The 71,731-nt window shown below is 43.2% G+C and overlaps 4 protein-coding genes and 1 non-coding gene across 9 annotated transcripts in view; 3 read left to right on the forward strand and 2 right to left on the reverse strand.

The window, feature by feature from the left end:
• The first annotated feature begins 2,538 nt into the window (after window positions 1-2,538).
• Window positions 2,539-10,728, forward strand: LOC118217572. 2 transcript variants are annotated; one of them, XM_035399446.1, is made up of 3 exons: window positions 2,539-2,649; window positions 8,441-9,044; window positions 9,132-10,728. In XM_035399446.1, exons 2-3 carry the CDS (start codon window positions 8,442-8,444, stop codon window positions 10,062-10,064), a joined length of 1,536 nt encoding a protein of 511 aa, XP_035255337.1. In that variant the 5' UTR covers window positions 2,539-2,649; window position 8,441; the 3' UTR covers window positions 10,065-10,728. The 2 variants fall into 2 exon arrangements, with proteins under 2 accessions (XP_035255337.1, XP_035255335.1); XM_035399444.1 differs by having other exon boundaries at window positions 8,441-10,728.
• A 20,615-nt stretch (window positions 10,729-31,343) lies between these two features.
• LOC118218605 lies at window positions 31,344-31,502 on the reverse strand. The gene has a single exon (XR_004763485.1). It is a non-coding gene; the product is annotated as a U1 spliceosomal RNA (small nuclear RNA).
• Window positions 31,503-46,287: 14,785 nt separating this feature from the next.
• On the forward strand, window positions 46,288-56,158 carry eef1a1a (eukaryotic translation elongation factor 1 alpha 1a). 2 transcript variants are annotated; one of them, XM_035401064.1, is made up of 8 exons: window positions 46,288-46,378; window positions 49,129-49,316; window positions 51,012-51,191; window positions 52,482-52,778; window positions 52,952-53,102; window positions 53,475-53,731; window positions 54,743-54,977; window positions 55,535-56,158. In XM_035401064.1, exons 2-8 carry the CDS (start codon window positions 49,173-49,175, stop codon window positions 55,657-55,659), a joined length of 1,389 nt encoding a protein of 462 aa, XP_035256955.1. In that variant the 5' UTR covers window positions 46,288-46,378; window positions 49,129-49,172; the 3' UTR covers window positions 55,660-56,158. The 2 variants fall into 2 exon arrangements, with proteins under 2 accessions (XP_035256955.1, XP_035256956.1); XM_035401065.1 differs by lacking the exons at window positions 46,288-46,378; window positions 49,129-49,316 and adding an exon at window positions 49,373-49,706.
• An 8,055-nt stretch (window positions 56,159-64,213) lies between these two features.
• Window positions 64,214-68,753, forward strand: cgas (cyclic GMP-AMP synthase). Its single transcript, XM_035401126.1, has 5 exons — window positions 64,214-64,927; window positions 65,547-65,769; window positions 65,975-66,232; window positions 67,423-67,522; window positions 68,265-68,753. The coding sequence occupies exons 1-5, from the start codon at window positions 64,265-64,267 to the stop codon at window positions 68,602-68,604; spliced, it is 1,584 nt and encodes a 527-aa protein (XP_035257017.1). The 5' UTR covers window positions 64,214-64,264; the 3' UTR covers window positions 68,605-68,753.
• Window positions 68,754-69,304: 551 nt separating this feature from the next.
• ddx43 (DEAD (Asp-Glu-Ala-Asp) box polypeptide 43) overlaps window positions 69,305-71,731 on the reverse strand; it is a 21,964-nt gene continuing 19,537 nt past the window's right edge. The window contains exons 15-17 of one of the 3 annotated variants that reach the window (XM_035401124.1): window positions 71,273-71,360; window positions 70,284-70,463; window positions 69,305-69,419 (exon numbers count right to left, since the gene is read on the reverse strand). In XM_035401124.1, coding sequence (XP_035257015.1) covers window positions 70,296-70,463; window positions 71,273-71,360 — 256 coding nt within the window. In that variant the 3' untranslated portion in view covers window positions 69,305-69,419; window positions 70,284-70,295. Of the gene's footprint in view, window positions 69,487-70,283; window positions 70,464-71,272; window positions 71,381-71,731 lie in introns of those variants that run through there. The other 2 variants (XM_035401125.1, XR_004763416.1) reach the window with 2 other exon arrangements.

A 71,731-nucleotide genomic window follows, 5' to 3' on the forward strand; every position in this document is an offset into this window, starting at 1 on the left:
AAATGGGAAAATACTGCAATTCAAAATGTTAGACAAATATTACAATTAAGACAAGTTATGTACAATAATAAAAACTAGTCTAACCAAATCTTAAAACACGAACTAGCCATCTGCTACTGCTACCACTAGTCTAGTCAAATATTAGAACTACGACTACTGCTACAACTGACGAATTAAATTAGCCAAATCAACTAAATTAAATTAGCTGAGATTACTAGATTAATCTCAGCTAATATTTCGTTCTAAAGAAAATAAATCAAGTGTCCTGGCAACTGTCGACTCGACCACAAGCGATTTGAAATGAGCGGGATAATTTGAAATTCGTGCGGTCAAGATTGGTTTGCACACACAATCTCTGAAAACCACGCCCACCGGAGGGGATAACAATCGGCACCACAATTTGCAGCCAAGGGCTGAACGTTAAAAAAAATGCATGTAGCTAGCTAAAAACATTAGATTTAAGCATGTCAAATTATTATTTTAGCACCCTACGTCTACCTGCGTTAGTCTAACCATAGCTTGCTACTTCAGTGAAGCGACAACGTTATAACGGTCTCTGAAAATAGGTATTTACCTTTGGCTCAGGGGGCTTCTGGTGAAACTGATGCAGAAATTAAGCGTAGTTTAAACATGGCAGCTAGAACTTAGCTAACGTTAACTACTTATTACCTGCAATATTATTAACGCTGGCTAAATAGTTATCATTTTACCTTCCCCTTCTTAGCCATCTACAAACTTGTTGAAACAACGTCGCTAGCCAACTCCAACTTATTTCGAATGACAGTAGTACGTAGCCTGTAGCTAGCTTGCTAGGTTTTTCGGTTCGGCGGCTTATAAAAACTTAGTTCTGGGTTCTTTACCCAGTTGGTAGTGCATCCCACCACACACCAGCTTTTAGGCATTTTTCTGTTGTTTGCTAGCAGACGAAAGTGACAAGGACTGCGGCACCTTCACGCAATACAAAGTTAATGCAGAGCGATGAATTGTTTTCCTCTTCGGTGTGGGCGGGACTTAACAAGAACAAATAATCATAATAGGTGTATTTCATTCGTCTTATGACTGTCCATGGGTCGACTTCATGATTTATTGCGTTATTTGGGCACAGTGCCAATATTTGTTCTGGACCAATGAGGTACAGCTTGCGTCACTTCCGGATTACTGCAGAAGACTGAGCTACAGTAGGGGCTACAATCTGTGGTCACTGGGGTGGGAGGTGGCGTTTCTTGGCCTTGACATTGCGGCTCCGACCACGGTCCACCTGTGCGAAGTCAGAAAATGCAGGCATCCCATTTTGTAGTGGTTTCATTATAGCGTGTGCTATTTACAGCTGCACTAGACGACCATAAAATAATCCTCCTCTGAAGTTTTGCGGTAGCCGAGTCATTTTTACTATTTCCTTTAGCCTACTTAACCAAATAATTAGTTGGCAGAAAGCGTAATCAGCTAGCGCTTATTTGCTATATGTGGTAGTCCAGTAGCCTATGCTAAAACAGTTCGCAACTTCGGCTACCAAGCCATTTGACTAGCTAGCTAACCCTAACCGGCAAATATTCCATCTGTCAAACGTGTTTGACGGCTTGTCAGTCGTGTACATTCCGTAAATGTCTACCTGGGCTATGCTGCACGAATGTGACAAAGCTAGAAGCTAGCAAGAAAATAATAATAATTAGAAATTCAATGTACATTATTTTTGTCTTTATGCAACAGGTGGAAAACTTGCTCTTCAAAGTGCGTTGTCATATTTACACGCCTGTAGATCAGTTATTAAAATACTTTGTAGATTTGTTAATCACCGCTGACAGTGTTAATTTTTATTCGGTAAAAAGTGACTTGCGAACGATCGGTCAGCTAGCGTCACCCAGCAAGTAAACACCACAAACGGCGATGGAGTAGTAGCAGTTAATGGCTCATTAACTGACTGTGGCGAAAACCTACGACGATAACTTACTTGGTTAACAGCAGGTCTACCAGACAGTTATATGAAAATTAGCCTAGTCAAATCACCAGTAGTCTACACATCTCTGATTGATTGACCGTCAGTGCAGTCGATGTTCTTCCCCCGTAGTTCATATTGCTAATGCGTGAGCTAACCACGGATAGCTTACCTAGCTCACTGGCAAGCTGATATGCTAGCTAAGCATATTCGTTTTGCCGAGAAACATAAATTGAAGATAACTGAACATAATTGTATTATTAATGTCATACATATAACGTGATTACATGACACAGTACAGTCACGGATGGAAATTAAACTCCGTAAACATTTGATCATATATTTTAAAACATAACGGCAGACAGTCAGCTAGCCTCAAGTTCGTTCTGCAATCGTTCGTTCAGGTTGATGGGCTTTTCCGCACCGGACTGTCAATCACATTGTAAAAATCACAAGACCGCTTAAATCTATGGTTTTGGCTCCAAATCGAGAACATGGCCGCGCCCGCCATTGAGCTTCAAAACGTGTTTTACAGACCCACGGAGAGGCAATGGGTGACGTCACAGTAGCTTTGTCCATATTTTTTACAGTCTCTGGTCGAAACGCACTGAGTTCCTTAAAGTTCATGCGGAAACGCGGCTATATAATGAGGATAAATACCTGGGGCACCCAAGGAGAAAGCACCACTTGGTCTACTAAGAACCCAAGCAGTGAAGGTAAGTCTGTTCTCCGCCTCTTCTCAAAGTTCTTACTTCCATTTCGAACGGCTGTAAAAGTAAGGGAAAGTTTGGAAAACAATTGAAATGTGCAGGGTTCGTACGGTCATGAAAAACCTGGAAAAGTAATTGAAATTGAAAATGCAATTTCCAGGCCCTGGAAAAGTTATGGAAAATAATATTTTTTGAAAAGTTTTGGAAAAGTAATGGAAATATAGCTACAGTTGCATCAAATACAATGGCTAATTAATCCAATCATAAAAATAGTATGTATAGTAATAAAACGTAAATTGGCACGTAACCTTCGCGGTATTTTGGTGGTGTGAGAAGTTAATTCGGTCTGGCTCAGTCTGTTTACAGGCACGCCCAACAGGCACGCTTCTGCTAATGTAGCAGTTAGTAAACGTAGGCCCTACTGTGCCAACAATATTCCAGGGAAGTGTGCAGCTTCAATAATATATCAGGGCTCGAAATTAACTTTTTTTACTTGGTAGCACTGGTGCTACCAATTTCAAAAAGTTAGGAGCACCCACCAAAATGTAAGGAGCACCAACAATATATGCAATAGATTTTTTATTAATAAAAAATGACAATAACAGTACGGGTTACAAGTAACAGTTAAACTGTCACGCCTAAAATGTGTCGACTCATCAAGGAATTGCGTGTTATGCATTCAAACGACAAAGCGCTTCTCGTCACATTAATACCGCTAATTAAATCAACCGCCAGTAAACTGCATCGGAGAAATTAGCTGTTTCAACCGGGTCGCTACACAAAACGCTACGTTAATGTTTCAAAAAAAAAAATGCCGTAATCGTTCGCTTCAACTTTTCAGCTTTCGATAACGCTAATAAACTGAACATAAACTTTTGTCTTCAGGTAACAAGTAAACGCATTAGCTCTCTGTGTCGCGTGACAGTGGAGTGCTGCAAAAGGGAGTGATTGAAGGCTAATATTAACCTATTTAAAATCAGCATTAAAGGTAAGAATGTCAAGCTCACGATTGATTATGATTAGAAGGGTCGCCGTACATACTGAGTGTACTAACTAGCGAATGTACAGAGAAAGAGACGTTCGACTGAAAAAAGAAAAAAAAAAGGTTGCCCCAGAACAATTATTTGCACTCGCACAAATGCTCCCAATTATATTTCGAAGTCGCACAGATTAAATTTTGGGAGCATATGCGACCAAAATGGTCGCAATTTCGAGCCCTGTTTGAGACATTGACGAAAATGTTAAACTATTCGAATTAAAATATGAAAGAATGTATCTAAGTGTGTCTGTCTGGTGTTTATTTGTTTTAGAGAGGCACCATATGTTTCAGATGCAGACCTAATTTTACTTAGTGTTACAATAAATCATTTTAAATCGTCCCGCTGAGATAAAGTCATTTGTTTTGGTCATGGAAATTCAGTTAAAGGTTGTGGAGAAGTCATGGAAAAGTAATTGAAAATCATTGGTGAAAAAGTGTATGAACCCTGAATGTGTGCTTGGTGGTACATGTGGTAGAGCTCTTATTGGATGATTAAACATATTCACAGTATAAACAATTTCATCTGGATTTACTTTTGCTCAAAGAAAAAGATTTTTCTGCAGGTCTGCTTTTGAGATGAGTTAGATCAAGTTCTCTTTGGTCATTTCTCGACCCAGTCATTCACTTGGGCTTTTTTGTTTTTTCTCTCTGAAGTTTTTGGTTCGTGAACTGAAAGATGTTGTGTTATACGTCTGTTTGAAGGACACTGTTACTGCAACTGTGGTTAGGGATCTTTTGTACGGCGTGCCCCTCGTTTAATAATTCTCCGCCAGGCGATTATGTGTTCGGTCCTGTGTGTATGTGTGCGTGTATCTGTCCGCAGCTAATCTTGCATGCTACTGGGCCGATCTGCCTAATATTTTTTGTGCACAGTTATGGCTGTATGATCAGGGACCTCTCGTGCTTGCGGTGATTCAAAACCTTTGAAAAACCTGTTTTATACCGCAATGGACCCTTTTCGCAGCATTAGGCTACATGGATGCTGGCTGATGACATCAGGCTGGGTAAACCGCAGTGTAAACAATAGCGATGGCCTTACCAAACAGATTGCCAATCAAATTGTCAAAATTCCATCAGCAAGCCCTTTTAGCTTGGAAGCTGTCTTTTGTCCACAATTTCTCACCTCACAAAACTTTTCTCTGGAACAACTGCGACATAATTCAGAAACGAATCCTTATTCTTTCCTAAATGGTTCCAAAGAGATATAAATCATATTCTCAATCTTTTTGATGAATTTGGTAATATGCTGCCCTATGAACGGTTTATCTCTATACACAGTTTTCCAATTCCTTTCAAAGAATTTAATTCTTTAACTTGTGCTATTCGAAATGGATTAATTCAACTTGTGAAAAGCCACTCATATTATGATGAGAATAATATAACACAGCCTTTACTGATGTTAGATGGAGTGAAATTAACAAATATAAAGTGTAACAACAAGCATATTCGCCAAACTTTTCAAAGGAAGAATAAAATTATACCTAGAGGCAAGTTTTTCTGGACGTCTAAAATTGAGAACATACACTGAAGAAGGGCTTGGCTTTTACCTTGTAAGTATTGTATTTCACACAAGGCTAAGGAAGTACATTTCAAAATTTTACCTTGCTAATTGTCTTATTGCTAAATTTACAGACATTGATAATTCTTGTATGTTTAAACCTAATCTAGAAACAATTTCTCACCAATTTTTTAATCATGAAATTTCCCAAATGTTTTGGAAAGATCTAGTCTCACCTTTTTGAAGCTGCTAATTTTGTCTATTCTTTTAATTTTAGGATTACTATCTGTTATTATGATAATCCAGACGATGGTGCTTTTGAATATTTGATTCATTTGATTATTTTATCATATACAAACATTTTCTAAATCACTACCTAAGATCTCACCCTTTCTCCTAGAACTAAATTCTCTCATTAAATCATTCAGTCTATTAAACAACAAAAAAGCAATAAGCTTTTGAAACATTATAGAACTGTTTCCCCTGAAACTTCAGAATAAAAATGTTTATATTTGTGTATATGTGTAATTTCGCTTTTTATTTTTATACAATTGTCCTTCAATATCTTTGTTCTTCGTATGCTTTTATGTCCCTTAAACGTGACGTGTATGTGCTGTTACTTGTTTTACCTGGATGTTTGTATGTTATCCTTTTGTTAATAAATAATAAAGAAAACGAGAGGGGGAAAAAAACAATAGCGATGGCGGCGTTTATGAATGAGTCTGGTATTTTCAACTTGCCTTAATGCCTTACCTGAATTTTCTACAAGCGATGTCGTTCGTCTACTAGAACAGTATACATTTGCGGAAAAGGCAAAGCTTGAGAGGGGCTATACGTTTTTGCGAGGGTTACCTCTATGATTACGAAGGTTAGATTGCTCGTTAGCTGCGTTAGCTAGGGGTCAATTGTCACAGGGTCGTAAGTTAATGTTAGCCTTGTTACCCCATACGTTGGACATAAATATCAGTAACGTTAGTATTGACACAGGCTTAACAAAGACCTGTAATGTATAACACAAGATTAACTCTGATCTCTCGGTTAACCTCAAGCTTATTGGAGGCTTATAGATTTTTTTAACCCAGAAAAAGTCTCCTTTTTTATTATGTAGCCTACATGCTGGCGGAGATCTGCACTCTACTGAGTGCACTCTTCTAGTTGCATATTAAATATGGCAGTTGTTACTGTTAGTTACAGCCTCGGCATGCCCACCAAAACGGAAAGCAACATATCTCAAAGTTTGAAAAATGTTCCAATCAATCAATCATCCTTTATTTATATTGCACATTTCATGCACATGAAGTGCAACACAAAGTGCTTCACAATAAATGAAAAGAACGGATACATTAAGAACATAAAAGGCATTAAGTATTAAAAGAAATTCAGCAGAATGTAAAAGAGAAACGTAGAAGCTCTAGGATAAACATTGCGTTTTTCGTGAACTGTAGGAGAGTGTACAAAAGCGTCTTTCATCTGGAAGGTACATCAGGATTGAGGTACGCGTTCAGGGAACAGTTGAAATGCTCAGCCGAGCGATGTGACTATGGTTTGGTAATAAGGTACTATGGTACGGTGTGGCGCCCTTTTTTACCATCCTGTTACTATTGTGTCTAAATTGACCCGTTTCAGACTTTACCGTCATTGAAAACGTTTTTTCGGCATGGAACTTCATGACATCCTCAACACTGTGGGTATGAATGAATGGGTAAAATTCACGGAGACCAATTTGATGTGTCTACAAAGTCAGGACAAAGATTCGGATACAGAGATACTGTTCCCCGTCAAATTTGGCCCAGTTGTACAGAATTGTGATTGATAATACAGTAGAGTGGAAGACTGATGGGTTTGCAGCAAGTGACCGATTCCTACTGGGCATTATAGTATATGCGCAGTACGTGTGTGTCTGTGTGTGTGTGTGGCTTGCAGGTTTACCTTTTCCATCTGTAGCAGGTTGTTCTGGTTTTGTGGCATTGCTGGGAAGGGTGGGCGTGGCTCCCGTTCTGCTTACTTCCCCGTGCTGCGACTTCAGGTGGAGCAGGACCATGAATGCTGAGGGTGATTCTCCGGGGATGGGCCCTCTGTCCTAATCACGATGACCCCAAATGTATTAATGTTGACACAATTCAAGATTCCCATCTTTTGGGGGGATGATTTCAATTGTATTTTGGATTCTATTTTGGACACATCTTCCATTACTAATCACTCCCTATCCAACATGTCTATTGCATTGGCCCATAATACTCAGGAACTGGCCTTCATGAGCTCTGGAGAACTATTCACCCTAGTGACAGGGACTTTCTTCTCTCCTGTACATAATACTTATTCAAGAATAGATTTGTTTTGTTTCCTTATCATTGGTTTCCAAGATATCAAAATGTGTTTACTTGGCAAGAATATTATCAGATCACTCTGCGCAATTTTTTTCAATTGATTTTGATGGACCTCCTGCATCATCTAAACGCTGGAGGTTTAATGCATCATTGCTAGCCAACCAACAGTTTATTGACTTTGTAAATGCCCACTTGGACACTTTTTCTGCTGTGCATCAGGACTCAACAGTATGTCCTTTAATAGTTTGGGACACGTTGAAAGTCTACATTAGAGGGATCATCATTGCATTTTCTTCCTCCCTTAACCTCTTAGCGCAAAACGCCTAGTGGTCGGCGTGCCAAGATTGCTGAATTCAGACATTCAGTGCTACTGCAACTAAAGTATGAGTTTTCATGTCGTCCCATCCCCATACAAGCAAACGTACAGAGTATAGAACTACATACAAGAGTTAATTATTACACATTTAGGTACTGTACAGCATTGTGTGACAATATTTTTGCGTTATGTTTAAATCTGATATCAGTGTTTCATCTTAAACCTTCATAAAGGGCTCATTTATATGCTTTACTGTGGACAAAAAGCATTATATTCCTTTTTGAAGAGATTTGTTTCTGGGGATATGTTTCTGGACCCCTAGCTATTTTAGACTACTGTACTGACAGAAAGCTTGTAATTACCACTTGAAAATTATGCAACAGTGAGTTTCTTGAGTAAAAACTGTTGATTTGTAGTGAAATACGCGAATTTGTTGTGAGTGAAGTCCCATGACATTCTTCCATACGAGTTGAAATAACTTCCTGTAAACCAATATAGGGCAGGTAAGTGCCTTCCAAATGTAGGTCACCCTAATATACTTCTTGAACCTAATTTGCATATCAATAGCTTCCCAGGCATGTACTGTCAGTCTCACTGTACATTTTTGTCTATTTCAGGATGGGTTTTGGACTTAGAGGACAAGATATTGCAGATGCTATCAAGCATTTGGCTACACTTCAAGGGAATCAAGCAGCCCTGGAGCAGATTAGGGAAGCCACAACTTCCTGCATACATTGGGGAGGTATTTTACAAGAACTAATGCAAAAGGATTCAATCAAATATCTGTTTGTTAGGGAATTTAATAAACCTATGCAATTGTGCCAAATTGAAAACATTGGAGACGAGTTAAGGGCAGGTAAAGCTGTCCTAGTGGCAATCAAGCTTCCAGATTGTGACCAGCATATCTTTTGTATCGAGCCCCGAGCAGACGGACGTCGAGCACGCATTGTACATGCTTGGCAAGATGTCCACTCTGTGCGGGCTGAAAGAAATATGCCTATAGAAGAAATTATGGATCATATAAAAGGCTTGTGGTCTTCTGACTGTGTTGCTGATGGAAGTAAGCTACAAAATATATTTAAAAAACTTTTTGGAGCGGATGCACAGTTCAATTCAAATGGTAGGCCAGTTAGACAAAGAATCTCTTTTGAGACGGTACTCAGTGGCAGGCCAGAACGACCACTAGATGAAATTGGCAGCAGACAGCGACTATCCAGTCTCCTTAGTGAGATGTCAGATTGGCAGTCAGGTCGTTTGTCTAGGTCTTCAGGCACATCCGGTCGTCAGTCAGATTGTTCCTCCAGTCTCCTTAGTGAGATGTCAGATTGGCAGTCAGGTCGTTTGTCTAGGTCTTCAGGCACATCCGGTCGTCAGTCAGCTTGTTCCTCCAGGTCGTCAATCATACCAGATGAGCCGTTAGCTCCTGTCCCTAGTAAAGTAGGAATGATTAGAACGGGCACTGCTGTCGGGGCTGCTCTGGGGTTTGTGTTTGGGGTAGGTGGCGTACTCTGGTCTGGAGAGCGTGACCCCAAAGAAGTGGCGTTGGCCGGAACTAAGTCGACATTAGGCGGAGCTGCAAGTGGAGCGGCTGGAGCAGCTGCTGCCAAATATTTGACACCAACCTTTGGTAGGATTGGTACTTCATTAGTTCGTGCCAATGTTCTGTCAGGAGTTGCATTTTTTAGTGTATTTGCAATTTGGGATGTAGTTGAATGGAAAGTGCATAAAATCACTGACGTACAGCTGCGTCAGCGTATGGCAGAAGGAGCAGCGGGAGCAGCAGGTGGTATCGGAGGTGGTGCAGCGGCTGGGGTAGGCTTCGGTTTATTGTTCGGACCCATTGGGGCGGTTGTAGGAGGAATCGTAGGAGGTCTTGCCGGTGGAATTGGAGGAGCCTTTGCTGGCAAGGCAATTGATGGGGCGATATGGGATGAAAGTGAAGATTCAGTAATGAACATGTACGAATTTTTTGGATGGCGTGATGTCAAGCGAAACACACGACCAGTGAAAACTGCAGAGGAGATGGGGAAAGCATATGATAAGAAGCTGGAAAGCAGGCCATCCAAGATAAAGGAGGAGGACTGGGATCGAATCTGCACGGCAAGCATCATAGTGCTATTACAAGCAATGTATCCTGTATTCATTGACGTAATGAAAATGGCTGATAACCTACAGAAGAACAGAAGTGATGGTGTGTCTGCCGTTGGAACAGCAATGTATCAATCAATATCTGAGGAGTAGCAAAGCCCTTCGAAGACTTTGTTGGTTGATGATCAGACTGAAGAATAAGAAGTGCCATGGACATTATTCCAGCTGGATCTTCTTCAGTCGGTAACCGGCCAGCCTATTTTCTGCTAGTTACCAGCTGGAGCACATTTGCAATGTTGTGGACTTCTCAAATGTTAGGTAAATGAATTATGCTAATTTGGTCATTAAGACAAAAAAAATCCAAAAAAACATGTAACACAGAACATTTTGCATGTAAGACCAAGACTCTCCCAGGGTGCTGGCTTTATTACTTGGAAGACTGCTTATATATGATTGCTTTTATTGTGACCTATGAAAAGATAAGCACCTCAAAAATGCTTCCCATGATTTATATATGTCTGCAATTAAATTTAAACGTGTTATATTTTGTATAAAATGAAACCATGTAGACATTCCGATTTGGCGATAATTTAAAAATGAAACGTTCCACTTGGAGGTCTCTTTATTTCTAAATAATACAACTTATAAAGATGAATGTTGCACCATATACATTTTCATTTTTCCATTTAAGAAATTTTAACTAAATTTTCAGACCAAGATTATGCTTTTAAGCGCTCTTTGGTATTTAAAATTTTCCTTCAAGTTTAACGTGGTGCGAAGGATAATTGGTTTGATTTGAAGACAAATTGAGTAGGTAGACAATTTAAAATTTTCATATTGAATTTGTACTCCAAAATTACATTTTCAACTAGAATTTAGTTTGAGAATTGAATCTCTATGAAATATGAAAGAACTATGAATTTGTGACCTGTTCTGTGATCTGTTTTTCTCTAGCCTTTTACTCTTTCCTTCATGTTTATAGTGTACCGGGAAATTGGTTTGATTTGGAAAAACAGCTGAGTTGATAGACAATTTTTTATTTTTATAATGAATGTCTTCCCCCAAATTGAAATTTTCAGCTAGAAGTTTTTTGTATGAGAGCCGAATCTCTATGGGCCGAAAGAAATAGAACGACTACAGTTTTTTGTCAAAAAACGACAACTTCCCATGATTACATCATGACGTCTATGTGACTTCATGACAAGTCAGAAAATGGGGGGGGGGGGGGGGGAAATCAATATAATGAGGAGCTGATCAGCTTTCTGTAGATCTAAAACAATATATGCAGCCCACTCTTCACAATTTTAGAGTGGAATATAAGTGAAGTGCAACATATTTGCAATTCCTGGTTAAAATGCACTAAAACATTCCAATAAACATCACGGAGGACATCTTAGCATTTTTTAATTTCAATAATATTAGCAAGGTTCGTTTTAAGGTCTCAGTGTGGGCTAAGTATCTCTTCATCATTTCTGTGTAAACTGTGTGGGGTGAATGGTGTGGGTGAAGTGTCTATGGTGATTGGTGTTGAAAATGTTTTGTGTATTTCTGAATTGTGTGTGGTTTTATTAAGCAGCCTTATAAAAGGTTTACATATATACATCTGTTTAGTGTTTACATCATTATTGTTTATCTATTATGTTATATTTCATTTCATTTACATCCTTTGTGTATTGTCTTTCCTTTTACCATTGTGGAGTGGTGATCTGAGAGTTGAATACTCTTGTGCCGTCTTGGAATGTGCCTGTGAGATGAGACTGAGCCTCCTGACCAGGCCAAGTCACGGCTGTAAATTATGTTTACATTCCTATGCTATCTGTTCTGTTGTAGACAATGCAAACTGAGTGCCTTTCTGTAGGAGAACACTGATGCTGAGCAAGGAGATGGTTGTCACCACTTATTTCTCAATAAAGAACACTCATCTTCAATTCATCTCTGATGGTCATTTATTAAGTAAACTGGTTACTGCACAGATATATACAGGCGGGTGACAAATTAAAGGAAAACCAACATAAAGTGTCTTAGTAAGGTGTTGGGCCACCCTGAGCATTTCAGTTCAAACTGCTGAGTTTAAACTGCAGATCAAACCTGCCCCTCTTGCAAATGCATATACTGACTTCAATACCTCAAATTACTCACAAATGTATTCTCAGTTCAAGAAATAAAATGACTGGCACAAACATCCTAAAGATTCCCCCCAACCCAAAATTTATACTCTCACACGGAGTATCTATGTTGGGACCCCTGTGGAGGGTTTTTTTTTAAATTTTTTTATTTTTAATTATTCTTTTCTGAAGAATGCAATAGCATATTGGATTATCAAAAATATTTAATAATATCTATGCCCCCTCATGCAGTTCATATGCCCCCCTTACGACTGAGACCTGGCGACGGGTCTGTGTAAATGAGCTTGAACAACTTGACACTGTATGATTACTGTAACGTATTCGGGGTTTCCGAGCAGGGTGAAAGTCATGATGGGTAGGTCAGAGAGAGGGTAGTAGTAGCAGAAGCTTGCTTTTAGGTCATTTACTTGGCAGTAGAATGTCAAATTTAGAATTTCACAATTTGTGCAACAAATCATAACACCTTGAATCAAAATCAGTATTAAACAGATGCATACGGTGGCTTATGCAAACATCTTTATCCTTGATGATTACTCTGGTGAAGTTATTATGTACATGTGTCAGACTTACATCGCACACTTTACTGTTGGTTTCTGCCATTTCGCACAAGGGTTGTTTATCTATAGCATATCATCTCCTTAAGTTTTAGTTCATTCCTTTTCAGTTGTAGGGTATCCATCCAATTTGAAATAGCTAATCCAGTTCCTGTAGTTCCTAGAACACCATCCAGGAACCCAAGCAGTTTTCGTCTGGTAGGTGTGGGGGTTGGGCTGTCGCTCTGGAAGTTGGCAGCCACCATGTCATGGTATTTGAGGAATGCTGTTGTCATGAGGTCCTTGTACTGGGTCACGCTCTCCCCCTTGCAGTGCTCATCCAGATCTGGAGACCATGCTGTCAAGTTCACCGGGACTGGAATATGGTCCCATTGGATATTGTTGATCAGGGCGCCCTGGTGTGATCTTGCAATTATCCCAGGTGCTGGGCACTGCTCTGGGCACTCTTGTGTCATCGCCATCACCGGTAGCATTATTGTCAAGAGGACCTCCCACATATGTATGCCAGATTTCTGAAATAAAGAGAAAAGAAACAAAAAATAGTTATAACCCCCCCCCCCTTTTTTTTTTTGTCTGCAGAGCGTTCAATAAACTCGCCACAAAATCCCACAATCCCCAAGAATGACCACAGAGCAGTAACAGACACCGGAACAGGTAGTCTCTTGATTATGTCTACTTTTGTGTGGGTCAGGCGTGCGCCCCCCTTTACTTAATTTGATACCCAAGTATGTGACTTCAGATCTGAGGAGCTGTGCTTTTTCCGGATTTAATTTAAGTCCTGCATTTTCAAGTAGCCCGAGTAATTCTGCCAGTGAGGTTGTGTGTTCTTCTCTGGTAGCAGTCTGCAAGAGCAAATCATCAACATACTGAATAACGCATTCAGGTTTGGAAAAAGCTGTTAACACCTGGGCTAGACACTGATGGAAGAGTGTGGGTGAACTAGAACAACCTTGAGGCAAAACATTCCATGTGTATTGTGTGTTTTTAAATTTGAATGCAAATTTGTACTGGCAGTCTGGATGCAATGGTACTGACCAAAATCCATTAGAAATGTGTAATGCTGAATAATAATTAGCTTCCGGTATCAGGGATGCTAGTGCTTCTGGTGTTGAAGCTACTACTGGAGCACAGGTAGGGGTGCATTTATTAAGTTCTCTGTAATCAACACAAAGTCTCCAGGAATTGTCTGGTTTCCGAACTGGCCAAATTGGAGCCATTGCTGGTGAGAGACAGGGTCGTATGACGTCCTGTTGCAAAAGAGACTCAATCGTAGATTGAATATAAGGGTTTGCTTCCTCTGGGTACTTATATTGGCGGAGTGGCGGTGGATCAGAGCCTTGTATATTCACCTCCATGACTTCACGATCTATTCGCCCACAATCATGTTTACTTTTAGCGAAAACACCTCTATGTTTTGCTAACACTTCCTCCAAACCCGCATCGTTAACTCTCAACAATGTATGAAAGTCATATTCCTACAACTTCTTAATGGCATGCACTGCATGAACATCGGAAATCTCCACAAACTCGCCTTTAGACTCAGTATTGCGCCCAATGCAATTGTTGCCATGATCTATAATGTAACCACGCCTTTTCATGATGTCTGAACCTAAAATGTTGCGACCATCTCCTGTTACACTAAGCCAAGCTTTGTCTTTAAACCTGTCTTTGCCGATTTCAAAGGTAAGGTTATCTGATTGGGAAGCCAGAGACATAGTACCATCAAAGCCTTCTATTGTGATAGTCCTATTACTGTGACTAGGGGTTGCATTAGAATGAATTATGGACAAAGAAGCACCACTATCCACTAACCAATTATCGCATCGGCCTCCAACAGCGATCTGTGTAATTGGTCTACCCCATCTATCACGTGACAAAGGTGCCACGTGCAGCACGGAGGCCTGACACCCCTATGCTGAGTGTGAAGTGGTATTGCTCTTCATCTTAGAAATAGCTGCCTGCAAATCAACATTCTCTGCACTCAGTTTTGTTATTGCTGACTGTATACTACTGAGTGTCTGGCTCAAACTTGAGTGATTAGGACCCTTACTGTGAAAAGATTTGCATTCCTTAGCTATGTGTCCTTCCTTTCCACATGCATAACAAACAAACTTTCCATCCAAATTATAGGGTAATGGCCTCTCTCCTCTTTGCTGCTTAATGTAATCTGGCACATATCCTTCATTTCTCCATGACACAGTCTTATGTGAACTAGTATTATGAGGCCTTCCTCCTACTGCAGCTACTGGATATCTCTTCTTATTCGCTAACCTGTTGTTTTTAGAGTTGTAAAGTTGAGTCATTTTCCTAACTATTTCTGTGTATGGGGTATGGGAGTTTATGTGAAGTGTTAAGGCATCTCGGGTGTATGTGTCACTCTGTGCAATCAATGTAGACTTGAAAACAGGGTCTTGTTGGGTTAAATGTGGCATACCACTATAGTCAGAGAAAGCTTCCCATAATCTAGAAGCATATGCTGCTGGGTGTTCTCCCTGTTGCATTTCTACTTCCCTAATTCTTTCCCACTCTATCTCTCGAGTTCCCAGGACCTCTAGTAGTGCCTTCTTCCTGCTAGTTTTGTCTGCATTTTTGTTCTGTATATCAGTAGAAAGCGCTCTAGATAAACCGTGTGGAAGGCATGCAATTAGTGTGACACAAGCATCAGCATCAGTAAGTCCGTGTAGATCTACCGCACGTTCTAGTGATGCAATGAATTTGAGCGGGTCTCTCTTAGAAGGCTCAAAGTAACCAATGTTCTTGATTAGGGATTCAATGTCAACAGGTGAGAGAGGCCTAAGTGTAGTAGTTGTACTTGTGCGTTCCCTCTGCCCCCCCCCCCCCCCCAGGCTGAATAGTAGTGGTTGAATGTACAGGGGCCATAGGAAACTTAACTGTTTAATCCGAATAGCTATCCCAATTATCCCATGCAGGTTTCCCCCCAAAATTGTTGGTTTTATCATCCTCATTGTCTAATTCAGCCACTAATCCCTCGGGAAGGGGTACCCCTACCGCTGCTATGTGTCCTTGCATGATATCGACTGCTCTCTTGTATTTTCCTACCCGGTCTGAATTGCTAGTGTGAGTTCTGGGAGTCAGATTGGTACATTTACTAATCAAGTAATCATACGCCGCTTGTGCACGATTAAAGTCATTGACTGTTTTTTCTAGTGACGACATAAGATTCTGATTATTGTTTTCTAGCTGTGCCACCTCCTGCCTCAGCTTTATTTGAATCTCCATGTTAAGCGTGGCATTCACTTTACAACTTTTAAGAGTGACTGCATTCTCTTTTACTTGCTGTTGAAGAGTATGGTTTTCTATCTGTACAACGTCTAATCTCTTTTTAGTCATTTTGTAAGATGCCAGAATCGCTTGCAATGCTGTAGCAATCTTCCCTTTCTTATTTTTAGGTAATTTCGAATAGTTTTCAAACTGAGACAATGCCCACTCGTAAGGCGCGCTTGGTTTTCTATCCCTTCAAGCACACTGCTTTTGCCATGTTTAGCAATGTACCTAACCACAAGGTCTTCCATCCTCTAATTTATAGTTAGCTATCACACAATACATGAACAATATTGCCAAACCAGCGTTAATTCGCAATCTAGTCACGTGAATTAGTAAGTGATAAGTACTAATTTAAGAATTTAAGAAGTATACCCAATTTAAGAATCTACGTTCCAGTACTTCGGAACCAATAAATTCTACAGACCAGTTACTTTAGGTCTATGTTCTAACCGTTGCGTTATCTAGTTGCTTTAAGATAAACAACAGCTACCTTGTTCCTGTACTTCGGACACAGGTCGAGGATTCCAGTTACTTTAGGAATACTATTTTAGCATAAAGGTCCCGGTGCTTCTGGCACAATTGATTCTAAAGACCAGTTACTTTAGGCCTACTTGTATCTACAAGTCACAACAGTGCCACACTCCGTCGGGCACGGTCAAGTTACTCTTAATTCCAGTGCTTCGGAATTAAAACTCTTACTGCCAGTATGATGGTGAAAACAAACAAACTGTCCCAGTCCTTAAAACTCCTTTCTAGGTTTTTTTAAACGAGGGAGTTCCCTAAAATACAAACCAGCAGCATAAAAGAAGAAACCGCGTTTCTTACCTTAGTGAACGGGGGACTGTAAGAAATCTGTCTCTGAGGCTAATATGCCTGCTGGCCACACATTCCCTTGATCTTATCATTATCACAATACAGTTGGTACAATGGTAGAATAGCGACCGGGAGTGAGAGACTGGGAACCATTCAAGTCAACAGACGTGCTAATTCAATCACAACAGGACAGCCAATACACTATGGCCTAATTGATAGGTGTTACAAAAACTGACTACATCCGTCTTGGTATGTGTATTCAACACTCCTGATCAAAGCTTCGAAAACAAATAAGAAGCAGCCTCTGGAAAGGTTCGTGGTTCAGTCTGACTCTGCTGAATCCAAGGTGTCATTCGTGCGCTTTGTCACTGCCGGTATTGGAAATAAACTTTGTACTTTTTCATCACGTTCGAGAGACGTCCTTTTTTCCTTACAGAACCTTTTGAGGAACCTTTCGTTTCCACCGCAGGAACTAGGGTCTAAATTTAGTTCCGGGGGCTTTATTTTACCCCCAAAAACGTTCCTGCTCGGGGAGTAGTACTTTCCGAAAGTACAGGAACCTTTTGGGTGGAGCTTGCAGCGCTGAACATTTGTGATTGGTTGAGCACTCGCAGCATTTTTTTGTGTTTATTTTCAGCCGCCATGTTTAAAAATATGCAGCCGCAAACAGATTTATTTTCATAATAACTTCAAATCAAACTTGTATGTTATGTGGCGCAGTAACCTAGTTTTGGTTATAGCCTGCCAACGTCTCGGAATTATAACGTGTGCTCTTCTGTTCTTTTCTTGCTTTAGTATTTGTTTTATAAAATGCTATAAAAAGCATTTGTGCTGGGACAACATATTACGTTCCAAAACATTCAAATGGATTAATTCGGTTGCTGAATGTTTTCTTCCGGATTTTCTTTGTTAGCCCGTTCTGATTGACTGAAAACTTTTGATACAGTCATGTGAGGTATGCACACATTGGTGATACAGTAAAAGCAAACTGGAAATCACCTTCCGCACTTTTTGTCAGGGTAAAATAACAGGTTAATTCTAATAATCGTCCCTTTAGCTTTTTCAGACTGCCATATTTTTACTCTGCCATTCTTCAATTCCACAAAAAGACCAGGAAGAATAGACTAATTTATGGTGCATGGTTCGCATCTGGAGGGCACACTTCGCTGCTCGGCTAGCAGTAACTTCGAAGGAAAGCAAACGGTGGCTGTACCACTGCTAATTTAAATTTTCAGGCAAGTCCGAGTTTTCGTTCTATTCTTGTCATTTTGCAATTAGCCTATATGGAATTGACGATGAGAAAGTAATCAAACAGCAAATTCTGCTGTTGTTGCCAGTTATATTGGAAATGCGAATGCATTCTGTCGTCTCGGATGTCAAGACATGAAAGTGAATGTTCGCATAAAAACATAATGAATGTGTTTGAGAGGATATATAAAACAGTTACAATCTGACTATTGGCCTGTTATATCCTATCTCATAAAAAACACGTTTTCAACGTACAAAAATGCCAAGTTACTCACACATACAAGACCAGTCCAGGCCTGCCATTAAAAGTATTGATATCAAAATGACGCCAAGTTACGGTACTACAAACAATATAGGCTATCTTGCCTCACCGAAATTAAATAAGATGTATTCCAAAGCAATGCTACCCAATATTTCCTCAATTCTTTCAAGTCTTTGCAAAGCGTTTTATTATGAGAGTGAGAAATGCGAAGTGACCCTGTAAGAAACGGTTGTGGATTATGGCTATCCCTGTGTGAATTTGTACAGGCTGATGAGCGTGTACCATTTAGCAGTTTCGGTTTGCTATGTATGTAAAACAGTGGCTGTGAAAATGGGTGCAGTGTCGTAAGTGTAAACGCATCAGAAGCGCAGGTGAAATATGGCTAGTGTATGTACTCACGGATTTGACGGCCATCCAACGAGCCTTGATTGACAAAAGAATCAGCAAGCCCGTAGAATTAGAGCTCCCTAGGTCGCAACTTGTATACCCTTCTGTCCTGCTCCGTTGTCTGTTATTTGGTGGAGATGCACTTTTAGTGTTTGTAAGGTTTATAAGGTATTTTTATAGGCTTATCTGCAGGTAGGAATCCTCTTCGCTGTTTTGCTAAGCTAGAACCGGAAAAGTTGATAGCGGAGAACAGGAGCGGACGCATATGTCCCAGCAGGCTTTGCTTATGAGAAAATAACAACAGTGTGAGAGAAATTAGGGAGAAATGATGAAATTGCGAAGTTGAAACAATATGTTTTTAGCCGACTGGGAATGTAGGTGAAGGTTGACATGATCACAGACTATAGTGTGAAGTAAATTAAGTGACCATGAGTGAGCATAGTTTCCTTATCGAACGGTGTATATAATAGTCTGTAAAAAGCATTCGTTTTTAAAGTGGAGGGTTAAGTAACATGTGAAATCTATTGCACTGATATGCTTTGTTGTCATGTTCAGTACTAGTAGTTATAATTATGAGTGAGTCATGAATTTAAATGTAATGTTTTAATGGGGAGTTGCAGAACGTACATACGTAGTAATTGTTTGTATGTGGCTAGATAGAGAACAGGGCGAGGTAACATGAATGTAGAAACGTGGCGTTTGCTGAAAAGAAGGTTTTGTAGGGTAGCCAAGTGAAGAAATATAGTTAGTAGAAATAGCACAGTGGTGAACTGGTGTAACTTTTTAAATAAAAGGTGTACATTTGCCGTCATGAAATGCATATGGGTGGCCGTGAGTGAGTTTTGGTAAAGCAAATATAAGCGTAAAAGAGGAAATTATCTGCCTGAGGGCGAGGCGGGATTCAATCCTTCAACCGGAGGTTTACCAGTGTGTGACTTTGTTAGTGCAGCACCATGACATAGCTGTGCAATGCGTGAAATATCATTAGCAAACCTGTCCGTGTTTTTAAAGGCCAGTAAGCACAGAAGAGGTCCCGTTGAATCCAGTGAACGGCGGGTAGATATGGTGCAAAAGCAATAGTTGAGAAGTAGTAGACAATTATTACTGAGGGTAAAAACATGTTGAAGAAACGTGTTTGTAGGTGGGCTTGAACCTACAACCCCACATTCCCAAGACTGGGACCTTGCCCACTAGGCCACAGGTGGACTAGCTGTTTAACCTGGAAATGTAAAAAGGTATGGGTACTTTGCTTGTGTATGCGTGTTTTTGATTGGGTCGTGTAGGTGAAGATTTGGCTGGTATCGGTAAAATGTCCAATGGAGAGACATGTTGTTAGTGGGATAGGCGGCAGGAAAAATAAGAATGAGAAGAAGGAGAAAACACAAAATCCCCTTAGTTTGGGGCTTTATTGTGTGGACATGTGAAGTTGTTTTTGAAATTTGAAATCTGTCTGTTGAAATATGGTAAGAATGTACAGAATTTAATGTTTTTAAGGGCTGAGTGTCTGTGGCTGTTGTGGTTATTTCTGTGGGGAACCCTGAAAATTGCCAAACTCTCGGTGCTGTATAGGTATGGGGCATGCCCCCGCCAAGGCGTAACTTGGCGGGATGGCATACCTGCCATCCCAATTTGTTGCATAACAACGGTCCAAGTTCAACTACCAACGACAGTTTTGCTTGACAACGGTAAAATATGCCCAAACGGCTGCAGAAGAATATTTCAATTCCAGGTGATTAAATCGATAAAAATCAATAAATACAAAAGTAACCATATATAGTCATTGTTGGTAACCCCTTGTATATAAGTGGAATAAACCCCTCCAAGCTGTCCCGGTTATTAGAAAATAATGTAGCCTACTTCGGTGGTAGTATGGGGTTACAGAAGAAATCATAGGACAGATGGACCGACGACAACGTCGCTTTTTCATACATCAGTGGGCTAATTTGCCTAATCTTCGTGGGACTTTAGACCGCGGTGGAAACACAGACAACCATGGGCTGAAGGAACCTTTTAGTTCCTTGAAAAGTAGTTCCTGGGACTAAAAGTTCTGGGTATTTTTGGTGGAAACGCGGCTTAACTATACTGAGGTTGCATACTAAGCAAACTGGTCTCAGATTGAATATGTCCTGATGTATTAGGCCTAAAATTATTCGAATGCAGTAAGTTACGATTATAACGTGGAGAGCGGCGACAAAACTGGTGCATTCACAATGCAGACATTCACTGATTAGACAATTGGCACCAATCAGGCGCACTTACAAGGTTTTGTAAACAATTGACTTTAGAAAATGAAGAGATGCCAGGGATGCAATGACTAAACGGGGGAGGTTGGCACTTTAATCAGTGCACTTGCAAATAAGATACTGTGGGAAATAAATATAGATAGTACTCAAAAAACACAAGCCCATTGTATGGGGAAAGATATGTAGTTAGAGAGCACAGGCCCAGTGTATATGGGAAAGGAATGTATTAATGAGCACCAACTGTCTCCTCCCTGACGTATCATCCGGCTAGCAAAAGAGGAAGGATGCAGGTGGACCAAGGTCGACCTTAGCCATAAGATTAACAACCGGCAGCAGGGAAGCGCTTCATACTAAAATAGGTGCGATTAGAACAAACACGTAATACACACATAATTGCTGCCCTGCTAATTAAGTTGTATACAAGCGCATCTGTGGAACTAACGGAAGCTTCTGCCTTTTCTGGAAAATGTGTTGTCAGAATATGTGATTTATGATAGAAGGGGGAGGGAGATTCAAGTGGGAGACGAGCACTATCATTTTTTTAAAAATAAGGAAGGAAGGGGCTGATAAATAATGGTGTCTGAGAATTGGGAAATAATGGTGTCTGAAAAATGAGAAACAATGATGTGTGGGAAAAGAGTAAAGTAAAATGATGTAAGGAGGAGCTAAGAGGATAAAAGGGAGTGTTTGGCCCCAGGGGAGTATGTCTTGTATGTCTTGTATGTCTTGTACAGCTGCTCGTCCAGGCTACGGTGACCTCTCGCCTTGATTACTGCAACTCTCTCCTTGCAAACCTGCCAGCTTGTGCCATACAGCCACTACAGATGATTCAGAATGCCGCTGCCCGGCTCATCTACAACCTCCCCAAATTCTCCCACGTCACTCCTCTGCTGCGATCACTTCACTGGCTACCGGTCGCTGCCAGGATCCGATTCAAAGCCCTGACCCTTGCCTACACTGCCGCCAACAGGACAGCCCCCATCTACTTGCAGGACATGACTCAATTCTATGTGCCTGCTCGACCACTCCGCTCTGCAGCAGCAGGGCATCTTGTAACCCCTCCCACCCGCCCAAAGGTATCACAGAGGTTCTCCACCCTAGCTCCTCAGTGGTGGAACGAACTCCCCGTCCCTCTCCGAACCTCCCCCTCACTATCCATCTTCCGCCGTGGCCTGAAGACTCATCTCTTCAGACTATACCTAGAATAACCACCACCATGCTGTGTATATATATATTAAAAAAAAAAAAAAAAAAAAAACCCTTTTTCCTGTCACTTGTTACATGTTGCCCCATCCCTGCACTTCTTGGTAAATTGTATTTGTCCTAATACTCTAGCTTAATCTTCTGCCTAGTTTGGCTTTGCAGATGTTAGACCAGGATAGTGTTCATTGTTCTCGGCTAGAAATAGCTGTACAAAATAAGTAATTGTACCTTACTGAACCAGTGTTCAGCAGTTGTCTACGATCATGAAAATGCACTTCTTGTATGTCGCTTTGGATAAAAGCGTCTGCCAAATGAATGTAATGTAATGTGTGTGTGTGTGCCTTGTCTGTGTGTGTGTGTGTGCAGCTTATGTGTTTTCTGTGAAGTGTCTTGTGGAATGCTTTGAGACAGTTTGTATTGATATGTGCAGATCAGCCCGGGTTCTTGCATGTTATCTTTGAATTACCTGCAATAAATCCAGTTGAATCAGACTCTGTGAAGTGTATATTTTGAAGAAGTATTCAACAGTGTGAGGAGAACACCCAGCTCTTCTGGCCCAGGCTGGGTCCTGTTTTTCCCCACAATACAGTATGATCGATGCGATCATCATGTTAAACCATCAACAGCAAATACAACCAGCCTAAAGATACCACATCAGTCCTCATAATTTAAAGCAGTCAATTTCACATAGGTAATGTTATGCACAAAGCACTAGACAGCACATTAAATATAACACCAGAAGTGCAAAGCAACATACATCTCTCGAATTAAAAAAGCACCACGGCGGATGCTGATGTGTTATTATATAATATCATGTTGTTATAATTTAAAGCAGTCAACACAGGGATATGCAAAGCACCAAACACAACATTTAACTAGAACATTAGAAGTGCAAAGCAGCCGACCACTCTTAAAAAAAAATATATATATAAAAAAAACACCACGGCGGGTGCTGACAGACACACACACACAATCAATCTGAACTTACTCTAAATGGAGCTCTCTCGTTCTCCCTCTGACTCAGTAAAGTTGAAGGCGGCGTTTCTGAGTGTTGAATCTTCTCATCAAAATGTCCTTCCATTCATCCTTGAACTTGTGAGTAAGATCCTTTTCAAAGGCAAGTTGAATAAGCTTTGCGTTTGTGCAACATACTATGCCGATGCTCGGAGAAAACGTGTTGAAAAGGAGTTTTCACACGTTGCAGTAGATGCCCCCAAAGTTAGGGCAAGGGTATAAGCTGTGATGACAGTCGGCATGGCCTCGAGTGCTCAGTGGAATGTACTGAGAATGTTGGCTATTGTCCATTTTCCATCTTTGGGGGGGAATCGAGGTCTCCGTCATCTTCTTCACCAGGAACTCACGAGCCACAGCATACTCCGATTCAACCATTTCAGTGGCAGCTAATCTCAGGAGAGAGGTTACCTTCGATGGATCTATGAAATTGTCTTCGGCCTCTGGGTTCAAAGCAGCTAGCACGCCAATGAGCTCGCTACTGTGCTCTCCAAAACGTGCATCCATCTCTCCTTGTGCAGCATCGATAACACTGTAAAATAATCTCATGAACTCTGTCTTTTCATCTGTGTCGCTCTGTGACTGGCCAACTGTTTCTTCAACTACAAATGCACAAAGGTTCTTGTTAAGTGTGCGTCTCTTGCTTGGATAGCTGGGACCTGTCACAGGCTCAGCCTCAGCGGTGGCTGGAGCGCAGAGATCTCATAGTGCAGTAAACTCATTCTCTGTGCGCAGTTTCTGTACGCATTCGGACACACTGTTCACAAGTGTAACCGCAGTGAACAAGTCCATATTCTCAGCTTGTAGTAGTCTGTTTGGCGGCTCGAAAAGTGACAAAACTTTCTGAACAGACTGTGCAAGAAAACGAAAGCTGCGTTGCGATATGGCACGAAGTAGCCCAGTAGCCTTGACCCGCACCTCAGCTCCATGGCCCTGTGTATTCTCCACCTTGGTCAATAATGTGTATATATTGGGGAAACTCTTCACCACAACATTGACAGTTGCCAAATGGCCAGTCCATCTCTGGTCCAAGAGGCGTTTCAGGGTCTTGACCTTGTATTGAATAGCGACAGTTGGCTTCCTGATGAACTTGTACAGCATATTGCATACGCTGAAAAATTCCATGACAGACGTTTCACTGGACATGGCATGAATCACCATTTTTTTTTAAAAAACTTTCATGCCCTCATAGCCCCCCGTCATATTAAAGGCCAATGGAACTGTTAAAGGAACCTTAACCACCCCTATACCTTTTAAATAAGACCCCATAAAAAAACCTCACAAAAACGGCGCCTTACAGGACAATGACACACACATAGACACAAGTATCGCCACAAAATGACACCACAACACAGAATAAAAATCCAACACCCCCTTACCCCCTTTTTCAGGCCTTTCTTCGGCACTACCCTTTGCAGCCTTTCACATTTAGTCCCCCATAAAAAATGAAATATGAGACGATCCAGACGAGACAACACAGCACGCGACGGCACAAAGATGACACCAATAAATAACAATAGGGGTAAAATCGTAGCTATTAAAATTACATTTTTTCCTTCAAATGTCGACTGTCTTAGCCTCCAAAACTGCAGTTTCTTTTTGACTTTCTTTAAAATCCCTTCCCAATTCCCATCCCCCAGTCCGTCAGTATTAAAATGAACCCCGAGGATCTTTACCTGGTCCGTACTGACCGTCATGGGAATTCCACGGAGCTCCATCTCAGTCCACCCTCCGTACAGTTTTAAGTCACATATTTAATTTCGCACCTGATGCCTTGCCAAACGATACAGTCCTGTCTAGAGTCCTGTCAATTGAACATTGGTCAGTGCAAAGTACAGTTACATCATCCATACATAAAACACACAGAGTCTCCTGTCCTCCGCTCCCTGGAATGCCCAGCCCAGTTATCTGGGCGTCCCTTCTCAAGGTCCACCTGTGCCAGTGGCTCTATACAGCACACAAACAGGAGTGGCGATAACGGACAACACTGGCGGACCCCACAGCTTACCTTCACTGCCTTTGACAGGACCCCGTTGACCAAAATCTTGCTTTCTATGTCTGTGTACAGAAGCCCCACCCGTGCTAAGAATCCCCTCGGAAAGCCCATTTTTTCCAGTACCTTAAACATATACTGGTGCGAGACCCGATCATACGCCTTTTCAAAATCTAAATTGAGTACAGCGAGCCGTAACAGAGGGCATCTCTGACCAGTACGAGGCTGTCCGTGATCCTCCTGCCAGTCACAGCACAAGTTTGATCCGGGTGGATCACGTCCTCTAAAACAGTCTTCATCCTCAGGGTTAAAATCTTACTAAAGAGCTTAAAATCTAAATTTAAAAGTGTTATTGGTCGCCAATTTTTTAAATCGTCCTCTTCTCCTTTCTTAAAAAGGAGAGAAACCACTCCTTCTCTAAAACTCCTCGGTAAGACTTAAAAATGTTCTAATTATTTGAAAACAATTAAAAGATCAGAACCTAATAAATCCCAAAATTCTAAATAAAACTCAAAAGGCAGCCCATCCAACCCCGGTGCTTTCCCACTTTTTAAAAGATTTCATCTAATTCTGCCCTCTCTATCCCGCCCTCCAAACTACCTATATCCTTCACGTCCCGCAATATAAATTTTAGCACCTCCCCAAACCTTCCCTGATCTACCGCCTTATCCCCAAATAATTTAGAATAAAACTCCTCTGCCACCCTGAGCATGCCGTCTGTGTTCTTATTTACCACCCCATCCTCTCCCTTCAGACCCTTCATTAAAACCCTCCGTGACATTATCTTTTAAAAAAAATACCTCGTACATTTCTCTCCTTCATCTATCTTCTTACACCTAAAAATAATTGATTTGCACTTATTTTCTGTTAAAATTGCCATTTCCTTTTTCACATGCTCCAATTCTACTTTAAAATCAAACCCCAGATCCACCAGATTTACATATCTATCTAAACGTTTTTGGAGTCCTGCCCACACCCTCCTTTCCTTTGCCCTCTACTCTTTTTAATAAAAAATTCCTTAATTCTTTCTTTTACATCCTCCCACCAATCCGCTCGAGTATTATATAAATCCTGGAGGGTTTGCCAGTCCGTATACTTTTCTCTAAAAGCCATCACTACTGCCTGGTCTTCCAACAAACGGCAGTTCATATTCCTCTGCCTACTGCTACTCCTGACTTCACAGCCAGAGAGCAGTTCAGCAGGGAATGGTCTGAATAAAACACTGGGCTCAGAGATGCTGCCAGACCTGCAATAAATATCGCAAAGTTTAAAATCCATTAAAAGCCGCTGCAAATAAAACAAAGTTTTGTCCACCGTCAAAGCATCACCAGCCCCCTTCTGTCCCATCCTGTTTAAAACACAGTTAAAATCCCCCACCAATAACAATGGGGCCTGCTCCAACAGATATGGCAGGTGCTCCTGCAATAGCTCCCACCTCTCTTGTTTAAAAGGTGAACAGTATACATTTACTAGATTAAAAGACATTCCATTAAAACACAATGATAAAAACACCCTGCCACACACCACCACTGTGCTCCCCAACACCTGTACACCTTTATTTTTTTACCAGCACTGCCAAAACGATTTGCATTTGAACCGCTCCAGCGAGATGGCCCTGCCTGCCATATGTCCTCCCACTCTTTGTACGAGGAACGATACGGCAGTGCACATTGCTGTAGGCAAATTACATCTGCTTGCACACCTTCCAGAGATGACAAAACAGACCTTGCCCTCCTTAATGTCCTCATTCTACATACATTTATTGTAGCCACTGTGAGAGGCATGTGCTGGGAACTTATTAAGTTAAAAAATATATAAAACAGTCCTAATAAAAAGACCACCACTAGAGATGAAAAAACCTTCAAAACACTCACCATAACTGTTAGGAAACCCTACCCTCTCCTGGGTCACCCGCAGGTGAACCATCTGATGGAGATTCAGTCTCACTCACAAAGGGCACTTCGATTGGTGATTTGTCAGGGTAAATTGGGGAGCACCCTGACACCTCACTGTCAGACAGTCCCCTCATCAATCCCCACCTTTTTCTTACACCACCCCTCCATTTTTTACCTCCTCCCGTTTTCTGTTCTGTCCTCTGCCCCTCTTTTCAATACAGTTCCTTCCACACTCATTTCACTGCTGTCGTCATCTGACACTGTCTCCATTGTGGCAGAGTCAGAATGCGAAACATCAAACAAGGACTGAAAAAATGTTCCTTCCACATCAACCACCTTTCCATTCCCCTGAACTCCCTTCTCTTTCACCTGATTGGGCCCCTGCCCCACCAATCCACTTCTTCCAATATCACCTTCCCTTCCTACCACGTCACCAGCAGCTCTACCTCTTCCAGCCACACCCTCAATTCCTACCATATCACCAGCAGCTCCACTTCTTCCAGCCACACCCTCACTTCCTGCCACATCAGCACCAGCTTTACTTCCTGCAGCCACACAGTCACTTCCTGCCACATCAGCAGTAGCTTCACTGCCTCCAGCTACACCCTCACTTCCTGCCACATCAGCAGCAGCTTCATGGCCTTTCTCCCCTTTTTCTCCTCCTCCAGCTCCTGTCGTGTCTAGGAACCGACAGAATTCAAAGTCCAATCGCCAATCTGTAGAAAACAACTTCACAAGGGGAAAGACACCACAGCAGCAAGCTCTTCAGAAAGGTTAGACTTTATTTGCACAGGTGCACAAAGCCGGATCAATTCTGCAGAATTGAACCTCGATTGTCAGTTTCACATACATTTTATACACAAATGTACCCCACAACTCCCCTTAACACATTTCTAAAAATACCAGCCATCTGGTCTTCTGCCCTCTGTGAATCCTCCACAATCCTCACAGGAATTCTCCAGCTCCCTGTCCACACCCTGTCCACATCCATCACCTTCACAGGCCGCCCTCTTACCACAGAAAATCTACCTAACCACATCACCAAATCCTCCTCCACAATTATTTTATTATACATTCTAAGTACCACCACCTTCATTGAATCATCGCTCAACTTCTCCAGTGATTATCCATTTCATCTTTAACATTTTCACATAACTTTGCCCAAAAATATTTCACCAAACCCTGACCCTTGAAACTTAAATCAAAACCTTTACCTTGTGGCAACACAATCAAACAATTTATCTGCGCTACTGTGTAACCCAAAACTCTCTTAAATTTTTGTGGAAATCAAGCCTAGAACATTCTAACAATTTCCCATCTTTTTCCTTGAGATTAAAACGAACACAGCAATGCCGCGGAACACCAACTCGAGCAGCCGCCATCCCGCGACACGCGTGAACCAAACAAAGGAACCAGAACAAAGAAACAAACAAATCCAGAACTAGCTAACGGCTCCAAAATTCAAACGATGTAGGCCACGCCCCAAAGGGGCTTACCTCCAATGAAACTGGACTCCTCTTGCAAATTCAAACTTTCACCTAAAAAAAAACAAAACCACAAGATTTATACAAATATTTAGAACAACAATTAGTTTACTGCACACACTTCACCAACAAAGACCAAAAATGGTACCTCCCCTCCCAGGTAAGTATGAGTTGTGTACCTCTCGGAATATGTCCCTGCGCCACGCTGTGCCTTTCACATACGTGGGCAGCACGTCGTTCCAGTTGCGTAGCTCTCCAAGGCGCACAATGACGGCGAGCAAACTGTCCGATCTCATTACCTGTGCCAGAATACTGGCGCTCCTTAATATTTATGCTATTACCTAAATGCAACTTTAAAAAAAATATTTCCCGCTATGCCACGCAGTAGCCTACACATTTTCAGAAGCATCCATACAGGACAGGGCGAGTGGTAAACGGAATTCCCGAATGCAGCATTCCCTGGTGAGAGGCCATTAACATTAGTTCTTACTTCTTTTTCATCGAATATGCACACACGTAATTCGCAAATGAACGCATGGGGAACGCAAAATGCGCGTCAGTTAAGTTAAATCCTGAGCCCCGTATCAGGATGCAGAGTTACATTACATTACATTACAGGCATTTGGCAGACGCTCTTATCCAGAGCGACGTACAACAAAGTGTATAACCATAACCAGGAACAAGTATGACGAAACCCCTAGAAAGAAGTACCGGTCCAAGTGCAGGGAACAACCGCATAGTTCAACTTGGACCCTGAAGGTTAAACTGATTAACACTAACAACAAGAACGGCAACAACGCAGTCTATGGAAAAAATACAAGCAGTAGTTAAGACAGTTAATGCACCTAAGTCACCTATATGCACCTATAGTTAGCATCAGGAACCCGAATCAGGAACATGGACTGAAGTGAATACAGTTCTTCCTGGTATTGACTCGGTAAGCCTGTTTTCTGAAATACCCCCCTTCTCTCTCATTCCGAAACAACAAAAACGAAAAACGCTTTTGACAGAAACCGAAGCGTGCTGAAGCCATTAGCTTTGAACTGTGGCTGGATATTTAAGACACGTTGATGTTTAATTTTACTTTGGACAGTTCCGGTATTCCAGCTTAAATCATGTAAGATATCGCCCCCTAGTGTGAAAACGCAATAAATAAATAAATAAATAAATAAATAAATAAAAGCTTACTGCACCTGGTATTCCCAGGCGGTCTCCCATGCAAATACTAACCAGGCCCGACCCTGCTTAGCTGGATTGTCAACACTGCCAGCGACAGGAAGATAAGAGCCAGGTGGAGCTAGCGGTGGCTACCGCTAACATCAGCGAGGCGGGGTGGCTGCCAGTGTCGCAGGAGCAGCTGCGGGAAGGCCAGGAGGCCGACAGCACGCTAAGAAATGTGAGGGGCTGGCTGGAGGCAGAAACACCGCCGCAGTGTGCTGAGGTCTCGGCTGAGGGGCCCGAGCTCAAGACCTACTACGGGCAAAGGAGGAACCTTGAGCTGCGGGACGGGCTGCTGTATCGGCGGTGGCAGGCACCCGGGCTTGGAAGCGACCTCCTCCAACTCCTCGTTCCCCGAGCGCTCCGCCCCCAAGTCCTCGGGTTGGTGCATGGCTCGGTGGGAGCGGGCCATTTCGGGAACAGCAAGACCCTGCGATGATTGAGGGGGCGCTTTTACTGGCCTGGGTGCCGCCGGGACGTGGAGCTGCACGTCCACTGCTGCGACTCCTGTACGGCATGCAAGGGGCCTACCAAGCGCTCCCGCGCCCCTCTACAACGCTATGTGGCGGGGGCCCCGATGGAGCGAGTGGGGGTGGACGTCCTCGGCCCCTTCCCTGTCACTGAGGCCGGTAACCGCTACGTGCTTGTGGCTATCAACTTTGACCCCCTCGCCGCGTCGCGGTAACCAATCTGATTTGATCTAATGATCTGTCAAGTAAATTGTCCCTATTTTTTTCTCATTTTAGTTCCACATTCTATCGTTCCACAACGGAGGACCTAACTCGTAATTTCCGTATCGGGTTTCCCAACTTAATAAAATCTCCTAGAGACATTGATTAGAGGAACGCAGCATGGAGAAAAGTCTCTGAAATTGTCGGTGGCTCTGCAATGTAGCCTAGTTATCGCCGTTAGCTACTATCACTGTCCAGTCTGAATAAAAATGTTTTGCAGTAACCTAGCACTGAAAAATGTTAATAAGCTGCCTAGCTAGGCTAACTAATGTGTAGCTATAGTGAGTAACAACAAACAATAACAAACAAAAAAAATCTTCCTAATGTATTAGTTGCTAGTTGTTCGTTTCTACCAGCCACCTAGCTAGCTAATCAGATACAACTTTGAAGGAATTATCTGGCTAATTCATCAGACAATGTTTTTGTTGTTGGTTGTTACTCACTAGCTAGACATTAAACAGCCTATCTAGGCAGCTGACTAACATCTTTCAGATCTAGGTTACTGCAAAATGATTTTTATTCAGACAGGACAATGAATATGAAACACGATATTAAACCCGGTCAACATTTAACGAACGCAACTATCTGTCAAAAATAGGTGACAAGCCCACAAACAGCCGACTGTGGGGACGTCGCCGCGTATAGTGTGGCTTCACCGTTAGACAGGAAAGTTAACAGCTCGTTTCTCGCACCGGCCGCAGCATTGAAAACCCTGACGAAGTTACGTCACTGGTTAAATTAATCACACTTATTTGTAATTTAAAAATCTGGGCAATCTATTAGATTTTAAAAGGACTTGCCATATGCCGTTGCAATGCGACTGACCTGCAACAAAGTTGCTTGCGTGAATTTTAGGCACTTTTCTTACATTTACGCATTGACGTCCGCTTCATGGTCTTTAGACGCGGCGGCGGCGGCTAGCCTGGACAACACGAGCAGGCGCCATCGAGTACATTCTATTTTTTCCACAGCAACATCAGGGGAGAGAGCGCAAACGCAGTCCCCCACTACCAGAAATTATGCAGTCGAGATTCCCACATTTGGGGAATTCGCAGAGGTCAGCATGACCGAAGTGCAATGGCCGAGCCTCGCCCTGGGTGAATTATTATTATTTTTTAATTAATCACTCAGCATGCACCATCATCCTGTAAACTTACTGCACGCTCATCATACGCCTCTTAGCCATCTTCACGTTCAGAGGCCAGGAACAGGCAGCAACATCCTCATCGTGTTGTGTACTTGATTTTTGAACTTTACAATATTTACAATGTTTACATGCTCAGAATCAGGCCGAAATAATATTTCCCAAGACCTGCGTCAAAGAAAACAGAAACAGCTTTAAAAAATATGTTATACACAAACAAAATAAAAACATCCCAAAGCCATTTGCTGGGGTCTGTATGGAAAAAACTCTGTCTAGGCCCAACCAGTTCTTGCGTACCCAGTCCCACCCTTTCACCAACCCCTCCCCCCTTCCCTTCTCTGCTACCCTCCCCCGGAACTGGTAAAAAAGCTGAGCTGATGTCACTATCCTGCCACGCCCAGCCGACACTGCCACCCTGTCCTCCCACAGTACCAGCTTTGCGTACCCCAGGATATCCCACACCAGCGCTGGCCTGCGCAGTCTGCACCCCTGCCCCTTGGAGTAACCCCTGCACCTGCCTCCAGTAATCCACAGAAAAAGGGCACCACCAAAAGACGTGAGGAACTGTCTCCTCTTCCCCACACCCCTTTGGGCACAAAAGATTCCTTGCACAATTCTGGCGATATAAGGTCTCCCTGACTGGCATCCGCTCTAACGCGCAGCGCCAGTGTAGATCCCGCACAGCCCCTGGGGCCCGCCCCCCACTTACTTTTACCCAATCTACCGCATGGGGGATATTCACTGGAGCATAGGCTCGACTAGCAATCATAGCAGTGTACCAAGCGCGATGATCGAGTAGCTCCTCTCTTGTCACTGCTGCTGAGCTTCTTCTGAGGCAAACGCACACGGCCCTATAAGCAGGGGACAGCTCCTCTGCCCTCAGCACCACATGAGACACAGGCACTAAGTGGTAAAAGCGGGCAAAATAAAAACACTTGTGTGGTGCCCGTTCTAGCACCACCCTGCAGGCAAAACAAGTGTACAACACCTCCAATTTTAACGGCACCCATGGCACATCTCGACCCCCTTTGCTTACTGATCTGTACATCAGCTCTCTGCTTACATATTCATGCCTGCCACACCACAGAAATTTAAAAATCGCCCTATTTATGGCAATCTTTATGCAGCCCGGCCTAGGAAATACGTAAGCCATGTGGAGAAGCAGTGGCAAAACCACTGACTTCACCACCACAATACGCCCAGACAAGGACAACCGCCTCTGGGACCAGCTCCCCAAACATGCACGCAGCATCCCCAATCTAACCTCCCAATTTCGCGACGCACTCTCCCGCGGGAAAAACCGGACCCCCAACACCTTAAGGCCTCCCTCACACCGCGCAAAACCACCCAGATCACGTGGCTCTTCTGCCCACTGCCCACAAAAAAGCACTGCCGATTTACTCAAATTGACTTTGGAACCAGTTCCTGCAGCGAAAAAATCAGTGAGCGCCCGCACACACCTCAAAGACCCTTCAGAGGACACGAAAATCGTTGTGTCGTCAGCATACTGCTGAATTTTTAACCGCTCACCCCCAGCCCCCGGGATCATCACCCCATCAATCTGGGAGTCCCGCCGCACCAGTTCTGCGAAAGGCTCCATAAAGAGCACATAGAGCAGCGGCGAGAGTGGGCACCCCTGCCTCACCCCACCTGCCTGCTCTACTGCCCTCCCAATAAAGCCGTTAATCCGCACGCAACTGAAAACCTGCCTATAAAGTGCGCGCAGCAAGCCAAAGAAACGGGCCAAAACCCAGCCGCTCCAAGACCTTAAAGAGGAACCCGTGCTGCACTCGATCAAAGGCCTTCTCTTGGTCGATGCCGACCACCGCCACCGGCTCCTTCCTGTCCTCTGCCCAATCAATAATGTCCCTGAACAGCAACAGGTTTAAAGTGCAGGAGCGTCCAGGGACGCCACAAGTTTGGTCCTCACACACCAACGAGCTCATAACCTGCTTCAGCCAACAGGTGGCGACCTTCTTGTAATCAGCCGTAAGCAGGGTTAAAGGTCACCAATTCTTAAGCTCAGTAAGATCTCCAGATTTAAATAACAAGGCAAGGACTCCCTTCCTCATAGAGTCTGCTAGCAGGCCCCTCTCCAGAATACATCTATACACTTCTAGTAGGTCAGGCCCCAACATCTCCCAAAAGGTTATGAAAAACTCCTTTGGGAGGCCATCGTGCCCTGGCACCCTACCGCCCCGCATAGATTTCAAAGCCTTTGTCGCCTCCTCCAATGACAGAGGCTTTTCTAAAAACCGGACCTCCTCTTCCGCCAGCCTGCTTCTGACACAATCCAGCAAGGCTGCTTCCACCCCCGGGTCACACTCACGCTGCTGAAAAAGGTTAGCATAGAAATCTTCAGCCACAGCCAACATTGGCTGTGCCTCAGTTACCAAACCGCCTTCACCCACCAGCCCATGTATAAAGGAAGCATTCCTCCTTGCTTTGGCAGCCTTAAAAAAATAGGCTGAAGCCTCCTCTAACTCCCTCCCTCGCGCTTGGAAGGCGAGAGAGCGAGCCCTCCCCTCCAAAATCGCCCTGATGCAACTTTTAACACCCTCGTATTTTAAACCCCACTCCACTGCTACCCCCGCGTTGAGCCGGCCGTGAAGGTACGAGAGACAGCTCATCCACTTCCCCACCTCCTTCCGCTCCTTCCTTCTCTCAAAAGTGCTGTGCCTGCGGAAAAATCCCTGAAGCGAATCTTTGCGGCCTCCCACCACTCCACAACAGAGGGGTAGAAAGGCCGCAAGGTCCGCACCAATGAATAAAACTGGGCGAACTTTACCTTGACTGAGGCAGATATTAAAAGGGAAACATTCAGGTGCCAGAAACCTGGCCCCCAGCTCCTACCGCCCACTCTAATGCTCACATGTACTCCGTCATGGTCAGACATCCACAGGGGGAAGAGAGAACACCTCAATCTCTCATGCCCCCTGCCCACAAAAAAATAGTCTATCCGGCTTGCTGATCCACGAAAATTGCGCCATGTAATCCCACTATTTCCAGGGAGCACTGTGCGATAGACATCAATAAGGGAATAATCCCTCACAATGCCCGCCAGCACCTTGTCAGAATAATCCTCATCCCTACTCCCAGGTGCAGCACTCCCGCCCAACCTGTCCAAAGAGACGTCAAAATCCCCACCTAGGAAGACTGAGCGAGTGGTGGAGAGGCACCCTGACAGCTCCGCAAAGAGCTCCAGCCGTCTCCCACTCTGTACTGGGGCATACACATTAATAACTCTATATTTGTTTGACCCCAAGCAGCAGTCCACATAAATCAATCGACCTGCCACCACAACCACCACCTCCTCAATAAGGAAGGAGTGCCCCTTAAACAGAACCCCCACCCCATCTGCATGGACATTCCCAACTGACCAGGCAGAGGGACCCCACCTCCACTCTTTAGAGAAAGCAACACATCCTCATTTTTTAAATGAACCTCCTGCAGGAGGAAAATATGCCCCTTCATTCCACCCAAGGCCGAAAAAACTGCTGCCCTCTTTATGGTGTCCCTCATACCCCTAACGTTAACTGTAATTAGGGATGAATCCATAAAAATACAGTAAAGGGTGAAAAGCAATACAAAGGAAGGAAAAAAAACAGAAAAACACCTTTATGTACTCGCATCCTCCCCTTCTCCCTTAGTGTCGCCCTTTCCGGGAGGCATGCACATTATGTTCGCAAGGCGATCTGACTCCCAATCCAAAAGACTTGAAGGAGAGCCAATCTCCATCAGAGGCTCCCCTTCAGTCTCTGCCTCTTCCTCCTCCGATGACCCCACCAGAGCTGCAAAACGGTTCCCCAGCACCAGTAGAGGCACCACCTTTGCCCCCCTTGGACTCCCCTCATCACCTGATGACGCCCGCTTCCGGCCTGGAGCGTGGGCCCAGTCCATCTCTTCACCCCCCTCCAAGAAGGGGCTATCCCCCCAAGCTGGCGTCTGCAGGTCCGCTGAGGTCAGGAGAGCTGCTCCCTCTCCCAATGAAACCGCCTCCCCACCAAGGACCTGCTCAAACTCAGCTTGGGAGAAGTGGCCTCCTTTACAACTGGAGCCTGAAACCCAGGGTTAGTAGCGGCCTTAGGCCCAAATAACTGTACATATCCCCCGCCACCCGACACACTACTGCCTGACGCATGAACCGGACCAGGTGCAGGAACAGGGGCTGGACCAGATGCAGGAACAGGAGCTGGACCAGATGCAGGAACAGGAGCTAAATCAGATGCAGGAACAGGAGCCAAACCAGATGCACAAACTGAAAACGGATCCGGCACAGCAACCAGAACCGGACCAGGTGCAGGAACTGGAGCTGGATCCAGCACAGCAACCGGAACTGGACCAGGCGCCACAACCGGAGCTGGGCCTGCCCCCAGCTGGGACTGTGGAGCCGGAGGCAGAACATCATCTACCGCCACCAGCGCAGAAACAGGGTCAAAACCAGGATTAGGGTCGGGCACCCCGCCAGATTCTCCAGCCAATCCGGCATCCGGCCCTGCAGTGGAAACCGGCGGGGAAGCATGATCCTGTACAGACGTCGACCCCGATCCAGCTGTGGAAACCCGATCCAGGCCAGGATTTCCAGATGGCTTCGGAACAGTTGCAACCTCAGTCACCGCAGGCTCAGGAACGATGGTCGCTAATGGAATTGCAGGCTCCTGCTCAATGGGTGCCGCGCCCTGCGCAGAGAGTGCCTTTGTCTGGCCTCCTGAAGGCCCCCCATAATCACCCAGATCCCGAAACTCAGACTCCACCAATGCAGCATAGGACTTCTGTCTTTCTGGGCAACTATGGAACAAATGTTCAGTACTGCCGCACAATGTACATGCCTTTGGAGCCACACAGTCCTTAGTTTCATGGTCCCCCGACAAACAATGTTGGCATCTGTTTGTCACACACTGCCTTAACATGACCAAAGGAACTGCACTTGCGACAGTACAATGGCTGGCCTGGGTAAATTAAAAAAACCCTATCTGGCCCAATTGAAAAAATAGCAGGTGGATGATAAAAACCGCCAACACTTAATGGGTCTGGTTTAAAACGAACCATATACCTGCACTTGCCGTTCCAAAACCCAAAACGATCCTGAAGCTTTACACCATCCCTTATTTCAGAGCAGTATTTTCTTTAAAAACACAAAATGTCCGCTTCCCTAACAAAGGGATTGTACAGATGCACAGTGATAGGCCTCAAAGCCTTGGAATAGAGTAAATCTACCCTAATCGCTTCCAGTAGAGGTGAGTCCCTGCACTCACGGTATCGCTGAAACAAATTAAAGCAAGTTGTCTCAGAATAAAAAGAAAGATCGTAAAAACCCCTACCCGAGAAATCTTGCAGGCAATACATGGTCTCCGGCTCCACCTTCAACAGTCCGCGCAGAACATCAGTGACAAAAAAAACAAATCAAAATTCCCACGTCTCGCAGAACCCTCCTCAGCCACAAAACGAACAGAATTCTTGAGCCGGTATCATACCTTCATGAAGGTATCATACCTTCACCTGAGGAACCCATTAACTATGGTATTTTCCCTACCAGATAAGTATAAGTTGTGCACCGCTCGGAATCTGTCCCTGCGCCACGCCGTGCCTTTCACATACGTGGGTAGCACATCGTTCCAGTTGCGCAGCTCTCAAAGGCGCACAATGACGGAGAGCAAACTGTCCGATCTCACTACCTGTGGCAGAATACTGGCGCTCCTTAATATTTATACTATTACCTAAAAATGCAACTTTAAAAATATATTTCCCGCTATGCCACGCAGTAGCCTACACATTCTCAGAAGCATCCATACAGGACAGAGCGAGTGGTAGGTAAACGGAACTCCCCAATGCAGCATTCCCTGGTGAGAGGCCATTAACATTAGTTCTTACTTCTTTTTCATCGAATATGCACACACGTAATTCGCAAATAAACGTATGGGGAACGCAAAATGCGCGACAGTTAAGTTAACTCCTGGGCCCCGTATCAGGACGCAGAGTTAGCCGGATAAGTTTACGAGGAAAACCCGGAGCCCACCCGAACCAGGAATATGGACTGAAGTGATTTTTTATTTTCCCGCTAGCAAGCTCTTGTTGAAGTCAGAGTCTCTAGCACGCCAACGCTAGCTACATAAATCAGTTGCTCTTTTATAATATTGTAAACGACTAAGGCCAAATGCAAAAAAAAAGAATACGTAGTACCTTTTTATGTCGCGTCTTTAATTTTTTTAAATCTCTTTTTTCTCTTCTGGAGAACATCCGTTGTGTTGACTGGATATGCAGCGTTTTTCTGTTGCATTTGTTTTCGGAGTTTGTGTGTTTTCGATTTTGCATCGTTTCTGTATTTGCAGCGTGTTTGCTGTTAATGTATTTGTTTTGGCTTTCTGCAGCACGTTTTTTCATTTGCAGCACGTTTCTGTTGTTGTATTTGTTTTGGATTTTCGTATGTGTTTTTGAATTGGCATCGTTTCTGAAGCTGCAGCACGTTTCTCCTTATGGAAATGTTTTGGGTCGTTCCAGCGTGTTCGCCCTTGTCGGCGACCGTATCTCTATTTTCTGGCATCACTCATCATTTCTGCATCATCAGTGTAGTTCAATTTTTGTTCACAGGGTGTCACTCTAGGTTTACAATCTTGCATGTCAAACCTTTCTAGCATTTTCTCCACATACCTCTTCTGTGACATTTTCACACATTTATCACACTGGTCAAAATCGATACCAAGAAAATGTTTCAGTTTACCCAAGTCTTTCGTCTTGAATTTTGCTGTGAGCATCTCTTTCACAACCTTCAGTGCATTTTCATCACTGGCAGCAATAATCAAGTCATCAGCCCATATTATCATGATCAAATTCTCATTTTCTGTTTCCCTTGTGTAAACACAATGATCAGCTGGGTTTTGCACAAACTCGTTTTCACTCAGATACTCATGCAACATTTTGTTCCAGTTTCTGCCTGACTGTTTTAACCCATATAGTGACTTTTCTAGCTTATACACCAACTTTTCATTTATACTAGATTTAACCTCATAACCCTCTGGTTGTTCCATGAAAATCTCGCAATCTATTGGTGCATGTAGGTATGCAGTTTTGACATCCATCTGATGTAAAATCAGGTTTTCCTGTGCTGCATTTTGCATCAACACTCTGATACTGGTCAAGTTAGCAGTAGGAGAAAATGTCACCTCATAGTCTACACCCATCCTTTGACTGTATCCTTTAGCTACATACTGTGCCTTGTATTTGTCAGATCCATCAACATTGTTCTTAATCGCATATACGCTTCTACCCCCCCACAGCATTCTTACCCTCAGGTAAGTTGGTCAGGGTAAATGTGTCATTTTCTCTCAGCGATTGCCTTTCGTCATCCATCGCATTAACCCATTCCTTCGAGTTAGTTGAGGTTACAGCCTCCCTGAATGTTAGGGGTACATTACACATCAATCTGTAACAATAATCTATATTAGTCAGTACCTGGATCATCACTCTCCTCATCAGATACATATTCACTTAAATAACCTGGTTTCTTCCTCGCTCTGGAAGGGTATTGTGTAGGCTCATGGTTGGTCTCGCCCGTCTGTGCTTGGCTGTTCACCTCAGGCCTAGTTACTGGAACCTGGCCCTGAGTATGTCCTGGACTCACATCAGTATTTTGCCTGGTCTTGCTAGCCCTATTCTGCACCTCAGAGTCATCGTCATCAGGCGTCATGTCAGTCTGTGTCTGCTGCTCTACAATTGTTTTGGTCACAAACCTCACCAGTCTGTGCTTCTGCACTTTCCCATTGTCAGGATAGTAGACCATGTAGGCTGGGCAATTCTTGTCGTACCCGACAAAGATTCCTTTCTCACACCTAGAGTCTAGCTTTCTTTTATCTTGTTTATTGGCATTACACACTGCCCCAAACTTTTGCATCCTAGAAATGTTAGGTCGTCTTCCTGTCAACATTAAGTAAGGCGTCTGTTTTGTGCGATTGCAAAAGCATCTGTTCCTCACTACAGCTGCTGTCTGCACTGCATAGGTGCATAACACCTTTGGGAACTCGCTATCTATTAGCGTACACCTAGCCATGCCAAACAGGGTTCGCCAATTTCGTTCAGCAGTACCATTCTGGTGTGGTGAGTATGGTGCTGAGGTCTCATGTCTAATTCCATTTCTGCTGAGTAGTGCCTGGTAATTCTTTCCCATGAATTCTGTACCATTGTCAGACCTGATACATTTAATCTTCCCGTATGGGGCTGTGTCAGCAAGAAACTTCTCCGTTGCTTGTACTGTGTTACTCTTATTTTTTAGAAAGTACACGAACACTGCACTGAAATAATCATCAGTGAATGATAACTCAAACCTATACCCGTCTCTGGACTCTGGGTCTATTGGTCCCACTAAATCTGTGTGTACCAACTCTAGAGCTGCTTTGGCTCTCACATCAGGCTCCCTGTTCCTAGTTTGGATAAACTTTCCCTGAGTGCACACTTCGGAATGTAGGGTAGGCTTGTCTAATTTACCCTTGATGGTCATACCATCAACAACGTTCTGTAATTTCTGAACATCATCATAATTACAGTGCCCTAGAATCTCATGCCATGTCTGCATATCATAACACCCCTTACATTGGTCATTACATCCATCATTTACTGTGTGTAAGTAGTACAGCCTGTTATACTCATGAATGTGGAATTGGGTACCGTCTCTGTCTTGTAAATGGTAAATGGATGGTAAATGGACTGCATTTATATAGCGCTTTTATCCAAAGCGCTTTACAATTGATGCCTCTCGTTCACCAGAGCAATTAAGGGTTAGGTGTCTTGCTCAGGGACACTTCGACACGCCCAGGGCAGGGGATCGATCCGGCAACCCTCCGACCACCAGACAACCGCACTTACATCCTGAGCTATGTCGCCCCATTAGCCGTCTTGTAGGACGTCTTCCCCTTGAAGATTACGGTCACTCCGCTCGAAGTAGCTGCTTTCACAGAAAAGATGTCCTGCGGGTATGAGGGGATGTACAACCCCTGTCTCAGCGTCGTGTTGTGGCGTCACCCTCTGCTGCGATCAAGCACACCTCCGCGTCTCCTCTGCGCTCCGCAATCCCGTTGCTCCTTGTGCCATCAGCCGCCTCTACGCACTGTGTCTCGGCCTGGAACCTGTCGTCAAACGGATATAGCAAACTTGAACTTTGCTATATTCGTGATGATATGCGAAGTTGCCCCAGTATCCACCGTCAGACCTATCATCTTGATACCGCGCCCTGGCTGGATCTCCGCGTCCCCGTCGCTCGTCAGGAATGCAAACGCCCTGCCACTCCCCTCCTCAGAAACTTGTCGCGCTTCGTCCCGCCGCTGTTTCCGTCTGCAGGTTGCGTCCCGATGTGTGGTGCTTTTACACTGATTACACCACTGCTTGCGTTGACATGCTCTGGCTTTGTGTCCTTTCAAGCCACATCTGAAGCACACTATATGTCCGCATGCTCGGCTCCCCGATCACTTGCACTTGCCATAGCGGGTCTCGCCCTCGGCTGCACTCGCGCCTTCATGACGTAGTCATCGGATGCTGTTGCGCGCATCTTCTGTGTCCTCGTAGCTCCGTAGTCTCGTTTTGAATTCGGCAAAAGGCATTGTCACGTCACTTTGTGTGACATGAATAGTGAACGGTTTGAATGAGGAACCTAGAATTCTTCCCTTCTCCTTGACAAAACGGAAATCCGAACATAACACAATGAACTTTAAAATCGACAGCAAGTTCATTTTATGTACTTGTATGTTTAATATCAGTCAGCAACACATATAACCAATTGATTCTCGTTTTTCGATTTATGTTTTTAAAATGAATATCAAACACTCATTCTTGCTTTTTAATTTCTATTCCTCAAATTAAGTCTCACTCATAGGCCTTTAAGGGTTGAAGATGCAGAAACTGCAAAGACGGCCACAGACCAAAACACGGCTGGGGACAATTGCCCACACTTGTGAGAGAAGTGTGAAGTAGTTTTAGTTCTTTTTATCACCCTAATTACCGTGTTCATACTCAAAACAGGGTGATTGACAGCTGAAGGAACTGTGCTGTTTGCGCTTTTAGCTGCATTTTTTGATGCTATACCTGCATTTAGGTTAGGGAACAACAGGCGCACAATTGTAAAGCGTCACATGCCCAAAATTTCACAAAAAAGTGCATTAATTTACTAAGTTCCCTGGCTGCTGATTCTGGATCCGGTTTGCCTTTTCTCATACTGTATATGGTGAATTGTGATGTCACAACTCTCAATTATAACGATTGCATGTTTGAGCGATTGCGATTTAATTGTAGACTATTTGACATCATCCGTAGACCACGCTTTTTAGTGTGAGTCTCATTCATTTGAGTAGGGTCTAGGAAGTTGCCTGCTTCCACGCAGCCAATGTGGTGGGCAAATGGTTTTCTCCCATTTATGGTTGTTGGTATTGCACTCATTGGCTGAAGTATGTGAGCAGGCATGTCAAACAAGGTTGTTGCTTACAATAAATACGCTATTTTTGTGAAATTACGTATGTACACCTGTGATTTCTCTTTTTTGGCTGTGCACGATCATGTTCTTTAAAATCCGATAATTTTAAGCCTCCGGTAGGATAGTTTAATATTTCCCACCTGGCAAGGCTGCCGTCGTGGGTTATTCCTTACACGTACGACGGGCTGCCAAGGCGAAGCCGAGGGCCGGTTAACCAGCCCCATAGTAGCCTATGTTACTTTCCAATTACGGGCCAGCCCGGAGGGGTTATTCCACTTACAGTGTGGGCTAACCCGTTATTTAAGAAATTTTCATGTAAATTTACAGTAATTTACTGGCAGCAGTTTCGCCAGTAAAGTTCTGCTTTTTTACAGCATTGTTACTGTATTTCAATATTACAGTAAATTACTGCACTCCAAATACAGTATATTACTGTATTTTCCTTAGATTTACAGTACTTTACTGGCAGCAGTTTCGACAGGAAAGTGGTGTTTTTAACAGCATTGCTGCTGTATTGTCAGACTACAATACATTACTGTACTCCAAATATGCTGCATTGTTGCTGTAATCAATTCAGTTATAGTTTCACTGCATTTGTAGTAAAATAATGTATTCATCACAAGATGATTACTGTTTTAAAAAGTGTGAACTTGCTATTTCAAACATCATGAAACAGTCAGTCAGTCAAAAATACTCTCTTATTTCACAATTCAGTTTTTCACAAAGTGCTTGAATTTTTGAAAATCAACAAAAATAAATGCAAAGTGATTAAATGTATTCTTACTTTTTTATTTCAGTTTTTCAAAAAGTAAAGTGCTTGGAATTTCAAAAATCAGCAAAAATAGCTGCAATGTGATTAAAAAGAAACTTATTTGGAGTACAAAGTCCAAACAGATTGCCTTAAGGTCAACTCAAATCCTGATCTCCTTGACTGTAGAACACACTAAACAAAAACTTAAGTGAAAACATATACAGTGCCCTCCATAATGTTTGGGGCAACGACCCATCATTTATTTATTTGCCTTTATTTATTTATTTGTTATAAAAAAGGGTATTTACATCCATATCGGGTGAACCTAGCAGTAATTAAATTTGAATATCAGCAACCTTAGAAAAACATTAGACAAAGTCCCACTGAAAGTCCATAAATTTCTTCATGAAGGTGCACACATGAGGATTAAGAGATGTCTGTTTTTTCTGGACCACCTTCCCAGAACGCTTGCTACTGACCTTCCCCTGCCGAGCTTTGGACCCACGCTCTGGGTTAATACCAATAAAGAATCTGCAAAGCAAAACAGTAAAATTTATTAATTTGATTAATTATTTGCAAAATAATCTGGAAAATGAGCCACAATGGCTAAACCTTCAAATGTTCAATGTTCAAATTGATATTTGAAAGGATTATGCTACCTCTGGATGAACTCCAATGTGCAGCAAGCACCATCCTGATACTTCAGGTTGAAGTTATAGAAGCAGGAAACCAGTGTGGCAAACCCCAATGTGAAAGACTCCCCCTCAGTCAACACTTGGCTCTCTATGGTCACCATCCAGCAACTTGTCTGTTCCATCGGACCTATAATTAGATAATTATTAATTAAACAAACAGGAAAAGAACACACGTATTGCATGTGTTTTGTGAAAATAGTCAACATGGTTTATTTCTCATATAATTACAGATCACAAAGTTACATATCACTGACAAAATGTGGTTTTACTCAAGTGTGACAAAGATCACATGGGCCTTCTAGGCCCTGTGGTGTGGCCACATGGTCAAGGAAAAGTTAAATTAAACATACACATGCATACCGAGAACAATCAATCGAGGACTGTCAGGCAAAGTCAAGGACCTCTCAACGTCAGCAGCAGAGGCAGAAATATATGAAATTAAACACATTTTAATATTATTAGGAATACAGTGCCCTCCATAATGTTTGGGACAAAGACCCATCATTTATTGATTTGCCTCTGTACTCCACAATTTGAGATTTGTAATAAAAAAGGGTATTTACATCCATATCGGGTGAACCGTGTATGAATTACAGACCTTTTTATACATAATCCCCCCAATTTTAGGGCACCATGCTTGGGACACAGCAATGTTACAGTGCACATCATAAATGAGTACACCCTCTCTGAAAAATGGAAATCCAGCTTTATCGCTTTACAAATAAAAACGATTTGGGGTTCCTATATTATGTAGTGCTTCAGCAATACTGCAATGCTAAACAGGAAAGTATGTTTTATTTAACCAACATTATAAAAAGCCATGTTGCAAATGAGTACACCCCCTCTGAGCAAAATTTGTTTATGCTTCTAAATTATGACCATCACAAAAAAGAAAACAAAATTGACATCTATTAAACATATACTTAACCGCAACATAGAAAGATATGTCATCAATAACTGTAAAATCAGTGAATTAGTCAACATTGAGTGATGTTTGATGGGGTGTGCTGAGCAACATCAAAATTCAATTGAGCACCTTTGGGTCCTTGTTAGACTTGATATGTTTCACTGGTATCTGGTAAACCAGTGTTGCTGAAACACTACATCATACAGTTACCCCAAATATTTTTATTTGTAAAGAGATACAGCTGGATTTCCATTTATGATGATCACTGTATGTAAAGGAAAGTAGTCATGTTTAGTATTTGGTCAATGTCAAGGCCAAGAGGCGCCACCTCCCACCCCGGTGACCATAGACTGTAGCCCCTACTGTAGCTTAGTCCTCTGCAGTAATCAGGAAGTGACGAAAACTATACCTCATTGGTCCACAACAAATATTACAAGTGACCAAATGACACAATAAATCATGAAATCGACCCATGGAGAGTCATAAGACGAATAAAATACACATATTGTGACTATTTGTTCTTGTGAGAAAAAATTATTGACTTTGTATTTTGACCGCATTTGTACCGTAGATTTACATGGAAACCGGATATGAAAACACCTATACTGGAGCCAACCGCAGCGGCGCTATTGAACAACCAGGAACAACAAGACCAGGAAATGAGCTTCAAAAACGAAGTCTGGTTTTGGCCGCTTGGTTAAGTCACATTGCACAGATTCCAGAGGGTAATTATCTTCAGGGAGATGGGTGCATATCCACACCGCTACTTACTCCTGATGCAGAATAAGAACAGAATTTTTGCAAGTGTGCATATTTATGCAAATTTGTTTCAGTGTGACAAATATGCAGTAATAGAAGAAATCAGGAAAGTGGCAAATATGTTTTCATGACACTGTATATTTTGTTCAAGGAGCAAAACTGGTTTTAATAACCTATTCCAAGCCAGCAGTGAAACACTGAATATACACTGTATTTGAACAAAAATGTAAATTATAAAAATGATTTCACATCAGGGAAAGGTTGAGGATATGTCTACATGGGGCACTCTTTCAGATACAGTTAGTTTGAGATAATTATGTGCTTTGGTTAATGATTAGCAAGCCTTTCAATATCTTACCTATAGTTCAACAATAACAACGACAACCATCATCGTCATCCTAATAATAATAATCATCATAATAATAATAGTCAGAGTCATAGGCCAAACCTTCGGCTAACCAAAATCAACTGTTTGGAACATCATTAAGAAGAAAGAGAGCACTGGTGAGAGTCTGGTAAACGAAGTAAGACCTCGGTCGGTCCTCGGAATAAAAAGTTCAGTCCGTTTGAGTAGTGAGTGAATCTCGAAGTCCAATCTATCTTCACCGAGGAGAAAACGGCTGTTGGTCAACAACAAATTAAGATGTATTGCAGAGGCTAGATAGAATCCATGTGTAGCTACAACGTCAGCCAGAAGCTCAACCATGGCTATGGTGAATGCATCCTTCCATTATCCTTCTTTACTTAAACACGGCACTGCGGTGTAATTCAACAAAAATTCACACTTAAAATTTGATAGTTAAGACAGAATATTAGTTGCGTTTGAAGACGTCTAATCTCCGTTGCTCCTTTAACCACCTTCTATCCCCATCGGTGGGATTACTTCTATCTCCTTATAAAAAATACAATCCCTCAAAAGTTTGTGCGTTCACTTTATAAAGGTAAAACAGAGCAACATTAACTCTCCAAGCTTGCTTGCTTGCATTCCGTTTTAAAAAAAAAAACAGTAAAGCGTTTATTTTAGTTTTATAAAGTCGCTTTAAATTACTGTCATTTCCCACATTTGTAAGATATCACTCAATTTCCTTTCAGTTAAAACCTTTTTTACACGGTCTGTGGTTAAAACTAGCAAGTAGGCACCGTGTACTCCCTATAGCGCATGATTCTGTATTTGGTCCTAGAGGGGGTAAGAGCAATGACAGCACTGACGACAATTCCGACACCCCCTCCGTCTGCGATATAAGCGGATGAGCAGGCGCTCTCCATCTCCTCTGCGCCGAACGCAAATAGTAGCCGGGAATACAGGTAGGAAATGCGGGAATGATATAATGCGACATCACTGTATTTCTTTAACAAATTCGGTTGAGAAAAATATTTCACCGGACGGTGTTGCACATGATGGTATTTTAGAAACCTTGCATCTGGGAACAAGCTAGTGATGTATGAGGACGACATTGTGCTACTTTGACAGAAAGCAACCTGAGTCGGGCATAGATGAGATATGGCGTCGCGATGGAGGGGCGGGATTGGACAACTTAATCCTGCAGCTAGACGCCTCGCTGATCTCCTCCGCTACAGCATGCTCACATTAAACCCATTTCCACATTCTTAGCGTTTTAAATAATGTCTGGTGATTTACATGCTTCGTTGGTACCTGGACCACTTTTATTTGTAATTGGTTGGCCTGAACGTAATACACAATCTTTGGTTTTATTTAGAACTGCGACTATTATAAGGTTGCATGCCAGAAAAATGTGGTTCGGCATAATCAAATTGACGCGTTGTAGAAATGGTCCAAGCCTGGATAACTGTGGTTACGTCGGAAATTATGGACGCAATGTGCCACACGATGCCCTAACGTAAGCGAACATTTGCTTTACGTAGGACGCAGGTGACTAGCCAGCAGCACTTAGCAGGTAATAGCAAGTTCACGTTAGCGAGATGGGCTAAACTCTGTTGAGGTTGTGTTTTGTTGTCTGGAGGAGTGTGGGCTGTACACAACACTGCAAGTTAGTCTGTTGATGTTGGTATACGGATCTTGTTTTTTATGTTTGTTTTTTTTTTTAAGGTTAGGCTGTTTTAGTAAAACAGTGTAATGACAACTGAGATCATTTCCTGGGATACTTAACTGTTGTTTGTCATATGTCTACTACTGCAATAATCTCATTGAGATTTCATTCATAGTAGTAAATCATCGTCTTCGTGATGTGCATGTTTTTAAACTGTTTATTTAAAAAAAGATAACACTTTACAAATGCCTAAGAGAGTGATGGTTATTATAGCTAATGGATATCTTCACAACTGGCTGCTGTTCTCAGTGATGACCAGAATAAGATAACCACAAAATGGTGAGTTCTGTGACCGATGAAGCGCTGACAAAAGAAGGGGTAAAAAGATCTACTTAACAAATGGAAAGCATGCGCCGTATATGTAGCGGAGGAACAGAGTGTGGCTGAGTAAGGGCAGTCTCCTTAGTACAGGAGGAGAGGGAGTGGCTGAGTAAGGGCAGTCTCCTTAGTACAGTAAAAGAGGAAGTGGCTGAGTAAGGGCAGTCTCCTTAGTACAGGAGGAGAGGGAGTGGCTGAGTAAGGGCAGTCTCCTTAGTACAGGAGGAGAGGGAGTGGCTGAGTAAGGGCAGTCTCCTCAGTGCAGGAGGAGCAGAGTGTGGATGATTAAGGGCGTTCTCCTTAGTGCAGGAGGAGCAGAGTGTGGCTGGTTAAGGGAGTTCTCCTTAGTGCAGGAGGAGCAGAGTGTGGATGATTAAGGGCGTTCTCCTCAGTGCAGGAGGAGCATAGTGTGGATGATTAAGGGCGTTCTCCTTAGTGCTGGAGGAGCAGAGTGTGGCTGGTTAAGGGAGTTCTCCTTAGTGCAGGAGGAGCAGAGTGTGGATGATTAAGGGCGTTCTCCTTAGTGCAGGAGGAGGAGAGAGTGGATGATTAAGGGCGGTCTCCTCAGTGCAGGAGGAGCAGAGTGTGGATGATTAAGGGCAGTCACCTTAGTGCAGGAGGTGCAGAGTGTGGCTGGTTAAGGGAGTTCTGCTTAGTGCAGGAGGTGCACAGTGTGGCTGATTAAGGGCCGTCTCCTTAGTGCAGGAGGTGCAGAGTGTGGCTGATTAAGGGCAGTCTGCTTAGTATAGGAGGAGCAGAGTGTGACTGATTAAGGGCATTCTGCTTAGTATAGGAGGAGCAGAGTGTGGCTGATTAAGGGAGGTCTCCTTAGTGCAGGAGGAGCAGAGTGTGACTGATTAAGGGCATTCTGCTTAGTATAGGAGGAGCAGAGTGTGGCTGATTAAGGGAGGTCTCCTTAGTGCAGGAGGAGCAGAGTGTGGCTGATTAAGGGCGGTCTCCTTAGTGCAGGAGGAGCAGAGTGTGGCTGGTTAAGGGAGTTCTCCTTAGTGCAGGAGGTGCAGAGTGTGGCTGATTAAGGGAGTTCTGCTTAGTGCAGGAGGTGCAGAGTGTGGCTGATTAAGGGAGGTATCCTTAGTGTAGGAGGAGCAGAGTGTGGCTGATTAAGGGCGGTCTCCTTAGTGCAGGAGGTGCAGAGTGTGGCTGATTAAGGGCAGTCTCCTTAGTACAGTAAAAGAGGGAGTGGCTGAGTAAGGGCCGTCTCCTTAGTGCAGGAGGTGCAGAGTGTGGCTGATTAAGGGCAGTCTCCTTAGTACAGTAGGAGAGGGATTGTTGGAGTGTTGTCTGCTGCTAGAGATGATGGCTAGGAGCAAGACCCACGAGTGCCTGAGGCAAATTATCTCATATTCACCTTGTTTCAGCTCGTTAGTGTATTAGCATTTCTGTAATATGAATTACATTCAGTCTTCCTGCGTTTGGCCTCACACAGCAGTTATTGCATAGCCAGTTTAACACTGTCCATATTGTACAGTAAATTCGTTTTGAAATCTGGAATTCAAATTTCCCTGGTGTTATCTTGGTGAACTGGATTAGTGGCTGAAGTGCTCCAATGGGACCTGGTTATTGTGTCTTAGTTTGATGGAGAAGCAGTCTCATGTGGATTTACTTTACATTCATAACTCACTGAGTGCTTTTGTGTTTTGTGTTCAGGAGACTTTTCAGAATCGGCGTTGTCTTGAATCGGATTCTCAGCAATGGGCAAGGAGAAACTGCACATCAACATTGTGGTCATTGGCCACGTGGACTCTGGCAAGTCCACCACCACCGGACACCTCATCTACAAGTGCGGCGGCATCGACAAGAGGACCATCGAGAAGTTTGAGAAGGAAGCCGCTGAAGTAGGAAACGCGCGTGTCCCCCGCTAGGCCTCCTCTCAAACAGAAGTGGCTTCCTCCTGTCATAGTGCAGACCTGAGGGGTTGTCCGATTTACTGTGACGTCTCTAGAACCAGATACATAATCATAACCTGGGACTGTACATATTATTTTATCTAGAATAATTTTATTTTCTAACAAAAACAAAAATATTCTGGAAATACGTGTGCTCCTGGGTGGCACACCCTGATAAGACACCGACACTGTTCCACTTTTGAGGATGGCCCCCTGGGTCCAGCAGCGGGCCTAACCCAGGGAAGGAGGAGCAGTGCCCCCTCGGGTCACCCACAGCCTGCCTGTGGCAGCAGTGCCTGAAATCCACTCCAGAGCAGAGCATGCGCTGTGCAGCTGGTGGTACGCACATGCTGACATGCACATGTGCTCCAGTATGACATGCTGCCATGCACATGCGCTCCAGTACGACACGCTCACATGCACTCCAGTGTGACACGCTGACATTCGCTCCAGAACGACATTCTGACATGCACATGCGCGACATGCTGACATGCACATGCGCTCCAGTGCGACACGCTGACATTCGCTCCAGTACGACATTCTGACATGCACATGCGCGACATGCTGACATGCACACGCGCTCCAGTGCGACACGCTGACATGCGCTCCAGTGCGACTTGCTGACATGCACATGCAGTCCAGTGCAACCCGCTCACATGCACATGCACTCCAGCGTGACACGCTGACATGCACATGCGCTCCAGTGCGACATGCTGACATGCACATGCGCTCCAGTGCGACATGCTGACATGCACATGTGCTCCAGTACGACACGCTGACATGCGCTCCAGCGCGACACGCTGACATGCACATGCGCTCCAGTACGACACGCTGACATGCACATGCGCTCCAGTGCGACTAGCTGACATGCACATGCAGTCCAGTGCAACACGCTCACATGCACATGCGCTCCAGCCCAACACGCTCATATGCACATGCGCTCCATTGCGACATGCTGACATGCACATGCGCTCCAGTGCGACATGCTGACATGCACATGCGCTCCAGTGCGACATGCTGACATGCACATGCGCTCCAGTACGACACGCTCACATGCACTCCAGTGTGACACGCTGACATTCGCTCCAGTACGACATTCTGACATGCACATGCGCGACACGCTGACATGCACATGCGCTCCAGTGCGACTTGCTGACATGCACATGCAGTCCAGTGCAACCTGCTCACATGCACATGCACTCCAGCGTGACACGCTGACATGCACATGCGCTCCAGTGCAACATGCTGACATGCACATGCGCTCCAGTGCGACATGCTGACATGCACATGCGCTCCAGTACGACACGCTCACATGCGCTCCAGTGTGACACGCTAACATGCACATGCGTTCCAGCGCGACATGCTGACATGCACATGCGCTGCAGTACGACACGCTCACATGCGCTCCAGTGCGACACGCTAGCATGCACATGCACTCCAGTGCGACATGCTGACATGCACATGCACTCCAGCCCCACACGCTCACATGCGCATGCGCTCCAGTGCGACATGCTGACATGCACATGCAGTCCAGTGGGACATGCTGACATGCGCTCCAGCCTGACACGCTCACATGCGTCTGCACTCTTTCCAGTGTTCTGTCGCCTGTAGCACACATCTTTGTGTTTGCTGTTTTTGCGCCAGATGGGCAAGGGCTCCTTCAAGTACGCCTGGGTGTTGGACAAGCTGAAGGCCGAGCGGGAGCGCGGTATCACCATCGACATCTCCCTGTGGAAGTTTGAGACCAGCAAGTACTACGTCACCATCATCGATGCCCCTGGGCACAGGGACTTCATCAAGAACATGATCACAGGCACCTCCCAGGTCCGTCTGCATCTCTGTCACTGCCATTTCCCAGGTTTTTATTGGTCAGAAGCAGCACAGGCATCACATATGATGTCAGTAGCACATGACCTGGGTATTAATACCGGAGCCTAAATGATTTGTGGTGGTGGGATTTAAAAATCCACATCCAGAATAATAATACAAACAGAACTTGGCCAGCAGCCATGAATTAGAGCTGTTTGAAGGGTCTTAAGGTAGGCTGTATCCACCTGTTGAAGCAAAGCTGCGCCATTTGTTTTTATGGAGAGACAAGTGTGGGTTTGGCCCCAGTTAGTAGATAATGTCACAGTGTGTCTGATCGATTTTGAGAATGCGTGCCGTGGACCCAACGCAGAAGCTGCTCGTCCGGGGTGGATAGAGAACATTTATGACTCATATGCATCACAATGGGCTTAATGCATATTACAAAGGTCTCATTTTCCCAGCTAACTAGCAATGTAGCCTGTTTACTACTTTGTATTCTTTTCATAGATATATCCACACTGACGACTCTTAGCCATCATTGACAAGAAACTATTCTTGTTCTGTGCTTTTTTTCCCTGTAAGGTGTAAGTTGGACAAACAGGATAAATAGCTAACCAGGTATCTAATGTTGGTCTTCTGGCACTTTCGCCTGACCTGTGCGCTTGTATTTAGGTCCTCACAGTCAGACCTGTATATCATGTAAATCGTTAATATTTCTGCTGATGTTTTGGGTGGATAGAGAGACCATAGCTTATTATTAGTGCTTTTCATATTTAGAGTAAGTTCTTGGGAGCCAAATCAATTTATTGTTTTCCCAGAATATTACAATTACAGATTTTGTGAAACTATATGCACATCTCTGGGCTCAAAACTGAATTTAAAGGTATAATGGGCACACCTGTATGTAAATGAACGCAGCATGCATTTCTGTCTTTCCTTTTTTCTACTTATGAAATGCCTGTGTGGCCGATGCAGCAGGACCACTTTGAAAACGTCACCGTTCCATCATAATCGCTGCTGTTTAAGTAAACATCCATTGTAATCGATAGCAAAGTCCACCTGGATTGTAGCGGGCAGAGCAGTGGGCATATTTATACTAATCTGGCAGAAAGAAAATCACAGCCCCACCTTCACTTGTGCTGTGGTTGTTTATGCTGAAAATAGGGGGAAGATTTTCACTTCTGCGGTGTTGGCACCCCTGATGTCGACTTTGTGCGTGATTACAATTTCAGTCATTATTGCCGAAGAAATTAATTGACGATGTCATTTTTAAAAACTTGATGAAACTCCCCCTCCCTCACCCAGGCGGACTGCGCGGTGCTGATCGTGGCAGCGGGGGTGGGCGAGTTCGAGGCGGGCATCTCGAAGAACGGGCAGACGCGGGAGCACGCCCTGCTGGCCTACACGCTGGGCGTCAAGCAGCTCATCGTGGGCATCAACAAGATGGACTCCACCGAGCCCAACTACAGCCAGAAGCGCTACGAGGAGATCGTCAAGGAAGTCAGCACCTACATCAAGAAGATCGGCTACAACCCCGACACGGTGGCCTTCGTGCCCATCTCCGGCTGGAACGGGGACAACATGCTGGAGTCCAGCCCAAACGTGAGCACAGGCCCAGTCCCAACAAGATTCCCCAAGATTCTCCTGTAATACTCTATGATGAACTGGACTGAATTTACATTAATGCCTGAATTGACTGAAGAGGACCGAACCCAGCCTGTACTGGTTTACAGGTGCTTTCTCCCAGTTTATTCACTGCAGTGCTCTCTCTTTAGATGACCTGGTTTAAGGGCTGGAAGATCACGAGGAAGGACGGCAACGCGTCCGGGACCACCCTGCTGGAGGCCCTGGACGCCATCCAGCCCCCGTCCCGCCCCACAGACAAACCCCTGCGCCTGCCGCTGCAGGATGTCTACAAGATCGGCGGTGAGGGGCTTAAAAAGCAGGGGGGAGGGGGGTATGTGGGCGGCCTGTGTCTGAGGCAGGGTGTTGGAGTGGCCATGAATTCATTTTGGGAAAGTGGGGAACTAAGCGAGTAATAATGCATTCAAGCAACTAAACTGAAGTCTGAAATTACACTTATGAATAATTAATTAATAATACGTTTATGAATAGTAATGACATGAGACATGAGGTTCAGTGCAAATTAGTATTTTTATTATTAAATTCCGAGAGAGAAGCAGTCAGGTCTTATTTTGAAGCACCCCTGTTGAAGGAGGAATCCCGCCTATGACATTTTGGGATGTGGGAATGACTTGTACGGTTTTGTGATGCCACACCTTTAACTGGGTGTGCCAGGCATTGGGACGGTGCCAGTGGGCCGCGTGGAGACGGGCCTGCTGAAGCCCGGCATGGTGGTGACCTTTGCCCCCGTTAACTTGACGACGGAGGTGAAGTCGGTGGAGATGCACCACGAGGCGCTGACCGAGGCACTGCCGGGCGACAACGTGGGCTTCAACGTCAAGAACGTCTCCGTCAAGGACATCCGCCGCGGCAACGTGGCCGGGGACAGCAAGAACGACCCGCCCCAGGAGGCCGCCAACTTCACCGCGCAGGTGACCCCCCAAGGCTGCCACAATGCCAAAATCAGCAGCACTCATATCATCCAAATCCAGAGTTACTGTCCATAGAACATAGAGCAGCACTCTTATCATCCAAATCCAAAGTTACTGTCCATAGAACATAGAGCAGCACTCTTATCATCCAAATCCAGAGTTACTGTCCATAGAACATAGAGCAGCACTCTTATCATCCAAATCCAGAGTCATAGAGTTACTGTCCATAGAACATAGAGCAGCACTCTTATCACCCAAATCCAGAGTTACTGTCCATAGAACATAGGGCAGCACTCTTATCATCTAAATCCAGAGTTACTGTCCATAGAACATAGACCAGCATTCTTATCATCCAAATCCAGAGTTACTGTCCATAGAACATAGAGCAGCACTCTTATCATCCAAATCCAGAGTCATAGTTACTGTCCATAGAACATAGAGCAGCACTCTTATCATCCAAATCCAGAGTCATAGAGTTACTGTCCGTAGAACATAGAGCAGCACTCTTATCATCCAAATCCAGAGTCATAGAGTTACTATCCATAGAACATAGAGCAGCACTCTTATCATCCAAATCCAGAGTCATAGAGTTACTGTCCATAGAACATAGAGCAGCACTCTTATCGTCCAAATCCAGTTACTGTCCATAGAACATAGAACAGCACTCTTATCATCCAAATCCAGAGTCTTAGAGTTACTGTCCATAGAATATAGATAAAAAATTTGCCTTTGGAATGTTTGGGTATTTAAAAAAAGCACAGTACACGCATACCAATAAAAGCAGTGAGGACATTTCTGTTAATGAAAATAGAAATGTCATATCAACTAGCCCAGACCACCCTGTCCCTGCACAATTATACCTGTTTTTGGAGGCCCCCAGCCAGTTTAATAAATGACTCTTGAATAAGAGAAATGTAGATACTGGCAGCAGTGTAAGAGGACTTGAACGTGTTGAGGATGAGGTGGGGGTCCAAGACAGCTGGAATGCACAGTGGTGTTGGCCTTTTCCAGGTGATCATCCTGAACCACCCGGGCCAGATCAGCGCCGGCTACGCCCCGGTGCTGGACTGCCACACCGCCCACATCGCCTGCAAGTTCGCCGAGCTCAAGGAGAAGATCGACCGCCGCTCGGGCAAGAAGCTGGAGGACAACCCCAAGTCGCTCAAGTCTGGCGACGCCGCCATCGTGGACATGGTCCCGGGGAAGCCCATGTGCGTGGAGAGCTTCTCCGAGTACCCTCCGCTCGGTAAGTCCCGCCCACTGCCTCAGCCTGGGGAACACTGGGCTACACAGCTCAGCCAGTCACAAACATTCATAATACTTGATGTATGGGCCTTATGCTAGTCACAAACATACACAATGCCTGATGTATGCGCCTTATTCAATGTTAATGGGAACTTCCCATTAGCCACTGACCCCTACTGGAGAAGGAGAGTTTGCAGCTGTGAAATTGGCTGGTTCAGTTAAATATAAAGTGGTTTTGTGAGCAGTTGGCTCTTAAAGTACCTAGGGTGAGTTCAGTCTGAACAGCAGCAAACACACTGCTTTAGTCATTAGAGTCCTGGGATCATTACTGATCAGTCATTCAGGACCCAAGTGAAACGGTGGCACCTCCTATGGAACCCGGAGCTGTTAGTCTTTTTTTTACCGGGGGAAACATGTCCAGTAGCAACACTGTTCTGTACGGTATTCTCCTGTACAAGCACGAGTGTCATCCAGGCTTCTCGCAGTTTCACGTTTCCGCCTTGCGTGAACAGCTCAAAGGGGTGATCAGCCTTACTCATGCTCTCCTTGCCTTCCCAGGGCGCTTTGCGGTGCGCGACATGCGTCAGACCGTGGCCGTCGGCGTCATCAAGGGCGTGGAGAAGAAGGCGCCCACCACCGGCAAGGTCACCAAGTCAGCCCAGAAGGCCCAGAAGGCCAAATGAACGTTGTGCCGCGCTGCCGACTCCCGGGTCACGCGTGGCAGGACGACCGGCTCCCAGCTCTGCTCTCTGATTGGCCGCTTCCGCTCCATTGTCAAAGACTGGTTAATTATTACAATGCATCGCAAAACTATCAGAAGGAAAAAAAATTAGAACATAAAACCGGGATATTTGTGATGACCATCAGTTTTTCGTACCATTGCACATGGCTTCTTCTGTTTATTAGGCTAGTTAATTTCTTCTGAAGGTGTACTTGTCATTGGGACCGTGACCATGAACACCTCCATGTGTGAGAAGCGTTAAGATGGCTGAAGGCCTTAGAGCCAGGCCTCTCTGGTCTAGTCTTCACATTCACTTGCTTTTTGTGTTTGTTTGCCATTAGTAGATGTTCAGTTTGTTGAAATACTAACTTAAATCGCTTCAGTAGATAAAAGTGAATGATATGCTCTGTTTGAACTGTGAATTGAAGAAATAAAAAAATGCCTCGCATATATTCCCAATACCAGCCGCATGCAATCATCAGGCACGCTTTATATTACAGCCCGACCAACATGGGATTTTTGAGACCAATGCCGATACCGATTTTATATACGGGAAAAATTCACCGATTTCCGATACGGCGGCCGATATAGTGAATTTTTGAGCTGTAATGAAAATAGACATTTTCTATGTGGATTGTGCACCGATTTTGCACCGATATGACTACGCAAAGGTACTCAGAAGACTGCTGTCTTAACCCCTTAGCGCACATGCCAAATCTGGCCAATCCTTGCCCATTTAGGGGGTACCCTATTTAAAGCTTTATAACTCCAGATGTGAACACCACAGAGACTTGAAAAATGGCTCAAATGAAGCAAGACATTTGTAACACAATACTAGCTTAGATTAATTTATATTTATAATAATGTAAAATAAAGTGCCACACATGCAATTGTCTAGGAAAAAAATCGAATTTGCTCTTTTTTAGTTCGCAATGAAATACTGGGTGATTGCATATATACAGCAGGTTAAAGTATATGTCCTGGATCAAAAACTTCTTGACCACAAGTTCATAAAATATAAGGGTGGATATGTAGAACTACTAAAGATCTATGAAGCACAAAATAAGCAGTGTACCTAGCATCTCCAAATCTACCCAAAATGTCTACACTATGCCTTGCTGTAAATCACAACAAATTCACGTATTTCACTACAAATCAACAGTTTTTACTCAAGAAACTCACTGTTGCATCATTTTCAGCATAGTTGTTGTGTATCATCTAATAATGAAACTAAAACAAAGTGTTTCTATTTTCAACTCATACTTTGGTTGCAGTAGCACTGAATTTCTGAGTTCAGTAATCTCGGCACACCGCGTGCCGAGCACTAGGGGCTTTGCGCTAAACAAATAACTTTATTAAAGAATATTTAACATTATTGTATTGCTATTATAATATTAACATTATTAACATTGTCAACCAATTTTAGAAATGAACACTGAGAAAATAGTTCCAGGTCGCATGAGTCTTGTTGATGTTGTGGGCAGCGAGAAGCACTAGATAAAGTGCTAGGGGCGCCCATGTGTCAGTGCTAAAAAAACATGTAAAAAAAATTATCGGTCCTACATATCGGCCACATGTCCTCCTTGACTACCGATACCAATATGGTCCAAAAATGCAAACATCGGCCGTCCAATATATTGGTCAGACTCTACATTATATTGTTGAAATCTTCACGTGTGTCGCACTTTGAGATATGCTGTTGCTTGCTCCTGCGCTCAAACTTTTATTGGCATCAAACCAGGCACCTTATGGTTTTAACTATGGGCCAAAAGGCATTCTACATGACATTAAAGATGTTTTAACTATGGTCCAAAAGGCATTCTACGTGACATTAAAGATGATTTAACTATAGGCCAAATGGCATTCTACATGACAAGATGATTTAACTGCTGACCAGTCCTGGATTTTTAAAAACTGCTATAGTACAGAATAAGTGCTACAGTATGGAAAACTTCTTGTGTGTTTCACTGCATGTGGAGGTGAAACTATTAAATCTTGCTTCTCTTAAAAATGCAATCATTTGCTTTCTCAAAACATGCTATCATTCTTCCACAGTCTTTACTTCATATTATTTAATCACTTCCTGATCCAACGTCCCTGCTCTTAGTGTGCTGCTTGTACCATGTTAAACCATAACCATAGAGTCTAGTTTTTAAACTATCCAGAATTTAAAACTGTCCACATTGCTGGGACTGCATGCTTCAGAATTCCAAATGAACCTACGTTGGTTAAGTCCTCAACCTAGGTTCATTAGTGGGATACCAAGCCAATCTCTCTCTGTCCTCACTGTCTAGTTGATGTACTACATTTTCTGTGAATTATTTTTTAAAGTGCTTTATTACATTTTCACGCCCATTACATGTTTCAGATTCTCACAAAAATATGAAAGAAAACAAAATGTTACAAAATCCATATCACCATTAAAATATTCAAAAGAGTCCATGGTGTTTTTTTGTTACACACAGAGTCCATTTGTCATCTTGTTAAATCCATTATTTGTTTAATTACTACATCACTACTAATAATAGTTGATTAATAATAATTTTGTACCTTGTTTGTCATATTTTTGAATTTATTATACAAATTACAAACCCAAAAAATTGTTTTGTTTCAAGTGACAAGTTTCCTTTAAATACACCATACATGACTGATTTTATACATACATCAAATTTCAGACCAATTTCATACATATTCTTCCATAATTGTTTTGTTCTGTGGCAGTTTATAGATGCTCTTGTTTAATCCTCCACACAATTCAACATTGGACACATTTTAGTGGTTACAAAACGTGCACCGGCAGTTTGCAAGCAGATAAAAGCCAAGTTGTATCCCTTAATTTTTCAGATAATACTTTGGAATTAATATTTTTAGTGCATGTCTCACTTTTAAAATGCATTATTCCACCAAAGAGATGTTTGTTCACAATTTTAGAAATCATTTTATTTGGAAACCCAGACCAATCAATGTTTAATTATTTAAACTTAAAAAGAAAATCTCCATAAATTAGTTTAAAATATCACACTGCTTCTCAAGCTCTCTCTTTTTAACCCAAGTTGAAACATCACCTACCAAACTTGCTCCCCTTTGTATGCTACAAGCAACATTTTTACAGGAAGCAATTTTCCATTTACAGCCAAGTTCCACTGCTCCTAGACCCCCATATTCCCTAAATTAATAAAGCATATCTGTCTTTGTTACTTTTTGTCCCCCAAATTAGCTGTACACATAATTTGTTTAATCTGGTGATACACATTTGTCGTTTCAAAACTTCTATTTCTCTCAGTTTTGAAACGACAAATGTTTTAATTATATTTATATATAGTTTGTAATTTGCTATTTTGTTACTCCATTTTTCTATCACTTGTTTAATTTCTTTCAATTCCCAATTTCTTTCCCTACAATTTACATTTGTAATTTGTGTACCCAAGATTTTCATCCAATCTTTAATATCTATATTTAAAGGGGCTGGTCTTCCACAACCTATCTAGACACTTTGTTTTTTTCTTGATTTAACTTTGTGCCTGATACATCTTCATACAAATGAGTGTTGACAATATCTAATTCATTTTGATCTGTAATAACCGTAGTATCCTCTGCATACGCTGATATTACTACCTTTTCTCCTGTACTTGTTTTAATACCAGATATTTGGGGTCATTTTTACTTCTGTGTATGAGTGGGCTAATTGCTAAAACATATAAAGCTGCACTCAAAGGACAACGCTCAGTTATGACACCATTTACATTCGCGTGTACAGTAGATTTTGTATATAACAGCTTGCATATGTTTACAAAATCTGAAGGAAACCCATACGCTCTCATTGTACACCACAAATATTCTCTGGATATGAAATCAAAAGCTTTTTTCTGATCCAAGCCCAAAAAGAAAAACTCTATCTACTGAACATGTATGTCTCTTGGTGTATTTAAGTTGTCCCACATACAGTAAATCTTCCTATAACAACACGTTTGCTCTTTATCAATTAATGATTGTAGAGATCCATTCATCCTACTCAATTATTTTTGCTAGGGTCTTGTAATCCATATTCATTAAAGTTAGATGTCGCCAAATATCCAAATCAGTTTCATCACCCTTTTTATACAGTAACATTACCCCATGATAAAATGTGTCATGTGATGCACCCTTCCTCAAACCTTCATTAAAAACAGATGTCAATAAACTGGAAATATCCTCAAGGCATGCCGGGTAAAATTCTGTTCTAAGTCCATCCGGACCTGGAGCTCTACCTTTGTTTAACTGTGCTATTGCTCCCACTACCTCCTCTTTTGTGGTTTCCCTTCCCAGTGTGCTCGGGCTTGCCTCTTGGTTTTTCTGAATTGTTTCCAAAGAAGCAGTTACTTTTTTGTGTAGTGCCGCCTATTTGGCTACTTCACTCTTTAGTTTAGTGAGTTAAAGAGAACTCCATTAATATAGACAGGGGTTACCCAAGGCAGTTGTCAAATAAATGACATACAACATATTGATGGAAAAAATGCAAAAATCGTTTTATTATTACAAAGTGAAAAGAGCAATAAATAGCAATTCATTAAACACGGAGAGACTAAATACGTTGCCAAGACTGGTACAAGCAAGTGGGCTGGCGGCCTACACTGCTAGCTCTAAAGCCTGGCACCCACCGCACGCGTATCGACCGCGAGCGCACTACGCGCGTATTACGCGCGTAACTGAAGCGTAGTTGAAGTACTGTTATTACAACGGCAGCGGGCGACGTCGTCTCCACCAGATGCGAACGCGTCGCGTACCGGCTGCGAAGCTCGCGCGACACAAGCGAACTGAAGCGTAGTTTTTCGCTTCTGTTCTATTTTTTCGGCTTGTCGCGCGTCACGATGGCCTGTTTATACACAGAAATATGCTCAAAAATGCTAGGTATACATGCTCTGATTTATATTTCATCCTTATATTACTGCGGGTGTGTCCCTAGTTACCTCCCAGATATTTTATAAGCAGTTTTAAAAAATGCAAGCCTTTTCGTTTTGTAAAAATAAATAAATAACTGTAACCTGGGGAAAAGGCTAACTTAGTTTCGCTGTCTTATTTTGCGGAGGGGGTGGGGTAAATTTGAAAATACACCACAGAAAGACGTAGCCTATTGAATGACGTAGAAGTGAATGCACCGAGCAGCGGTTTGTTAGCTCGAGTGTTGGAAGGTAGTTTTTAACCAACCATTGCTCAGCCTATTTGACTTCTCCGATGTCTTCGTTCGCCGTGCTTTCAAAAAGGGCTTGTTAATAAAAATCAGATAATCCACAGAGCTTAAAAAAATCTGATTATTTAGTGGTCTTGCCGATGAAAATGCACCTATTTTATAAATGAAGTTGTAAGCAAGCCTTTATTGCACTTGTACTTCAAAGCTTCCGGTGTTCATGGCGCTGTGGTGTTCATATCCCTTTAAGATTAAACTGTTACTGTCTTTTTCATGATTAGCTGATTTTACTAAATCTGATCCTATAAATGTTTTGACGTGAATGACAAGACAACACGGGAATTCCCAATGGTTGATTACGGATTATTTCTTATTATTATGATCATTACATATTCTTCATGAAATTGGCACGCTTGTTAACCAAGCAAATAAATTAATACAGTTTGAGATTTGATTGTTTGATTGTTATGCAGGCTACGTTGCGATTTAAGTTTATGGTAATTCTTGAAAGCGTTTACTTTCTGACGTATTTATGAGTTAACGAAATATTACCAAATTAACAAACTGAAAAAGGTCTCTCACCAAAGTATTCACTTAACCCATAATCAACAGTCGTGAACAAACGTGAAATACACGATGTAATCCCACTGCAGACTGCGAGAGCTACTAGGAATATAGAACTTTAAGCAAGCCTTTGCGCGACACAAACGGAACCAGTGGAGACACCCTACGCGTCGCGCCGTGCTGCTTCGCCCTGCTGCACGCGACGCTTTTACGCGACGCGTGCGGTGGGTGCCCGGCGTAACACTACATAAATACAAACAGGGTAAAAGATCACTTTCAGCGAACAGTATTAAAAGTGTGCTCACCAGAACTGATATCCTACCAGCCTACACAAACGACGAACCACGCAACCCGGAATTGGTCGGCTTGACAAGCCCGTCAAACAAAGCTGTAGTTCTCTTAGCGCTTACCACGGGTTTTATACGCTATGGAACTACATCTTCCTCATTACAGTTATATCCCCAACGGCTTTAAACTGTCACCGTTTACCTGATGCCACGGGTTACATTCGTATTTTGTTTCTATCATCTTGCATGACTTCTCACACGTTGTTCTCACTAAATCTCTTTTTTGTTTCATCATTGATGATGTCGCCATTTTCATTTCATTCATTCATGCCCTTTGTGCACTTATTCTCCCTACGTTTCTTATATTGTCGTATTACGCCAAAAAGTTTCATATCATAACCAGATTGTACATGTACATTAAAAAAACTTCATCGTTCAGTTTCGATAATTCCAGTTTTAGTTAATTAAAATAATTTTCCTCGTCCATTATTTTATTCCTTTAGATTTCAAGACTGTATTCCACCATTAGGATGCTATCGCGCATTCCATTCTCGATTAAGCATTTTACACTTGAATAATAAAATGAGAGACTTTTTAAAGTGTAATAAATCCGTATCAGATTTTGTAAAGACATTCAATTATTTGATTTTACCAATTTGGACTTTAAATTCTGATAATACATCTTTCTTTTTTTAGCCATTGTGTATTTAATTTCCAATAACCTCGAATTTCATTGGGAGTAAAATGCTTACAGCCAAATGATCGCAATTAACCAGATATTCGTTTTTATACTCAAATGAATTTGGAAACATAATTAGGCCTACGGTCAATTCTTGTTTTAGACCCAGAGTCAATCCTCGTATATATCCATCCTTATCTGGATAAAGCACTCGAAATACATTCTGCAAATCGCAAGTTTCACATACTTTCTTTAACGCTTTACCTTCTCTAGACATTTTAAAAACAGGTGTTGCCTCTATATCACTTGCCTCCGTCACAGTGTTAAAATCCCCACATACAGTAACTTGGAAACAGAACAATTCATACAATTTGTTAAAAATACGTATTTCCCAGCTCTATCAGACGGTGTGTACACATTAATAATTATTCATTTCTGTTTTTTACAGAAACCGTCAACTAGTAGGCTACACGACCAGGTATGATCTCGCGAACCTTAATTTCAGTTCTATTCCTAAAGAGGATTCCATCACCGTCTGCTTTATCGGCGCCAACTGAGAACACTCTAACTTCCGACCACATAGCGTTAGTGTCATATAATCTCCATTAGTCAGTCTCAGCTCTTGAATGCTAATAATATCATGCCTTGTTCTCATGAGCATTTACCTTCTCACGCCTATAAGACATAGATCTAATACCGCGAACATTACACGATACAACGGAGATGTACGCCATAATTATAAACCATAAATAATAGCCTACATATCACCATACATATAATGTATGTGTTGTATGTATTGTAGGTACCTGTCTTAAATGTATGTATAATGGGCAATGTGCAATTGTGCTGTCCTATTGTGTGTTATTATGTATACTGTCTTTGTACAGCAAGCACCAGATGTGTCTAAAACAAATTTTCTTCGGGAAAATAAAGTGTATCTTATCTTATCCTATCATGCCTAGTTAATGCATAACATTTTCAGTCATTTAATCACTTATTTCCATTTTTTCGTTTCAAAATACCTTTGTCCTGCTCAGGTGAAATGATCCGCTTAAAACCTTTTTTATATCCATAACCTGGCTGCTGTACTGAATAAGATACTTAACTCACAATGCTTTCATTAGCTGTTGCCTCAGCTCCTTCCTTTGGTGAAGGTGTAGTCTTTACTAATCTCCGATTCACTTGCGCTTTCGAAGGATTCCACTACTTCAAAGTAACTGCTTGCTTCGTCGGACGTGAGTTCCTCCCCTCTTGGGGGCGGTTGGTCTTCTCCGGTCAGAGAATGTAATGGACATCAGTTTACTACTTTCATTCCTCTTTACTTTTACACAGTCATTCCGTATGTCGTGCCGTACAGGTTCTGCCAGACTGGAACTTCACGCAAATTGTGATAATATCCAATGTGGTGGAGGACTGCACTTCTCGTTTTTCCCATTTCGCCTCCTGGGCTTTTGACACCTGCACGTCCAAAAACAATCACGGAACCGTCCAGACCCACGGCGCAACTCACTTAAGCAGACACATTTTTACTGACACCACCTGCGCATGCGTCCCACAAAACGTCCCTGAAAGGTTGTCCGTGAGTGAGTGAGTGACCACAATTCAGGTCGTCCATGAGTGAGTGAGTGGTTGTACCACCTCCAGCTTGCTTTAATCCAAATACTAATAAGAAATAAAACGCATATCTCATACGCATCTTCTGTATCTGTAAAGATCTCTTATCATAGCAAAATATAAAGTTTACATTACGGAGTTGATTCAAATATAACCACGGGAACTATATGACGTCAGCGGCGCCCAGTATTAATATGCGCCGAAGCCTGAGAGTTTCCTTCTTTACGCGCGCAAGTGGTTTGGTGACGGTACTTTCAGTATGACAGGGAGAGGAAGAACAGGCGATGGTAAGAGTAAACGCGAAAAGGCAAATCCCGGTCAGTCGAGCAGCTGCTCGAAGGGCCAAGGAAATCATAGCCCTCCTGGTGCCAAAGCAAAGAGCAATTCCGAGCAAAGGTCCAGTAATCCCAGATGCGCGAGCGGAATCGCGCGTATTTCCAACGCCACGAAAAAATGTCCACCTACTTCTGGTGCAGTGGAGTCTAATTCTTGTGGATCGCCGCCTCTGAAATTCAATGGAGACGTAAAACCAAAACGTCAGAGGGAACCTGCACAAACGACTAGTGTCCCGATATGCAAGGATACTGCCAAAGCCAAGGAAACCAGCACAACTGCGTCCAGAGGAGCCTCAAACCCAGAGCCTAAATTCGGCACGAAAGATACCAAGTCTCCCTCCCTGGATAGGCCCGCAAGTCGTCTTGAGAAAAAGACAGTGACAAGTCCGGCGAAAAATGACACGTCTGCTAATAAGGTCCTTCGGTCAACACTTGACAAGCTCAAGATCAAGATGACTGCAAAGTCAGATTCGTCTGGTATTATTAATGATATTGTGGAAACAATTGTCAAACATATGAAAGAGAAGTCGGAATGTTTTCGTGCCGTGGCAAAAGTGCCTACTGGAAGCTACTACGAGAACGTGAAGGTAAATGTAAATTTTCGCGTTAAGCATTTTAGCCTATTTGACATCCAGAGAAAGTAATAATGGTTATCAGAGATTATAAAAATCCAAAATAATAATGGACTGCAGTTGATTTTATATTCCTTCTATTATTATTAATTCTACGTTATTTAAAATGAGGCGCCAAGCATATCAAAACTTAAACACCACGGCGCGTCCGTCAGAAATTGTTACAGGGATCTTTCAAATGCACCCGCTCTGGGAGAGGACGTTTTCTTGTACCTAGTTTTATCCCAGTGCAACTACACTAAACCGGCATAATCTGAGCTACTTTTCAAGCAGAGTTTTTCTTAAAAACTCGTCAAGGAATGTAGCTACAGGGTGCGATAAGAATGTACTTGACGTTATTCAACTGCAATTTGCTTGAAAAGACAACAGTAACCAGCCGTATTCAATGCTTTGTACAGCACAATATTCCTAAACGTACACGTTTATAAAAAAAAGCGAATGCAGTGTGGCTTTGAGGTAGGTCTATGTGCGCCGATTTATGACTGTTTGCGCGCGGGATTCGAATCCTGCGCAGCACTTCAATGCTTGAGCAATTTCCGTCTTTTGAAATGCCTCGCGCCTTATACATTTATAGATTTCTAAGCCCGACGAGTTCGATGTGATGTTGGCGGTACGGGCGGACAGAGTGATACTGCAGGAATTCGACTCAGAGGGCGCGTTCTACAGCGTGGCATTAAAAAGAACACCCAGAGAGGACCCTTTGCGGTGCTTTCTGCAAAAGGACAATACCATCTCAGCAAGTGAAATGTTGAGCGAGTTCAGAGAGCACGTCAAGAAAGCTGTCGAGTCCTTCCCAGGTGGGTAAAACAATTATACATTATACAAATATATTTATTCAGTTCCAATAACTGACTGTTTTATCATGCATACATGGCAACTCCCTTATGCAACTCGTACAGTTCAATACGTTTCTTAGCTGTTGTTTGCAGTATACTGCAGTGTGCTCAGTGTACACAGGCACCGAAATGAACTGAAAAATGCCTCCATGTTGCTGCCTTCTAGATGTGAAGGTGGAGAGGAAGAAGGCCGGCTGTCCAGCAGTGACCCTCCTGATAAAGCAGAAGGACATGGAGATCGGACTGGACATTGTCCTCAGTCTGGAAGTGCACAGTTCATGGCCAGAATTTACTACGGGTGGTCTTAAGATTGAAACCTGGCTAGGCACCAAAGTGAAGCGAAACTTCAAGGGACGGCCGTTTTACCTGGTGCCAAAATATGCAGGCAAAGGCAACGAGGAAAGAGATGGAGTCTGTGCCAAAGGTACGTCACGGATGCCCATACTTGCTTCGTTTGGTCACCTCGAGTATGAAAGATATGGACACAAAACTGCAGTCCAATTAACTGGTGTGTAAATTTGCTTCTTGTGTATGGGGTGACAATGAAAACACACTAAATTGTACAATTTCTCACATTTAACCAAAATATTCCAGATTACAGATTTAAATGTGCCTCGAATATAAAATTTTAGGATAGCATATTTAATTCAGGTTTAAATATTCTGAATTAAAAAGTTAAATTTTAGGGTTAATGGTGGGGGGGGGGGGGGGGGGGGGGGGGGTAATATTTTAGTTAAATGTGTCGCAAAATAACTTTACCAAGTTCATTTCATGTCTCAGTTTATTCTCAGTCTGTTCTTGGCCAGTCGAGCCAGACATGCATCATACATACAAGACAAATACCTCAGACCATCTAAGAAAATGTAACATTTCGCATTAGGAACTGAAGTAAGGAGCAGGGGTGGCGAGGGACATTAAAAATACTTTATTTTCACTTCTACTCGTACAGTGTGGTGAGCCAAAAATAGAAAGAGAAGCTCTGTACGTTTGTTTGTTACAGTGGAGGCCAAAAGTTGACACACACCTAGGCTAAAGACATTCAAACTCAGTTTTTCACAACTCTGCACATTTCATGTGACCATACATTTCTTTTGGCAAGTCAATTAGGGCATCTGCTTTGTTCACATCAGAGGTCATTTTAAAACAATCAATTAGAGACAGATTTATTTCAGCTTTAATTCACTATATCAGAATTCCAGTGGGGCAAAGGTTTACATACACCAAGTTGACTGTCTCTTTAAACAGTCTGGAAGATTCCAGAAATTGATGCAATGACTTTTTAGAAGCTTCTGATAGGCCAATTCTCATAATTAGCAGTTAACCTGTGGCTGTATTTAAGGGCTTACCTTTAGAGCCTCTGGCTTTTTCCCCTTGATACCATGGGAAAATCCAAGCAACTCAGCTAAGACCTCAGAAAAAAATTGTGGACCTTCACAAGTCCGGTTCCTCCTTAGGAAATAAAGTAGATACCCTAATTTACTTAACACAGGAAATGTATGGTAACATGAAATATTGTTGTCAATAGTTGTGGAAAAATTGAGTTTGAATGCCTTTAGCCTAGGTGCATGTAAACGTTTGGCCTCAGCTGTGTGTGACGTGGTATTTGCTTGGCAGACGCGTGGCGGATCTCCTTCTCACACGTGGAAAAGGACATTCTGACGAACCACGGCCAAGCCAAGACGTGCTGCGAGGCCACAGGGACGAAGTGCTGCAGGTGCCCAGACCCGCAGCAGGCACTCCCACACAGGGAAACTCCTCCATACTCAGCTCTACCTGCTGCTTTCATTTCTCACATAACTGAAACCGAAACCTTTCTGAGTAATGTGCTAAACAATGCCATATTACAGTACAGAGTACACAGTTTCATTTCTCCAGTTATCGAAAGACAGAACTTAAATGCAGAAGTCATGGAAGAACTTTAACACATTTTAAATTAAAGAGCTTTATCAAAGCTGGCTGTAATTAACATCAGTATGGGAGTAGGGGGATGGGGATTATTAGGGATGTCCTGACCGACCTACACTATAAGCTAGCTTTAGACAGTTCAGATAATTTCCATTCTTAAGCTTGGAACAGAAGTTCACAAACTTAGGCCTATAACTTGGTCTCTTTTTTGTAGTAGTAATTAGTCCAAAAGGACAATTGTTTGGCTTGTAGTTACTCTACAGTTGCATTTGGTGTTGCCATAACGACTGTAAGATGCTTCATAAAAGTGCCAGCCAGGGCAAGTGGTTAAATTTAAATGTGATGCATTTGACCATATGAGACATGAGAAGTCTAAAACACACTCAAGTACATTCATAAAAATGATACCCCAGAGCTTTTCACTTTTTGATTATTCCGGTTCAAATGAATATTCTTCACTTTCTACACCACAAACCATTTGAAATTTCAAAGCGCATGTGTTCAGTTTAATATGCTTAATGTGCGTTTGCACCCTTGTTTTTTTAACCCAGAAAGCCGTGCCTGAAGCTCCTGAAGCACCTCCTGCACCAGCTGAAGGAGAAGCACCCGAGGCAGCTCTCCCGGTTCTTCTCCTACCTGTGCAAGACCGCCCTGCTCCACGCCTGTGCTAGCAGGGTGTGTGACAGCGACTGGCCCATGGACAGGCTGAACGACTGCTTTCAGAAGCTCCTGGAAGACTTCCAGGGGCATTTGAGGCAGGCACACCTGCCCAACTTCTTCATCCCCACCCAGAACCTCCTGGGCTCGGCGTTTGACAGGAAGAGCCTGGAATTTCTGGTGAACTGTATAGAAAGCGAGCGCAGCAGCGGGTTCCCCATCTTTACACAGTGACTGCAGATCACACCGCGCCGCCATTTCAGCGCGGAGACCCAGGGATGTCTGTCATCTCAGGCACTAATAAAAACACAAGACCGCTGCTTTTTAAACAGTGCTGTTGTTTTTAAGTTATATTGTAACAAATAAAGCTATATGACATTCCAGTTGTTTTATTATGAATGATGTTTTGATATATACATGGTGCGAAGGAGTCCAGTGATCTCTAGTATTCACAAACTGAAAATACATTTTTTGTAGTTTCATGAACAGCAGGTCTTGAACCTGAGTCCGTTTTGAAGGAACGGCATTGCCATTTTAACCTTTTTAAAACTGCCATTTTAAAAGAACATTTGATGCCTTTTCTGAGTTCCAACACATATCGATTACAGTAAGTGCATTTCAGAGAATAAGGCTTGTACGGTTTACAGATTTAAAGCTTTAAAAAATGATTTGCGTTCTGTTTAAATAGTATTTCAAACTAATGCAGTTCACAGATTAATATAGATAACAGCCACAGGGAATTGAGGACGGGAAAGCAGCCTTTATTTTGTGTGCCCGTGTACATTTTACTCTACGGAACAAGTTAGAACAGCGGAACAAGTCAAGGAGACAAAGTGCAACGAGACAAAGATAGAGGGTCATATGCCCTTCTTCACCTTTATCAACTCCACATAAAGGCCACATTTAATAAACACAGGTTTCAAGAAAAATAACGCAACTGTCTCTTTAAAAAAAAAAAAAAAAAAAAAATACAAATCCAGGTCATTCAAACAAAGACGAAAAAACATCAGTCCTTCAGAGTGAACTTTCACCTGGCCTCTTCTTTCTGTCTGGAGAGAGAAGACGGAGCACATTGGCGTTTTTCTGCTATTTCCTGGTTTGAAATACCCAGTTGACCTGCAGTTGTGAATAAATGGCATTAAACTGTTGCTCACACATTCAGCCCTTGGAGACATTACACTGCAGCACAAGCTGCTTTGGAGACACTAAGTGTACATTCCTACTTCAGACTCCACCCCGAAATGCCCCCACGCCTGCCAGGGTACAGCTGGCAGGACGCCAAACTTCTCCAAAAGTATAAAATATCCTGAAGTATCCTGAAATATCACGAAACCCCAGAAAAAAAAAAAAAAAAAAAAACACAGAAACTGCTAATGACGTATGGGCTTCAGAATTTCACACCCACTTAATGAATCCAAAAACTTCCACCATCTTCAATTAGCATATATGTATTTTTTAAATCCTGGAATTAGGAATACTGACTTGGTACATTAACTGTTGGATACTCCTCTTTAAAAAGTCCAAGATAAATCAATAAAATCTAAGTTGACACATCGGAAGTAGATCTAATCTATGTTTATTACAGCAATGAAAACCACTTTAAATGCTACAGACTTGTGTGATGCAACACACAGGGGCTTCTGAAACAATGTGAAATTGCTATTTGGTTGCCGGAAATACTGACAGCGGCACCATAAATAAGAATTTACTGAAAAACAAAATGGATGTTTAAGTTGAATATTTTCAGGTGGATCAAGCCTACAAATAACATGGTCTTGTGTTCTTGATATATACCCATATACAACCATTCAAGATTTATATAGGGTACCAGATACATGCTCATTTTCCCCCACTTTGTTCAGCCATTCAAAGGAAAGCATGAGATGCTGAATTGCTCCACATAAGCCCCTTACCTGCACAGTCAATCAGAAGCGCCAGCTGGATTCGCCTCTGTCTCTGCCGCGCCATCCGTGGCCTCTCCCTCCTCCTCCTCCTCCTCCTCCTCCTCCTCGGCCCCTGGGCGCGAGCATCTCTCGTTCTCTCTGGTGTTTCTCATAGCGCTCGGCCATCAGCACCAACTCCTCTGGAACGGTCTGACACACCGCCAACACGTCACGACCGCACACACCGCCAACACGTCACGACCGCACACACCGCCAACACGTCACGACCGCACACACCGCCAACACGTCACGACCGCACACACCGCCAACACGTCACGACCGCACACACCACTCTGACACACCGCCAACACGTCACGACCGCACACACCGCCAACACGTCACGACCGCACACACCACTCTGACACACCGCCAACACGTCACGACCGCACACACATCCACTTCACTCTGACACACCGCCAACACGTCACGACCGCACACACATCCACTTCACTCTGACCCACTGCCAACATGCCACGACCTCACACACATCCACTTCACTCTGACCCACTGCCAACATGCCACGACCGCACACACATCCACTTCACTCTGACCCACTGCCAACATGCCACGACCTCACACACCGCCAACATGTCACGAACCAAAGCACAACAGGGCTACAGAAAACTCTGAGACTGCTGTAGAGTGAAGGTGTGTGTGAGTGTGTGAAAAGGTGAGTGAATGAACAGGAGAGTATGAGAACGGGTGAGAGTGAACATTAGTGAATGAGTGAGTGAGTGAGAATCAGACAGGAAGTGAGTCAGACACACCTGTCCTGCTCTCTCCAGGATGTGGATCAGTAAGAGTGAGTCTGAGCATTAGTGAATGAGTGAGTGAGAGTCAGACAGGAAGTGAGTCAGACACACCTGTCCTGCTCTCTCCAGGATGTGGATCAGTAAGAGTGAGTCTGAGCATTAGTGAATGAGTGAGTGAGAGTCAGACAGGAAGTGAGTCAGACACACCTGTCCTGCTCTCTCCAGGATGTGGATCAGCTCAGCAGCCAGTTTCCAGTCTCCCCTCGTCACCAGAGTCACAGACGCCCCCGAACGGCTGAGCACACAACAGCAAACCTGCACGGTTACCGCGGTTACACACTCAAATGTTTAGTGTAAAACCTGCACAGTTACAGCTGCTACACACTCAAATATAGCAAATGTATACAAACATACACCAGTTACACCCATATCCCAGAACACCCTGCTACACCCACATCCCAGAATGCCCCACTGCACCATATCCCAAAATGCCTCTGTATGTACTATCCAGAATGCCTCTCTGTACGCATATCCCAGAATGCCTCTCAGTACGCATATCCCAGAATGCCTCTCAGTACGCATATCCCAGAATTTCTCTGTACGCATATCCCAGAATGCCTCTGTATGGATATCCCAGAACGCCTCTGTACGCATTATCCAGAATGC

This window comes from Anguilla anguilla, chromosome 18 (assembly GCF_013347855.1).
Source record: "Anguilla anguilla isolate fAngAng1 chromosome 18, fAngAng1.pri, whole genome shotgun sequence".
Lineage (NCBI taxonomy): Eukaryota > Metazoa > Chordata > Actinopteri > Anguilliformes > Anguillidae > Anguilla > Anguilla anguilla.

Excerpts from the sequence above, each read along its gene's own strand:
- LOC118217572 (XM_035399444.1), top strand. The coding sequence starts at position 8,442 with ATGGGTTTTGGACTTAGAGGACAAGATATTGCAGATGCTATCAAGCAT.
- eef1a1a (XM_035401064.1), top strand. The coding sequence starts at position 49,173 with ATGGGCAAGGAGAAACTGCACATCAACATTGTGGTCATTGGCCACGTG. Across the intron at positions 49,317-51,011 it reads TTGAGAAGGAAGCCGCTGAA|ATGGGCAAGGGCTCCTTCAA; the intron begins GTAGGAAACGCG and ends TTTTTGCGCCAG. Across the intron at positions 51,192-52,481 it reads TGATCACAGGCACCTCCCAG|GCGGACTGCGCGGTGCTGAT; the intron begins GTCCGTCTGCAT and ends TCCCTCACCCAG.
- cgas (XM_035401126.1), top strand. The coding sequence starts at position 64,265 with ATGACAGGGAGAGGAAGAACAGGCGATGGTAAGAGTAAACGCGAAAAG. Across the intron at positions 65,770-65,974 it reads AGCTGTCGAGTCCTTCCCAG|ATGTGAAGGTGGAGAGGAAG; the intron begins GTGGGTAAAACA and ends GCTGCCTTCTAG. Across the intron at positions 67,523-68,264 it reads ACAGGGACGAAGTGCTGCAG|AAAGCCGTGCCTGAAGCTCC; the intron begins GTGCCCAGACCC and ends TTTTTAACCCAG.